The 71894-nt window shown below is 41.0% G+C and overlaps 1 protein-coding gene across 2 annotated transcripts; it reads right to left on the reverse strand.

Moving 5' to 3' along the window:
* Positions 1–19383: 19383 nt before the first annotated feature.
* Positions 19384–52921, reverse strand: mxi1 (max interactor 1, dimerization protein). Of its 2 annotated transcripts, none has more exons than XM_085355026.1 (6): positions 52610–52921; positions 50280–50382; positions 46430–46459; positions 22849–22963; positions 20621–20819; positions 19384–19723 (listed from the first exon to the last, which is right to left on the reverse strand). In XM_085355026.1, the coding sequence occupies exons 1-6, from the start codon at positions 52836–52838 to the stop codon at positions 19560–19562; spliced, it is 840 nt and encodes a 279-aa protein (XP_085211152.1). In that variant the 5' UTR covers positions 52839–52921; the 3' UTR covers positions 19384–19559. The 2 variants fall into 2 exon arrangements, with proteins under 2 accessions (XP_085211152.1, XP_085211153.1); XM_085355027.1 differs by lacking the exon at positions 52610–52921 and adding an exon at positions 50527–50977.
* Positions 52922–71894: the final 18973 nt, after the last annotated feature.

Consider the following 71894-nt stretch of genomic DNA (forward strand, 5'->3'; position numbering starts at 1 on the left):
CCAGTTCCATTCAGTGCAAAAAACAACAATAAATATAAGAAGAGTAAGAAATAAATAGGTTGTCTCTTTGTTGCGACATCAAGTTAATGGAAGCACAGCCATAAATTAACATTTAAAACGTACAACTTTCTCTTTATTTTCCAATCATTTATTTATCCCCGATCTTGTTTTGGACACCTTTATTTCCTAATTCTTGCCATAAATTGAACAAGTTGTTGGAAACATTCCTCAGAGAGTTTGGTCACTATTAACATGTTGGCACTGGCAGTTTATAATTTGTCATTTCCACACCCATGAATAAAAAACATCTGCTGTTGCTGAAAGGGTAAACTGTGGTAACATGGGGTAGGCAGTGGCTGTGAAAGGATTGACATGATCAACATTAATACTGTCTGTGGTGACTATGGTGTTTAAATGATGCTCAGTTGGTACTAAGAAGCTCAAAGTGTGTCAAGAAAATGACCCCCACACCAATACACCACCATCAGGAACCTGAGCCTCTCATATGAGGGAGAATGGCTTCATGCTTTCAACTCTCCATTCTGTCTGCGAAGGTTTTCAGTCATACAGGTCATTGTAATCTAAGGAGCTCGGAAAGAAAAGCATCTGGAAGTTTCTTGAAGACGTCTTACCTCTAATCCGAGAAGCTTCTTCAGCTCTAAGAGCAACTGGTGGAGTGCCAGATTTTAAACCCTGGGATCTGGGACTCTCCACACCAGTTGCTCTTAGAACTGAAGAAGCTTCTTGGATTAGAGAGGTAAGACGTCTTCAAGAAACTTAGTGAAGTCCACATGCTTTTCTTTCCAAACTCCTTAGAACAAAATCTGTCACAGGGCAAGATATCTCAGATATCCATTAGACAGGTAACAGAATTTTGGGAAGCCCATACGAATCGTAGTCTAAGCTTGTAGTTGTTGGTTGACCGCTAAGAACAGCTTCAGCTCAAAGCAGACTGTCCATTTTGCACCGACCCCTGGCATCAACAAGGCATTTCACTTAGAGAACTGTAAACCCTACAGATGATTTTGTTTCTACATACGCAGGCTAGCCGGTCCAGCACCAACAACCACACCACTTTCAAAGTCATTTAAATCAGTGGACTGGTTTATGTCCGTCAATATTTTCACGGACCGGCCTTTAAGGTGTTGCGGATAAATACAACAAAATAGAACCAGTACCAAAAAAAGAAGATTTATTCATAACACACGGGAAAAGACCCAGGGAAATCAAGTTAATGATAAAGACGATTAAAAAAAAATGCTAAAAAACGATAAAAACCCTGAAAACCATGAATTTCACACCCGAGCCTCAACTCTCACAGCCTGGTACCAAAAGACTTATTTTAATCTAATTTATCACTGATTTAATCATCTTTCCTCCTATTCTGACACTCGATTTTAACTTCAGCAGGCCCTCCTGTCCAGGCCTGCATGCCACTGAGCCGCTGGCATGTGACTGACCAGTTAGATATTTGAATTAATGAGCAGCTGAACAGGCGTATCTAGTGTAGTGTCCAGTGAGTATATGTAAGGACCTAATGCACAACATGATGAAAACAAACACTGCTCATGAATCTTCCATCATAAAAACCTGCTCACTAGAATTTTTCACTTTCTTGGACTACATCACCAGAAGTTTTGTAACTCGCAAATAATTAATCCAAATTAAATGAATATTCAAAGGATACTTAATACAGAAAAGCTGATGTAAAACACAGTGCACTTTATTTTACCCAGACTTGTTATTCGGAGAAAATCGCGCTCTCATGTTACATGACCTTTTTAATATGTCGCTGAACTGAACAATACTCTGAATCCACTTCTGCTTTGTTTGTACCCTCACTGCATTCATTCATTGCATTGAGATCATTACCCATTTATGCAGCTTTTCATTTCTACCAGTATACTTGTGCTGTTAACATTAAGCGACTGTATAAGTGCCTTCAACATTGCACTCTTAAAGTTACAGTAGCATTAGGCTGTTGTTTTATTTTTTGTGACATTTTTTAAGGTTATCAGTCACTCATGCTGCCTTTTTGTGATGTCCTATGTGGTAAATTAGGTTGGGAAGGGCCAGTTAGTCAGCTGAATTCAACTTATTATCATTACGCAATATTAAAGTAAAGTTGGACCACATTGAAATACAACCAGATCATTAGCGCTACCAAATCTAGTTTGGGCTGCATTTGATAGTAGAAACATGGGCCGCACTTCATAATAATGTCACACTATTAAGCATTATTAGTAAGGTATCAGCAAGTGCTTAATTTATCACTTATACAACAATATACCTCCTTAGTATAACAAGAGATATATTATTATGATTATGATTATATTATGATTATAATTATTACAGTGATGTAGTGGCAGTGATAGATACATAGTGTAACAGTAACAGATGGATAAACATATCTACATTTATAAATGGCATACTAAGGAGGAATAGTGCTATATAAATGATGAATTAAGTACTTACTAATACCTTATTAATGCTTAATAGTGTGAAATTACTTAGTCCCACCAAAACATGCTTTGTAGCCATCATAGATTTTGCCATAATACTTACAGACTTATAATAAAAATCTCAGAGGTTATATTTGATAGCAAGCCACATCAGTACTTTGGTGACAACAGCTCACCACTCTGAAAATGCCTGTTTTATACTTGTATAGCATTACTCTTGCATTGAATCAGCCTGGAGTGTAGTGGTTCTGGGAGCCAGCTGCAAGAGAGATAGAGATATACAGAGAGAAAGGGAGATAGGCAGATGGAGACATGACTGGGTGCCTGGTGTGTTTTGTCATACATACCAACAATATTGGTGACTCATCAGCATCCTCTCTCCACGTCCTGTCGTCAGACATTGTCACATGCGTTTTGTTGCCCCTGGATATCTTTCGGATACACAAACAGAAACATTTCCAATCCTAACCTAACCTTTACCTTCACCTTAACCTAAACCTAACATTGTCCAGACCTTAAACCAGAGTCTTTATGTTGAAATGTCATCACTTATTTATTTATTTTCTATTGTGAAAAGAGTTCCCACAATGTGACTGCGTCTACAGATTCATGTCCGCATCCTATGAGTAATCTCACACACACACACACACACACACACACACACACACACACACACACACACACACACACGCGCACGCGCACACACACACACACACACACAAATCCAGAAGCCTTCGGATGATGTGTTTCTGACGCTTTCCATGATGTGTTCCTGTCTCAGTGCTGACATATTTGCCGGTGTAATCAGACCTCCCCGCATTCACTCACTGCACCGCAAACAAAGCTGCATTCATAGAAATGATTTCATTAAAATCAAACCAGGTGCACTACCAGTGAATCAACCTCAGCAGAACCAGGTGTGAGGTAGCAGCAGAGTGATCACCACTGTGGAAATTTTTTTGTTTTTTTTAAGCAAGTTTAAGCTTTTTTAGGGTTTTAAAAGAAATCAACTTCTGTGGGGGATTTCAGGGATTTCAATCCCATGCATAGTCTGAAGTTTGTTATATTAATAATTTATTAACAGAAAATCCAAAAACAGTTTTACCATCTGAAATGTGAATCCTGTTCATTTATTTTTGTGAGGTTGTTCACTTGCAATTTTACAAATGCAACTTTAGCAAAAATGAAACAAAACACACAGCATGTGTATAATCTCAGCTCTTTCAGCAGAAAGTAGAAATTGGGTGATATGATGCACTGTTAGTTCTCCAAACTGGCTTTGTGGTTGCACAATTTTCCTGCCAAGCCCCAAAAGTCTGAGTCAACAACACTAGAGTGGATGATTATCATCTGAGACATCTCCAGGGCAGCTGCTCTCTGCCTGCCTTGCCCTTTAAGACTAAAAGACTTTTGCCCATTTGAGCTATCCCACTCCTACACAGTGAAACCACCACACACTCAGACACACCACACACACACTGATTGTTTTAATCCGTTCATCATCAGTCGCACAAAAAGAAGATGAAAGCACACAGACCAGGAGACTGGCTGTACCTTTTTATATTTTGTTTCTCGTGTTAAATTTTTAAAAAAGTTGCAAACATTTGTGAAAGAATGAATCGTTCCAAGAGCTCATTAAATTCAGACGTCAAGTTTGTGAAATGTTATCCCTCCTAGATTCTCAGCGATCAGCTGTCACAGTTTTGCAAAGTGGAAGTGTTTGTCAGGAAGTGGCAGACCATATGAAGTTACCATAAAAGTCACCAATGCTCTGCTGACTGAGTAACTGCAGAGCTATAAACCTCTTCTGGCATTAAGATCAGCACAAAAACTGTGCATTGGGAGCTTCATGGCAAGTGCCGAGCAGGTAGGTAGGTGTCCCAGTACTTTTGTCCATACTGTGCATTTACACCGAAACAGGGAGTGACTTTAGCATTCACATAAATTTTTTTTATGCAAGGCAAATATTTCCCACTTTTCTTTCACTTCTGTTTTTAATCTTCATTAAGCAGAAATCTCAAGGGGCTAAAAAACAGTCAGTTTGAAAGTGCCAGAAACTGCAGATCTTCAAATGTCCACTCAAAGTTGGCTCCGTCTCTATAGTCACTCATGTAAACATGCCCAATTCCATAGCAGAAAAAAACACATTTACATCCCAGTAGCAACAAAATAAAATAAAATAAAACAATAAATATATAAATACATATACTCAGAGATGAGGTGTTCTAGGGATGTCCAACTGGGAAGGATCCCCGGTGATGATATCTCAGACCATGGTGTCCCCATGGAGGTGGAGGAGGTGGCTGGGGAGAGGGAAGTCTGGGCTCCAGACCCAGACAAACAGCAGAAAACTGATCAAATAAAATAATACAAAATAAAACAATACCATCAATATAAAAAATTCCTTGTTTAGAAATGTAGTAGTGTATAAATAAGTCATTACTAAGGGTTTGCCTGCTTTTATTTACAGGTGAGTGATGACTGCTTACCTGGATCTCTTGACCATGTTTGTGATATCGATGCTTTCCAAAGCAAATAAAACCATAACTATGCTCCAGGTTTTTAATTAATTAATTAATTCCACAATTATTTGCTGATGCCAATTAACATATGAACATAGTATGTGTATGTGTGTTAGCAAGTTAAGTTAGCATCCTGGGCTCTCATTCAAATGTGGCCACATCAGGCTCCATTAAAAAAATGGTGAAGGCCATAATGCTAAAGGTGTTCACAAGCAGTGTTGGTCAAGTTACTTGAAAAAAGTAATCAGTAACTAATTACTGATTACTTCCCCCAAAAAGTAATCCCGTTACTTTACTGATTACTTATTTTCAAAAGTAATTAATTACTTAGTTACTTAGTTACTTTTTAAAACACGATTTACAACTTGAACAGGTGATAAAGTGATAGATCTTTCAGCCCAATTCTACTTTTTCTACATAACCCATCATACAAAATGTAATCAAATGGAAAAGTCTCTTTTAACTTTATGCATCAAGCAAAAATTTAATTATATGCAATATTCTCTGACTGGAAGAAATTTGTTTAATATTTAAACCTATTTTCTGCACATTCCAGCACATAAAATATTTTTTGTGTGTGTTTGCACTCAGTCTTTCAAATAGACGCAAGTAAAACACAGCAGAAAATAAATAACATCAAAGACTAGCGGTCCTGTTGCTCTATTTTCACCTGTAAAGCAGGAGTGGAGTAGGCGGAGGTTTACCCTGGTGCAGGTGTGCCGCAGCGGTCAGTGGAAGAATCCGCGAGTTTCTCTGTGAATTTCCCATTACGTCGTAGCGCACTCGTGCTTGCTTGGAAGTTTAGGGGTTCTTTTCGCTGTAAAAAGAAGTTTTTTTCCCACGCACGACGGACACTAATGTTTTTGTCACTTTTTATGGAATCAAACTCAAACTAAGGTCAGTACTTCCACGCTTTAAACGCTGCACGCTCATACTCTCTCCCGCACTCGATATATTCTCCATTGTTGATCTGCACACAGCTGTTGCCACGAACTTCGCACTTGCTTACGTCACTGTCATGAGACATTCTCGCAAAAAAACCACGGTTTTAGTAACGCAGTAACGCAGCGTTCCTACGGGAAAGTAACGGTAATCTAATTACCGTTTTTGCAATAGTAATCCCTTACTTTACTCGTTACTTGAATAAAGTAATCGGATTACAGTAACGCGTTACTGCCCATCTCTGTTCACAAGCCTACAAGTGACATGCCAGTAGCTAAGTCCATCTTTCATATACAGTGCATTATGAAGTACTCTGCTTTGTTTACCGGCTTGATGCCAGCATCATGTGACTGTTGTGTGGGCTAAACAGGTCCCTTGACAGTTAAGGGGAACTATAACTAGTCACGGTTATCTGTATTTTTTTAAACAGTTTTTGTAAAGTTCCCCAATGAAAAATTTCCCTTTTGGCAGATGTCTAAACTGTATTATATTATTTTAACTTGCCAAGGTGAGTAAATCCTGTTTTTTTTGTATCAGTGTTGCAGACAGCCACGGCAGCTTGATTGTGGGCAGACAAAAGGGCAAAACCTTGAAACTAAAGCACCCAAACTGAGCTCATGTATGATTAACACCGTAAGTTGCCAGCTATGCTGTCTTCTCCTCTTCTTCTTCTACTACTACTATTTCACCCCATTAGGGATTGCCAAATCTCACTGTATTCCCACATCCACAAGTCTTCTCTGTGGTCTTCCTTTTTTCCTGCTTCCTGGCAGCTCTATATTCAACATCGTTTGTCCAGTATATCCACTATCCCTCCTCTGCACATATCCAAAACATCTCCGCCTTTCCTCTTTAATTGTGCCTTCAAACCATTAAACTTGAACTGTCTCCCTGATGTACTAATTTTTAATCTTGTCCATTCTGGTCACTCCCAATGAAAATATTAGCATGTTCAGCTCTGGAAGCTCCATCGACTTCCTGTCTTTTTGTCAGTGTCACCGTCTCTCAACCATGCATCACAGCAGGTCTCACTACTATCTTGTAAACCTTCCTTTTCACTCTTGCTGCTATCCTTCTCTCACAAATCACCCCTGATATTCATCTCCACACATTCCTGCCTGTAATCTCCTCTCTTGTGCATTGTCCGTTAGTTTGGATGTTTGATCCCAGGTATTTAAACTCATGTATGTTCACCTTTCCAACTATCTGCCTTTTTATTCCTTTCAAATGACTTTCATTCCTCTTCTCTCCAGACGATACCTCCACCTCTCCAGGCTCCCTTTCACTTACTCTCTACAGATCACAATGTTGCAAAAATCACAGTCCACAGAGACTTCATCAGTCAACCTGTCCATCACCATCACAAACAGGAAGTGACTCAGAGCAGATCCCTGATGTAATCCACTCCCACTTTGACCCCATCTATCACTCCAACCACACACCTCACTGCTCTTTCTTGGCATGAAGAAATACTGTTACTGTTACTCATCAGCCTTATCCCTCTGTAGCTTCTATAGCTCTGCACATCACCCTTATTCATGTAGCCATGCAACCTCATCAATATATTTATTAATCTTCAGGCACTGGCTAAGCTAACTTTAAACCTAACCCTAACCGAATGTATTCGTTGACATATACATATATACATACATACACATAAACGGAAGACTGACCTTCCCATTTAAGTGTTATGCAGCCGCCCCAACTTACTGCTGGGCTTCACTGTCACCAAATCATTTAGGGTGGATTAGGAGCAATGTAGCAATGAGAGGCGAGGAGACACAGTCAAGGATAAGTCAGGCAGGGAGTTTGGATCCCTGCAGTCTGCCTCCAAAAGCCGTCACCTCACCAGAGGCTCCAAACTGCGACATGTCACACCACATGACACAGAGACAAAGACGTGAAAGAGCAAGAGGAACAAATCATGAGGAACATATCGTGATGGAGGGAAAAGAACGAGGTGATTACAAAAGAAATATATAGTGAGGTGCAAAAAGAAGTTACACAATTGTAACGACAGCTTGACAAAAATACTCCCACCTAACCTTGAGTGTTCAACAAGGGCAGCCTGTCTGTGTGACATTGTGAAGGAGTCAGCGCAGTGTGTGTGTGCGTGTCACCCACATGTGTCAGTGGTAGTTAGCGATGTGGCATTGTGTGCCTGTGTGTGGGGCACAGCAGTGGAAATGACACATCACTCCATCAGCAAAGTGCTACTTTGCAACAATCACCATTAAAGAGATGATGCTCAGCAAAACAGAGACGGTAGAGGAGAGTTAAGAGGAGGACGGGGACCAGCAGACAAAGACTTTCCTACTGACCCACAACAGGAGGAGCTTTGTCATTGCTGTCCATCTACCACGCTGTGAGACACAAATAAAGGTACTGAGTGGCAGCTGTTGTACATATAATGCACAAGCCTCTGCTGCTCATTTACATTTCTCTGCATTAGTAGTCCAGACTAGACACAAGTCTTACAGAAAGAAACACTGACAAAGATGGCGGATAGCTGACGTGAATAGAAGCAACACTGCACTGAGGACAAATGCTCATAAGGCAAATACTGAACCAGGATCTTCTTTTAAAGCTGCACCTCGTGTCCACTCCACCAAATAATGTGTCCATTATGTTCCCTGTGATAATTGACATATTATCTATCTTTAATGCTTTTTTTTTTTTCATTTTCGTTGGCAGGTGTTGGTAGAAGAAAATAGCTTGTGTATGAAACTGCTCATAACATGATTTCTGGAAAGAGACGTTTCATTTTGTTTCTGTTTTTCAATTTTTATTTTTTGGGAGTTTTGAGCACCATAAGGCAGGTGTCATTTGGTTTCATTACATTTAAGATGTGAAGGTTCTCAGTCATCCAGGTCATCGTAGTCTACTAAGGAGTTTGGAAAGAAAAGCATCTGGACTTCTTTACATTTATTGAACTTAAAGAAGATGATGCAGACATTTCTTTGCCCAGCATCTTCAAAATTATGCAACTCCTGGGGTGTATGATTAGGATCTAACAAAAAAAGGGTTATGCAATTGCCACTTGCTTCACCTTATTACGCACAAGTTATCCTTTGGCACTGGCTGACTTACTGGCTACTGTAATCTGGTTGCAATGAGGGAAAAATTGAATTTTAGAGATCTACAAAGTCCCAGTTAGGAGGTCAGATTGATGGTAGCTTATATTGCTATTTAGACACTGTAGGTTTGCATCTTGTGATAACCTTTCTGTTTTGTGAAGTTTTTTTTCTTCCACTTTTCATTTCTTTAGTTTTCCTTGAATCCATTCATACCTTTGCTTCTTCCCTGCTTTAGATTAGGCAAAAGCAGGACATGGTTAGGCTCAGGAGAAGACACCACGAAACTAACCACACACACTGAAAAAAATCACAAGTCAGGAGTGAGTCCCATCTCACTAATGTTACAGTCAGGTGCATTAAAAGCTGCCTTTTGTTTAAATGAAGCAGTTCTGTCACTCACACAAAGCAGCAATAATTGCATTGAGAGCGAGAACAGGCTGGCAATGCACACCAAAAACAATAATAATAGACAAACAGCGCAACAGAGAGACAGAGAGATAATATGAATATTTAATTCTGGAACAAAGTGTGCACATCATATCATAAAACAGATTTATATTTCAACAGTTCTTAACATGAACACACTTTTGCTTTGTTCCACAGGAAACTGAACAAATCAGTTTTGGACTTCTACTTTGTGATGCAGCGAGTGATTGGTGCATATTTACATTTCTGCATTGCCTTCTGTTTTTTACAGCACAGCAGGTTTGAAAGTGCTGACAGGAAAATTCCCCGAAACGTCCTTTCCATCCACTTTTTTTCCTCTAAACTGCTCTATGAAAACGAAGACAGCAACCAGAAATAAAACACCGTCTCGCACATCTGAAAGCATGCGAGGCATCTTCTGCTTCCTGTGCTGAAATTCAAGCGAAGGCCATTCTCAATTAAAATTTCAGCAGACACAAAGAGCCATAGAAGCATTCACATACAAGTCTGGCTGGTAATAAAAGAGACTTTATGGCAGAAAGTGATGCATGATCATTTCTTCTGTGTTATTAAATCGATGACTGATCTGATTATGTCCACCAGCCACGATCCCACTTTAACGAGGTTTTCACTGGTGAGACGGAAGCAGCTGTCACTTCTCGTTTTGATTTCTGTTGGCAAGGCCCGATGGTTTCTGAAGTACCTGCTGAATTGCTAAAAAAAAGAAGAAGAAGAAGCTTCAGTGTAGTGTTTCTCATGTTTGGCTGTTAGTGAGACAGAATCAGGTTAGAGGTAACAAAGCCCTTCTGGGGTTTGCAATAAAAGAGAATTCCCATTTGCAGTTTCTTCACTGAAGGTGCAAATAAACCTTAAATGGAAGTAAATTTCCTTCAAGAAGAAACTGCCTTACAGACAGTTCACATCTTCTCAGACATTTCCATCTGTTAAGCATAAAGTTTATTTATCTTTAAGTCTCTGAGTTATTTAGTTGCTCCACCCCTGCTCTGAAACTTTTTTTTTCACATTTATTACCTCTACTCCATGAGGCTATGTGATCCGTTTGGTTTGTCTGGTTGTTAGCAAACAAAAAAGTTCATAAGTTACGGGTTTTCATCGTTTTCTTTACCAGAGCTAGCAATTAGCCTAGCTTCCAAGCAGACGAGTGATTCTTTTTTAAGAGCTGATCCAGATCTGTGTTGACATGTGGCATTTTAAAAAATTGCAGGAGATAAACGGTGCTGAAAATTTAGCTTGGTTCACAGGATTCACAGCCTTTCTTGACTCCTGTTCAGCCACGGTTCAGAAATCTATCCACTCTCCCTCTCAGTGTGTCAAAGCTTCTTTTCATCCCACAGATTCATCTACCTGATCAACAAACTCTTAGCGAGATTCTCCGTGACACCTTTTGAAGATTTCATTTGTCTGGCTGACTCACAGGTCACAACGCACAAATTTTCCATTCAGGCTTTTCACAGTACTTTGGCTGAGGACCGAAAAGACTGGACTACGTGAGCTGAGGGAAGGACCTACGTGCCTGCTGGGTCTCCTAATCCTGATGGCATGAATAAACCCACAGCAGAGACACAGAGAGAGCGAGAGAGAAAGGGGCTTGTCGTGATTGGGTGCCCTGAAGCCTGGTCGGGGCATGACGTCGACCTGCCTCGAAACCAGTCCTTCTCCCTGCAACTACAATTTCCCTCGCTGTCTGTCAAACGGATGTCACAGACACTCTGCTGCACACACACACACATCTGTCTCCTTATTATAGCGCACCTCAGGTCTTGACTGCATGCCTCAGAGATATGATGCATAATTTGTTTTGCTATCAGCCCCCTGCTGCCTCATCCATCAGCTGTGAAAAACATTTGTGGGGAATTGCGTTCCTCCTCTGATAAGGCTGCTGTGATGTCAGAAGCCCAAGCGCTGTGGGGATGATGACTCATGCTCATCACCGGAGGAACCCCTCTGCAACCCCACCCCCAACATATCTCCACACACTCAGCCCCGATGGCCTTCTTGCTTTTACCTCCTCATAATCCCCCATGGACTCCCACTGGTGCTCTCTCAGTGCAGTAATTGGTGGCCTGGGTTTGCTTCTCAGCAATGGAAGAGGGGGTGGGGGGGTGAAGAACAACTACAATATGGAGATGAGGTCCAGAGTATGAGTCATGAGGGGAGTGAAAGTAGAGCAGAGCCCCTCCTTTGATATTCCTCACTACAACCCTTCTCTCTTATGTCTTGCCACAAAATTTAAGGACCTCTGGTGTTATGGGAGTAAGATGTGACCTTGACTGAAGTGCAAGCCACTTGGAAATAAAATCACGGCTTCCAAAAGTCACACTTTTATTTATTTTTTTAATTCACAAGCGTATGGTTCACACGTTAGACAAACTGGCGTTAATGGCTGAAAATAAGATTCCAGCATCTGTCTCTGGGATATTTGCTTCATTTCGACAGACTCTTTAAACTCAGTTTCAGCTCCAGAACGACAGAAAACTGTCGGCACCAGCGGCTCTTTTACGTGGTGACTCAGGTATAATCAGTCTCTGGCCAATCATCAAGCGCTACTACGTCAGATGATGAAATCCGTTAAATCTGATGCACCATCTAGATTCAAGTGCAGCACATAATGACTAAGTCGTGATATCCTTCATCACTGCTGAACCCTCATCTTAGTGGAAAGTCAGCTTTTTGATATTCGTTCAATGGCGGGCTGAGAACTACTGAGTTCTAATTCTTGATTCACAAGTTTTTTTGTCTTTTTAAGTAAAGTTTAGGTTTTTGATTGTCAGCTTAGAGGACTGAACTGTTTTTAAAGTGTTTTTTACAAGCAGCCACTAAACATAAAAAATATGACTGTTAATAGGACCGTGTTATCGTTCGCAAAGGTATCACTTTGCTTTTGATAAACAAAAATTATTGTGAAAATTGTGTAGGATGAAATTGTTTCAGTTTTATTATGAAGTAGACTGATTTTCTGGTTTTCTGAGGAAGAAGTTCAATTCAGAAATGCTCTAATCTGTGATTTTTACTGCAGATCAGACCGGAAAACACAACACACTGCCCTATCATACACAGTAAAAGAACATCTTTGTAGCCCTCGGCTCACGTAGTGGCTCAAAGTGTTTATTTGTGAAATATCTAATACTTGAGTGCAGCCCAGTGGTTCAAAAGAGGAAAATCGACGTGTTGATTCAGTACTATAGGCTCACTGCAGGCTCTCTCTGGGTCCTGTTTTTAGTTTAGATTCAAAAGAAAGTTAAACTCTAAAGCCTGAAATGCTGAATTTGTAAGAAGTATGAACGTTGCCTTTAGATACACAAGGACTAAATGACATTACAAACATCACTGTTATAGGTAGGTCAAGGTCAAAGTCAAATGTATTTATATAGCACATTTCCAGACAGACCATGCTGCACAAAGTGCTTAACAATAAGAAAATAAATGCCATTGAAACAGAAACAATGTATATAAAAAAAAGTACAACAATAAAAGTAAAAGGACAATAAGAGCACAAGAGACAATAGTTAAGTAAAGATGACCTTTAACCTTAGTGGATGGTGTTTAAGAAGCTGGGAAAGTTAAGAACATTTATACCAGAAGACTTGCAAAAGCCTCACTAATATTCTAATAACGACAGCTAATGACTTAGTAGCTAAAGGTTATTAAAAATTTGCTATTTTATTAACCTAAAAGCAAGGGTAAATGCACGGCGGTGCAAAAAAAGAACCAAGGTTTCTTTCATTGAAGTCACAGGCAGGAAATCAAACAGAGAGCAGCAGAGGCAGATTCAGGCCATACCAGGGTCCAGAGAAATAACAAAAGCCAGAAAGTAGCGTAACAGGATATAAAATAGTTCTTTCTTTGATACACTTATTTGTTAAAAGAAGGGACAATGCACATTTATTAACACACATATTAAATCCACTCTGCAACCACAGGTTACAGTGCTGCAATTTCACCCCTTCCATGTTTTTGCTTATTTTCAAGCCTCTTGTGCCACCAGGTGGTTGGTGCTATGCTAGACTTCACTGAATTCAAAATTGCTGTTTTTTCCATGCTTCTATTTGACCATAATATAATAAACAACATCTGGGTCTTCTTTCTTCTGATTGGCTGCCCCTCACAAACACAGAGTTTAAACAGCATCATAAATATCCAAGATTAGAAAATAGTGCCTAAAGAGTCTGTATAGCCCAAGATTATGTCTCACTGTGATCTCTAGGCTGACTTCATTTATCACTGTAACCTCTGTAATGCGTACATGAGATAAATGCTTAGATTTAGAGAATTGTGGGGGGGTTTTTTGTTTGTTTTTTTACCTGATTTGCCCATAGTGTCTGTCGGGCATTATCATCCTATTTTTCTTTAATATGTTGTAAACATTTAAAGCAAAACACCCTGAATGAAAGCTGAAAGTCTTCACTTCAGTCACATCTTGACTGTGTGGTTTCAAATCCACTGTGTACGCACGTCTAATTATTTAAAAAAGAAAAGAAGTTTAAATGTAAAAAAATCTTAGTTAGTAGATAATACTGTTCATTGGATGTTGGATGTTTTTAGTGTACGTGCTGATATGTAATGTCATATAAATATGTAGCACTGGCGTTGTCTCACAAAATTATATATTCAATCGGTGCGTGTAATGAAAGGATCAGAAAGCTGAACTTGAAATTTTATTTATTTTTGAGCTTTTATCCTCTAGGTGGCAGCATTTTGCACAGTATGAAACTGATAAGAGCTCCCTATTAGATACCACACTGACAACAAAATGGCTTTATCATAATGTTCCAGATTAGTTCAAAAGGAGGACAGAAAGGACGTTCTGTCTTTCAAAAGATGGGCAGAAACACGAGTCTTCTCTTTTTTTGCAATTTCATTCTTGTGACACACGCTGTGCCCGATAACTGTGAGATTTACTGCGATGCAAGACCAGCTGAAAGGCATTATATTCATTATATTTTCAACATGCATTCACAAAAGCCATTTAAAAAAATGAGAGTAAACCTGCAAGCGAAGAGTTTGTATTTTACTACTTTGTCAAATACATATAAAGACAAGCTTGTCCTTTCATCATCAACAGTTTCCAGGTTGTTGTTTGACTTTAAAATATCTTTTATAGTTTATAACAGTCATCGCTGCCGATGGGAGTAAACGCTGATGTGGAGTTCTAATCAAAACCCAGATTATCTGTAGCTACAGAGACTTTCTCATGAGAACATCTTCTTATCACACTTACACAGTGCTTTTGTACATCTTGGGAAGTCGTGCTTCGGAATAGTTTCTTACAGGCTCTGATCTCCTAAGAATAATAATACATGCAGCAGATGTTAGTGCAGTGTGTTACAGATGGGGGGCATAATCTATTTCTCCCTGCCAGAGTCCTGTGAAACCATGGACATCGTGTCACAGATTTATAACACATGTACGCTGCTGGCTCTACAGTTTAGAAAAACACGGCCCCTAAAAGAGATGCTGAGCAGCATCACTGAACTGGATCACTTTCTGACAGTTATTGTTAAAAATCACTTTGCATGATGAGAGTTCATATTAATATTGTCGCACATTTCAAGACATCCAGTTTGACGTGGTTTATAAAAGGCTTTATGAAGGATGTATATAAACAGAAGCAGTCAAGTTACAAATTAGACTATCAAGGAAAATAATCAACCTGAAGGTCGGAAATTTCAGGTGGGGGGGGGGGGGGGGGAGGCCTTTGATTTTGATTTGGATGATTATGAGACAACATAATCTAGTTCGGCTTAACAGAAGTACTCAGGGTTCAGCTGGTCTCAAAGCAGATGAATGAGCTCTGTCAGTTTCGGCTTGTGACTCATTAAACTGTAGACTAATCTTCTTGCAACCTTTTCCCAAAGGATTCCTGTTTGCCTGTCAGCTATAAACAGTTCGAGCAGAGTTATCATTGCTTCTTATGATGTTTGATTAATATTTAAATTAATGGAAGAGAGATAAAAATTAGAGAAATCTAAAAGAAATGCTTTTTAGTAGAAGACCTTTTCGTTTTTATGAGCTGCTACAATTATCTTCTGACTCCTGTGATTCATCGAGCCACCCAATAAAGGGCTTCAGACATTTATGTTCTTAGTCACATCTAAGAGACACTCTTTCATTATGAAAATGACACATCACTTGTGGAAAAAAAATTGCTGCTTTGTCGAGATTTGTGCACATGTGGTAAATGGGAATCATGTGATTAACAGGTGACTTGTATTTAACTTGGCGTAAGCCATTTGCTTTACAATACATTCAGCAGTGACACACTTCACAGTATTAAAAGCTCGGTTCAGTCCTTCAGGTTTGAAAATCTTGGCGTTTTTATTTTAAGTATTGCATCATCAACTTACACAGCTAGAATCGTCATCAGAGTGCATGTTTTACAAAGGATGGCCACAGGTTCAGAACAACAGGAGGGCTCCCTACTGCACTTGGGACTGCTTGTTTGGTTGGGCTAACTTGACTTCGTGGACCCGTTTGCTCAAATCAACCCCCTGAGAGAGACTGTAAAACCCCACTCCACTCTGGTGTCAAAGGACACTGCAACTTCCACTTCACGGGGCTGGTGCACTTCTGGCCAAGCTGTCCCCTAACCACCACTGAAACCTTAAACACAGGTAAAAATACAACTTTGTGATGAGGATATGCTAATGAATTTTGCAGCATGGCCAGAAATGTTTTGTCAGACCTCTCAATCAGCTGATCCAGGACTATTCTGCACTGGACTGAACATCTTGTTTTTGCATCGTACGCTGGAGAGCTTGTCTTTTTTAAAAAATGACAAACAGCCTTCAGAAGTGTGATATTTACTGAGTATCAAAGTGGCAAACAGCCCACTGACATCTGTGCAGACTAGTCATGGACTAGGTGCCTTTCTAAAGCTCAGCTTTAGTAAGAACACAGAGATCACACACATACATACACCCATGCACACACACATAGTAGACTCACATGAGTGAGGACAGACCTGGCCTCAGTAAAACCAGTTCTTTTAGTGTTGTTTTTGTTTTTAACCCGTCCTGGAATCATCTCGCATCTCAGCATTTTACAACGTGGGACAAAATGACACACATTTTGTGATAAACACTCAGTTTGTCCCATCATAGTAAAACACAACATTGTGTACTGTGTGAGCAGGTTAAAACACTGCAAAGAACTGATCGAGGTCTGAACAAGAAGAGAAATTCATTTGTCGCAGAACACTGAGACCTTTGTCGTGTCAGCAGTGCAGTTTCATAAAACCAACATAAGAAGAAAGCAGAAACAAAGATCAGATAAAGGTAATAACTTAAAACGGGGCAGAATAAATGTAAACTGTCCTCCACAGAGAGAGAGAAAGAGATAAAGAGAGAGGACACTGAGGTGTTCTGAGGTGGTTTTGGCTTTTTTTTTTTTTTTAAATATCTGAGCACCAAAAGTGGTGACTTTCTGATTTAGTGCCAAGTCCAACAACCTCAACAGAGCTCCGCAAAGAGCGTACATGTCGAACTCTACACCGTAACGATGTCCATCAGAGAAACCGAAGGTTTTGTTCTTTTGTGTTTTTATTTCTTTAAATCCTCAGTCGGAGGAGTTGTAAATGTAAGACACATTTTGTCAACTAAAACAAGTCTAATAGAGACTACAATCCTCCTAATAGAGGAAAGCGGAGTTTTAGACCCCTTTTATTTCATAGCAGCCGGCTCAATATTTGCCAGTAAAGTCTTGGCTATGGGTGAGTCTTGTGCAGAATTAGCTCCCCTCAGCACAGACCCAGAAACAAAGTCGAGAGCATTTCACCTTGCGACAGCAGAATGGGTATAAAGGTTCAGCCTGTGCTCCTGTTTCAGGTCTGTGATGCTCCTCACAGGCCTGGTGTGTGGCTGGGGAGTCAGCCCCGAACAAGGCTGGTGACTCTAAACAGGCGAGGCTCAGCACTAGGAGCAGCTTACGGGCCAATTACATTTCAAGTGTCCATTGAATAAAACAGCAAAAAAATGAAAACGAAAAAAATGGCTACATTTTCTTAACCACTCTCCCACCCACCCGGCAAAAAATAGAAAGAAAAAAAAACAAACCTTAACAATAATCCATAAAATATACATTTTTTTAAAATAAGGAGTGAGGAATAAACATCAAAGAGAAGAGTAAAATAAGACAGAAACAAAATAAGTTAACCTTCTCCCCATTGTGTGTTCTTTGAGGGATTGCAGAATAAATATTCATCATATTCTTAGTTTTTTTTCTCTCACACACAAAATAATGGTTGGCAGCGCAACACGACAGTGGTAAAGAAAAACAAAGCGAACTGCAGCCGAAGTGCAATTCTTAATGCCGGTGGAGTAGGGATGGAGTACATTGACATCATACAACCCGTTTTCTTTTTCCAACACTTCAAACTTTCCCTCCACAGATCACCTGACCACCATTGGAATGCCATATAATATATTTTTTTTCTTTTTACTTAAACCGCCATTCACAAACAAGAGAATAAAAACTGTCTAATTGATTAAAAAAACAAACAAAAAACAAAAACAAAAAGAAAACAGTGAGAAACAAAGTCTGCATTTTCCAACAAATGCCATTTTAGATCACTGTTTACAACTGGATGGAAAGTCGTTCTACTGTTTCTATCGAGGATATCGTTCCTTTTACCTCCTCGGGGCGGGGAGCGGGGACAGAGAGGGTAGCGTTTGAACGTTTCCATCAGCAAATTTTATCGGAGGATAAAAATTGTTCTAAACTTTCAATTTAAAAATGCACAATAAACACAGGTCAAACAGCAACAGAGGCAATAGTTCTATCTGTAAGCACTACTTTTTTTGAACTCATTTTTAAAGTTTTATTTATTAAGCTATCTGTATGTACAAAAAAAAAAAAAAATGTGGACGGTCACATGAGTCTTGAGGGAGAAAAAAAACAAACAAAAAACGGGAAGGAGTTCAAACTGACGAAACAAAAAACTGCAGGAGTTATTGCTTGTTACTGCTGGAGAGAAGTTGGACATCTGTTCCAAAGCTTGTAGTTTGGATTTTTTTCCCTTGTTGCTGTTGTTTTTGTGTGTGTGTGTTTCTTCCTTCTTGGTTTGTGCCATTTCTATGGACAGCTCTAAAGTAGATAAGTGCAGGATAGCTTGTAGTAGCTGCTTGTCGAGGGGAAAGAAACCAAAACAAAACACACACACGCACACACACACACACACACACACACACACACAAAGTTACAATTTCCACTCTTTGAAAATGCACTGAGCACCCACATCCGACAGGAATGTTTTCTTATTTTTTTCCCTCCGTTTTTGTGGCTTGTTTTCCTCCGTGTGTGGTCGGAAACAATCACAACAGATGCGCTTTGTTCGCTTTAAAAGCTTAGTGGTGGATCTGATCTGCTTCCCCCATTGGTTGGTTGGTGGGTTTATTTCACAATAGCACCAATTCAAGGGTCAGAGCTTCTGTGGTGTAGAGCACAGGTAATATGAAAAGAAAAGAAAAACCTCGATAAGACGAGGAAGAAATTCAGGGCTGCGGGGACGAGCTGTGTAGATATGGCAAAGTTCAGCCTCAATCCAGTCCAGATTTAGCCAGGCCCAACGCCAGAATAATAAGATATAGGCAAACACCCACATTAGACAGAACCAAACAGACAATTATATTAATTAAAGAGCATTTTAGTCATATTTGGGGCTGTGTAATTTGAAATACATTTGGGGATTTTAAAGGTGTGTGGAAATAGCAGATAAAAATCAACAGTTAATTTTATGTTGTGGCTTCAAACTTCAAGATGATGTCTACGTCTCTGCTCCTCCTTTTAAAATAAGATTTGAACCAATTGGCAGTCTGTGTCTGGGTCCCTGGTGTCAGTGTTGGTCGGAGCGGTTCAAAGTTCAGAGGCGAGAAAGAACGCCTCCGAAAGTGGGTTGAGCAGCGTGGAGGGGAAGCGTGGGGCAAAAAGAAGAAGAAAAAAAAAAAAAAAAAAAGGCTGGGAGCAAAGGGGGGACACTATTAGCTGGGTGCGTGCCAGTCATCGGAGATGAGACTGGATGTGTGTGTTTCATAGGCATGGCTGGATGGATATAACAGATGGGAGGGCAGGCGAGTTTGGCAGGAATGTGATGGTCACGTCGGTGGGGCGGGGCTCTAGGAGGAGAAGGCAAGTTTGACGCTGCAGGAGGAGTAGCCCTCATCACTGGCCATGCTCTGGAGGCTGCTGTGGTCGTCCAGGTCGCTGGTGCTGGCTGTGCTCACACTGTCCAGCTCTCCATGGGAGAACTCCGTGCTTTCCACGTCCACCTCAATCTCCTCTGTAGGATGGAAAAATGATGAAAGGGGAGAAGAACAGATCAATTTAACATATTTCCACTTTCATTGAGGATTATTAAGAAAACTATTCTCTGCTGATACTTTATTTCTGGATATTTTAAGAAACTTCCTACGTTTTATATTGTTTGCCATGTTGTTTTCTCCTTTGGATAAAAGCGGTGCCAGAAATTTGTTTGTTTTGGAGTTTTTTAAAGATACAATATCTTAGAGAAAAGCCTTACTTATACAGCAACATGCTGTACTGTATGATGACACAGTATCTTACACAGTATCTGGCTTGTGCCACAGCACTTTATGAAAACAAAAATACAGAATATGAAAAGAAAGGAGATTGTAGTCAGTTTCATTTTCAGTGGTTAAAATTGTCACCTCACAACCAGGGTGACACACTAATGATGGCTTTAATGCTTCTCTGTTAGGTTAGAGTCATTTTAACATAAAATACAAAGGAAAACATGTCCCTCATACTTGACATCGTTACAAACAAACAGACACCATGTTGGTTTTGCTTCAGTTCAGGAAACATTTTGCATTTTAAATCTGATGTCCTTCATCAGCACCTCGACATGCAGTCTCAGAGGAGCTCTGACCAACCCAACCTCAGTGCTATAAAATTAGACCGACAGCAGCTGGAGGCTCTAGCTGTTTTCACACATGCACTGCAGTCATGACAGAGGTGCATGTGAGAGCACAAATGTCCAGTGTACTCATACTAGAAATGAGCTGTTTTTTAACCTGCTGGCCCCCTATTGTAAAGTCCTTGTGATGGCAGATAGCGGAGCGCAGCTAATACCCTTGTGAATTTATCCATGTGTGAAAACATGTTTTGATAGCCGTGTAGATGCTTAATTAAAAATCATGCATGCCACCTTACATACCTTGATCAGAGTCAGAGCGGTCGGAGCAGAGGGTGGAGCCCACACTGTCCATGCGTATCCTCTCTCCCTCCCCTGGGCTGTTCTGGGCTGCAGCACCACTGCCTCCACTCAGCAACTCCAGCTGACGCTGAAGGTGCCTCTGCTCGCGCTCCAGAGACTCCAGCTGGTACTGGCTCTTCCTGTCCGCCTCTTCAAGTTTCTGGTGAGGTGAAAGAGAAGAGGAGAGGAGTCTTCACCAAAAGATATTATAGACATTGTGTTGTGCTAAATAATCATATTCATGACTTGTAGGGATCATTAGTTATAAAAAACTTTACTGTCTATGACAGGGAGGAAGAAAGACATTCAGCTGCTTTGCAAAAGAAACTCGATCCTTGTTAATACTTTCTGAAGTCTTACTAGCTTGTAAATTAATTCATTGCTTTTCAAGGCTTGCCAATATCCTGGAGAACGCACAGGAGGGTTAAGTGTGTAAGCAAGAGGAAAGCCTCATAAAAATAATGCTGAGAAAAGAGGTTAGACAAATGAATAGCCAGCAAAGAAACAGGCCTTTTTCATACATTCATGTGAGAACACAAATGTCTGAATCAATGGGCTCAGACTAAACGGACTTTTCTCCGCCAGCTCCCCACAAACTCTGGTGTCAGATTGAGCCCATGTGAGAACAGAAAAGGTAATTGTCCAGAGAATTCACAGCCATCGAGCCTCCATAAAAGGGTGTGAACAAACACATGGACAATGCCCCAGAAGCTCTTTAGTATTCAGCAAATTAAACAAGTTTGTCCCCTCGGATTTTCCTGCTGTCAGCGACGACACCCCTAAATGATTTTCCTCACCTGTCTTGTTTACACCGTGTCGGCTTGTTTACGCCTTGCACCATTATGATACAAATGAAGGCCGTGGCAGGGCCCGATACAGCCACATTGTGATGTAACCTTGCAGCCTTATGTCATGGGTGCCAACATTAATGAGCGTGACTCCCAGCGACAGACCAAAACAATAGGCCATCAATAAGCGATGAAGAGACTCAAGTTGACAGCAGCAGCAGAAGTGCGAGCGGCAGAGCTGGCGGAGGCCCACCTCAACAACAATATCGCCTTTGTACATGTCCTGTCTGTTACGTGAGTGCATGCTATGCCTCGCTTTCCCCTTACAGACTGCTCACTCTCAGGCAGTCACATGCCTGCTTTTAAAGTGGATAACAAAGTGTGAAGTGTTACACTGCCTGCACAATTACTGTGGATTCATTTTATCATAAAGGTAAACACGAGTTTGGTCTTTCCAAGCAAAATATTTTTTCATGTGTGACGAATGACATGACACACCATGTCCTAATACTTTCACCTTTCAAATTATTCAGTGATCTATCTAACAACCCTTCATTTGAATAACTGGCACAAAGCCTTGTTTTCTTTTGGGGGGGGGAGAAGTTCTCCAGTCCACAAGTTCTGAACAGAATTTTACATCAGGTGAATATTCGGTCATTTTCTGAGGCCCTTTGCAGGTGAAAGTGTGTGATGGTGTATTTTCCTTCATGATCATGGCATTCTTCAAACAGCAGACGTCTTTCTGAGCCAATGCTTAAAGAAAATATGTCCCAGAAAATAGCAGTGGGTTTCAGGCTTAATTTTAAGTGCATCTCCAAATGGAAAAAAGTCCTTTCTGGCACCTGCTTTGAATACCTTTTTCCCACTGATCCGTAATTGAGTGCCCAGTCTAGAACCAGTTACACCACAAGAAGCCTGATGTTGAACCCAAGACAACATCAAATTACTCGGGCCAAAATACTTAACGGACTGACCGTTCTCAGGCAAGTTCAACTGAAATGCTTTGCCACACAACACTATCTAACATCTCATTCAGAAATCTGTCTAAATGGGGGCTGGTTCTCAGAGGACACCAACAGGACTGGCTCTGCATGAGCACTGATGCTCATTAACCTTTGAAAAATCTCTCTTCGCATATTTTTAACCCAATCATGAGGCACCAACTTGTGAGTCTTTGGTAATTTGCACCCTTTCTTTTCCTCATTTTTTTTTTCTGACCAAATGAATAATAAGGTTTTCATAGTCAGCTGGTAACCACTCAGTTTAAAAACCTTCAGAAAGGCATCGTCATTAATATCATTATCATTAAAGCTTGCAGTTTCTTTGTTCTGTTTATCACAAAAAAAAAGAAAAAGAAAAAACAGGACCAGCTTTAGCTAAGAGCTGGGTAATCATATGTACCTTTATGTGTGCTTTGGCTTTGTTGAGCAGGCCCAAGGTAGTGTGACGGCTGCAGTCAGGTCCTAGGGGTATGAGGGCCTTCAACCGCTCCAGACACAGCCGCAGGTGAGCTCGTCTACAAAGGAAAAAGTAACAAAGAGGAAACAAAAGCATAATTAGATAAATAAAAAAGGAACAATAGGGCAGGGCGGCTGTGTATACAGCAAAACATGAAATACAGTGTGGTAGTTGTTTGTCTTGTTCAATAGCCTCAGGCAAGTTCATGCAGATTGGGGGAGTTCTTTAAACAAAGCATTTCTGACTTCCGGTTTATGTGACTATGGCGTAGGTCGCACCGAGCGTAGCTCCTGCAGAGTCTAGTTATTATCTAGCATTTCCAGGCACATTTTGACGGGTTTTTTTCTTTTTGTATAGTTCTGAGACAAGACTGTTTTTGCCTTTTGTGTTTACAATGTCGCGTAAGGTTAATAAGAGCGCAAGCACCTCTCAGCCGAACTTGCGGCCTGCTGCTAACACTGCATCCCCGCCTCGTGGTAAAACTTCGCCACGGCCTGGGTCACCCGACACGCCGCTCGTCGATACGGAAAAATTCACGAAGGCTGAACTCCTCTCTGAACTTCGTGAAGAAATTTCATCACTGTTTAAAAAGGAACTGACGGCAGCGTTTGCGGAGAATCTCACGTCTATCAGGTCCGACATACAGCAACTAAAAACGGACCTTTCCTCAGATATAACTACCATGCGGCAGGAATTCGCTGGCCTCAGGAGCACGGTTACGGGGATGGAGCAGTCTCTCTCCACATGTACAGATGATATTGTCCACCTCCAAGCCAAAGTTGATGCGATGTCAAAGGAGTTGGCCAAATTGGAGAATAAATGCGAGGATTTGGAGTCCAGGTCTCGCCGCAATAATATACGCATTGTTGGTGTGCCAGAGGAGAACGTCCTGTCCGCTACAGATGTGTCCGTGCTGTTGATGGAGGCATTTCAGCTTGGGAAGGAGCCGCTTGTAGACAGAGCCCACCGAACTTTGGCCCCCAAACCTAACACCGGTGAACGTCCCCGTGCTGTGGTTGTGAGGCTGCACTATTACGCGGACTGTGCTAGGATTCTCCAGAAGGCCAGGGAGCTGCAGAGAGTGCAGATAAATAATATGACCATTTCTGTGTTCCCCGACCACACCGCTAAGACAGCGCGGGCCCGTGCGGCTTTCAATGAGGTCCGTCGCCAGCTTCGCGGCATCCAGGGAGTCCGATTTGGGATCCTCTATCCGGCAAGACTACGGATCACTTATCAAGGAATGCAGCGCGACTTCGTCTCGCCAGATGAGGCCAAGGAATATATTAAGACAATAACCACAAGATAAAAGATATAGCAGGACAATGTTTGTCTGTTTGAAATAGCGTATGATCCTAATCCAAACATCATTGTGGTAAGCTAAGTTTGTTACTCTGCCAAACACTTGTTTTGTTTTACCTGTCTAATAGTAAAATATAATTGGGTTATTTTTATTTTATTTGTGCCTTTTAATCTATTGAGAAAAGACTCTGTTGGAGCTTTGGTTTGACACGGTTCGTTTCGTAGTCGGGAGCGTTTTTGTTCAGATTGCTCCGGGTGGGAGCGTGCACTGCCGTCTCCGTCGTTTGGGGATGGGGGCTTTTGCTGTGCAGGGGGGAGGCGGGTGGGTGTGTTTGACGTGTTATTATTATTTTTATTCTGAAGCTGTACTTTTGTTGTTGTGGGTTTGCGTTGTGTGTTTGTGTGAGTGTGTTTTTCCCACTTGTTCTTTCTTTGGGGGTGAAGAAATAAGTATTTTCTCTTTTGTCTTTCTGCAATGATCAGCACTTCAGGTCAGTCCTTAGGCAATAGTGGTATTAGATTTTTAACTTGGAATGTCAAAGGTATGAATAGCCCAATTAAACGATCTAAAATATTTACGCATCTTAAACGTTTAAAGAGTGATGTAATGTTTTTGCAAGAGACCCATTTGCGAGATCGGGATCATCTTAGGCTCAGGTGCCCATGGGTGGGTCATACTTTCCATTCAATGTTTAATTCAAAAGCCAGGGGGGTGGCGATCTTAATAAACAGAAGGGTACAGTTTACAGCCTCTGAGATTAAAGCTGACAAAAACGGGAGGTATTTGGTTGTTGTAGGCACCATGTACAATGTACCCGTCCTCTTAGTCAATGTGTATGCGCCAAATTTTGATAATCCAGGTTTTACAGATGCACTTTTGAGTAGTCTCCCTTCCCTTGATACTCATCTTTTGATATTGGGTGGTGACCTAAACTGTGTTATTGATCCTGCCTTAGATCGTTCGAATCCTCGGACCCTGACCCAATCCTCTATGTCCAAGTCTATTTCTGAGTTTATGTTTCAGAATGGTTTTGTAGATCCCTGGAGGTTTTCTAACCCTACTGCCAGAGCGTACTCTTTCTTTTCTCAGGTACATCAGTCCTTTTCGCGGATTGATTATTTTTTTGTGGACGGTTCCCTTATTCCAAAAGTACTGTCATCTACATATCATCCTATTGTCATTTCCGATCACGCACCACTTAGCGTTGACATCAAGCTCATAGCCCAGTCCTCTTTTTCCTCACCCTGGAGATTTAACTCTTTGTTGCTTTCGGATGAGGGGTTTGTTACCTTTATCAAATCCGCAATTGATGAATTTATGGTGTTTAACGACAGCAATACTGTTACGAGGTCATTGCTTTGGGAATCTCTTAAGGCATATGTGCGTGGGCAAATAATTTCTTTCTCTGCCCATTCCACTAAAAGCCACAAAGCCAAACTTCAAACTTTGACTACACAAATTTGTGACATAGATAGACAGGTTGTTGACAGTCCCACTCCCGATTTGCATAAAAGACGACTTGACTTGCAGACTGAATTTGATTTACTTTCTACGGCAGATGCTGAACGTCTTTTACTTCGTGCGCGTGCGACTTATTATGAATATGGTGATAAGCCCAGAAGGCTTTTGGCCCATCAGTTAAAACGTCAGGCCTCGTCTCGATTAATTTCCCAAATTAAAGATGCGGCAGGCAACTCGGTCTCTGATTCAAAGGAAGTAAACGAGGTGTTTAAGACGTACTATTCCTCCCTATATGAATCTGAATCTGCTGCTGACGCCTCAGAGATGGATTCTTTTTTTAACGGTCTTACAATGCCCACTGTCGATCCTGTTATAGCTGAACAATTAGATGCCCCTCTTAGGCTGGATGAAATTGTGCATGCAATCAAGACCATGCACAATGGTAAGGCACCAGGACCTGACGGGTTTTCAGTTGAATTTTTAAAAACTTTTATAGACAAGTTAGCCCCACTACTTCTTTCAGTGTATAATGAATCTTTTGAACGTGGTCTATTGCCCCCTACATTGTCTCAAGCACTAATTACTATTCTCTTAAAGAAGGGTAAGGATCCTACGTCTTGCACCTCGTATAGGCCTATTTCACTGCTGAATGTTGATGTTAAAGTCTTGGCTAAAATTTTAGCAATTCGCCTTGAAAAGGTTCTTCCTACTATTATTTCAGATGAACAGAATGGCTTTATTAAAGGCCGCCAGCTGTTCTTTAATGTCCGCACGCTTTTGAATGTCATTCTTTCCCAACACTCAACCACTAATCCAGAAGTAGTTATCTCACTTGATGCTGAGAAAGCTTTCGATCGTGTAGAGTGGAGCTTTCTCTTTGCGGTCTTGCAAAGATTTGGTTTCAAGGACAGATTCATTTCATGGATTCGACTGTTGTACAGGGCACCCCAAGCCAGTGTCTATACAAATGGTGTTTCCTCTGGCTACTTCTCATTGTCACGCGGGACGAGACAGGGTTGCCCCCTGTCCCCCCTACTTTTTGCTATTGTAATTGAACCCCTATCTGTAGCTTTGAAGGCCCTTCCTCATTTTCGTGGTATTTCCCGGTCAGGCCTTGACGTAAAATTGTCTTTATATGCAGATGACCTGCTTCTATATGTTTCTGATCCCTTATCTAGCATACCATCGATTGTGTCTCTACTAAACAAGTTCGGCTCTCTGTCAGGTTACAAAATAAATCTTCTTAAAAGTGAATGTTTCCCCATAAATTCTTTAAGTCTTACACTTAAACAATCTGACATTCCTTTTAGACTTAGCCCTGCTGGCTTTAAATATTTGGGAGTTAACATGACTCGTACTTTGTCTTCTCTATACTCTTCCAATTTCTCCCCTTTAATGACTCAAATTCAATCAGATTTTCAGAGATGGAAATCGCTACCTTTGTCCCTAATTGGTCGGATCAATGCTGTAAAGATGAACATTTTGCCTCGATTGTTATTTCTGTTTCAGAGTATTCCTATATTTTTACCTAAATCTTTTTTCAAAAAGTTAGACCAGCTAGTTACATCGTTTTTGTGGGGAGGGAAACACCCCAGGGTGAGGAAATCATTATTACAGAGACTGACATTTGATGGTGGTCTTGCCTTGCCTAACTTTTTATTTTACTATTGGTCCTCTCATGTTCACAAATTGACCCATTGGCTTGAATCTCAAGACCTGCTGTGGTGCAAACTGGAACGCCTGTCGTGCACTTCCTCATCCTTAGAAGCTTTATTATTCTCTCCACTACCACTTAAGCCTTCTCATTTCACCCAAAATCCCGTGGTACAGTCTAGTCTAAGGGTCTGGTCACAATTCAGGAGTCATTTTAAGTACATCTCTGCGTCAGTACACATGCCCATCACGCAGAACCATCTGTTTACTCCTGGCCTCATTGATGGTACCTATGTACAGTGGAAGCGTCATGGTATTAATACATTTAAAGATCTCTATAAAGATGGCACTTTCTTAACTTTTTTAGACCTGTGTTCAGAAACAAATCTTCCGGCTACCAATCTATTCCGTTATTTTCAGGCACGGCATTGCACTTCTGCTCTCTTCCCCTCCTACCCTCTTCTCCCAAATGTCCAACCGTGGGAGGAATTCTTATCCCTTAAACCCAATAAGAAGTCAATTATATCTTTAATATATAAACAACTTATGGATTTAAATGTCCATTCCGTTGCTAAAATTAGGGGGGCTTGGGAGCAGGAGTTAGGAATAATTTTTTCGGATCAGCAATGGGAGAAAGCAGTATCCAATGTCCGTTATAGTACGTCCTGTGCCAGGTTACAACTCATCCAGTTCAAGGTGTTGTACAGGGTTTACTATTCAAAGTCTCGTCTGTCTGAGATTTACCCACAAGTGATGGATCAGTGTGAGAGATGTCATGCCACCCCATGTGACCTAGGCCATATGTTCTTTCTGTGCCCAAGACTCCATGGCTTCTGGAGTCAGTATTCAGTTATTCTTTCCAAAGCTCTTGGGACCCAAATCTGCATGGACCCTTTTCTAGCTGTTTTTGGGCTTCCAGTCAACACTGGTCTAACCGACCCTACACACTTCAAAATATTAGCCTTTACATCACTTTTGGCTAGACGTTGCATCTTACTCCTTTGGAAATCTTCAAAGCCACCTTCAGTTTCTTTTTGGTTTAGAGATGTGATGTCATCTCTTAAATTGCAAAAGATAGGCCTTGTGGCGAAGGGCAAATACAGAGAATTTTATTCTATCTGGGGCCCCTTCGTGGACTATTGCAAGTCATTAAACGCTCTACCAGCTGATTAATATCATGTCTCTTCCCCCCCCCCCCTCTTTTTTTTTTTTTCCCCCTTTTGGGGTTTGTGTTTGTTTTGGGTTTCTTATTAGGTTTTGTTTTGTTTGTTTACTTAAGCGTGTGTGTAGATGTGCCTGTGTGTGTGTTATTGTGTCTGTTCATGTAAGAAAAACTAAAAAATATGTGAGGGGAACAGATTGTGTTGTCATTGTAAACTACTGTACACTTGTCTCTCAATAAAAATATTTAAAAAAAAACAAAAAACAAAGCATTGAATGTGTAGCCCATTGTAACTATGTATCAAAGGTCTAAAGGCTCTTAGAGGAGCAGTGCACCCTAACAAATAAAATATGGCATCTCTCTTTACTTGTGATGTCAAGCTATTTAAATTATTCGATTTAAATTATTATTTCGTCTGTAACACCCTTGCTTCAGTAGCTAGATGTAGGCAGTATTCTGTTGTCTTTGGGGTGCTGGCCTCCACCCGTGACAGATTTGGCTTGAGTCTTGATCATCTCAAAATTACGGGTCAACAACGAGGAGGTTTATCATCTGCATGTATTTAATAAATCTAGGTATGGATACTTGTCTCGCCTACATTACAATAAGTTTCATCTGGCGATAAAAGGCATGGTGGTGGTATAATGGCATTTCCAGGACCTCTCTCAGCTCATGTAGTCCATCATCCTGACAGTACCTTATTCTGTGACTGAAGACAAGCCCCAGGTACTATCTATCCTGCTAATGGACCAGAGTTGAGAGGTAAAAAGAGATATTTGTGGCTATAACACAATCACTGCTCCATTAGCAGGGGCTGTCTTTCAGCTAGCCTGGAGGGAAAGGTGGAGAGACATTAGGAGGCAGTAGACTTAGTGGAGCAACCAAGACTCAGAAACGTTCTCTTGGGACGCTTACAGGAGACAAACTCAAGGGACCAGAGCAGGGCTTCACTGCACCAAGTTGCAAGATGGGCTAGACAGCTCTCTGCTATGCTCTTTAAGACTGTTGGATACATGTAAGTGCTGCATAGAGTATATCTGTCTGTGTGCATATGTGTAGGGGTGGGGGTCAGTGTGGATGGTGTTGATAAGAACATAAGAGCAAGCCATTACAGCCATTATGCCAGTAATGTGTGCGTGAGTGTGTGCTTCAACAAACACTGCATGTTTGGGGAGGGAACTAGGAGGAGCCCTGATTCAGGCTGCGTGAGTAAAAGTTAGGAAGTCACAACACACAGACACACACAGCCTTTTATTCTGGGAGTTTGCATGATGACTATCAGGACATCTGTCCATTTAATCAGTTCTATTCACAGGACAAAGCAGAGCCCCCCCGCCCCCTTTTCCTCTTTATCTGCGTAATGTATATCTGCGTGTCTCATCTCAAACCCTCGTCTACACATACATCAGTTGTCACTTATTCACATGCTACTCGTTTACAGCAGCCTTGAGCGATACACGCAGCTGCACCTGGGAGACGTCGAGGACGTACAACAAAGCACAACATGGCCGAATATTTCTGAGAGTGATTAGAGTTCAGTGTATTCTGTTAAAAGCTATAATCAGGATTATTACTGGATTATGTGGAAATAAGGCATTAAGCGTAATTTGCCATGTTTGCAGTCCAACCATTTTGAAATCAACTGAGCTATGCACGTAGTGTGTTTTCAGCTCTGCTGATATGCCAATATATTATTTATCAGGGAGCTGTTGCTGAAGAGCTGGCACAAATATTAATTCGCGTTACACCAACCTCATGCATGTACACACAAGTCTCATTCACTGCTTTTTTCTAGTCTATATGCAAGCATTTTTCCACAGATGGCCATCGGCTGTCTGGTAAAGAAGCGGTGAGGGCAGAGCGGGACACAGTGCTGATGTGTGGGTCTGTCTGTCTGGCTTGTTAGGCATTTAGTTAACAAACTCCAGACATCGGAGACCACAGCTTTCTCCTCCAGTCCCAGAGAGATAAATGTAAATATCTTAGCAGACAACCCCAGATAACCCTCCACTTAAAACCACTCCTCTACTCCTTCCATCCTTCTCTCATCCTGACCCACTGACATGGACCCCCCCCTCCCCCCCAAAAAACAAAAAACAAACAAAAAGAAACAAAACAGAAAAAACAAAAAAAACCAAACCATGAACTGTTCTGTTGACCACTATCACCACATTTCTATCACTGGATATTACTGAACTTGTGCTTCTCGGCATGTAAACCAGTTTGTCACTGGTCTGGCTGCTAAATCAATTTTTTTCTTAAACAGCATAAAACCTCAAACACCAAAGGAAGAGATTATGATGATGATAAATAGTTTGTCACCTATTTTATCACTGTCCTTTCCTGCTTCTGACCTTTTTATAACCACCTTTGGTAATGTACTCAACACGAGCTACAGTAATCGCTAGTAGCGTTCAAAACCCTCTCTGTGCCTCTTATTGATAGACAGGCATGTGAAACGCCTGTGTGGCATGCGTTCTTATCTCTGGGTGGATGACATGCTTTACCGTGTAGCACTCCGATAACTATAAATGGCAAAGAAGTCCAAAAAGCATAACAAGGAGCGTCAGAAGAGCAGTATGTAACTGTGAAAATCAAAACTGAGAAGGGTTATTGTTGTGTAATTCTTCACTATCACATTGGACAGGCTGGTAATAGGAAGCCAAACTGGAGGTGTTATCCTCGACAGGGCAGTGTGTCAAAAATGATCGTGCAGTATGTCCCTAAAGCTACAGGCAAGCAAAGATAATGTCAGACACGTTCACCATGTTAGTCACCAACATTAACTCGAACACCAGGCAGCAGATGTGCATATGGTGCAGTCCCTGCACAAGGTGTTCAATTCAGAGCTAAATGACCTTTGAATGTCAGTGTGATCAACTTATTTCCAATCCTGATTGCAATGACCAGCCCTGTTGAAGAGGCTGGTCTTGAAGAAGGGTACAATAATGTGGCTTGAGCCACACAGAAAGACCTCTACATCACTGTGTCAATCTAGATAAAGTATAACTGTCTTACTTAGAGGCTAAAGGTCATAAGTTCCTGGCTACTGTTGATGCCTAACAGAGCAGGTCTCTAATCCCTAAAAAAGGCTTGTTTATCATGTAGACCAGCAGCCAAAGAGCTTAAGCCCTTTACAGCTTACAATATGAGTGCAGGCTTGTGACCATAAATACCTGCTTGCTGCAGGCAGTATCACCTCCACCCTGTTGTAGCTATGTAACCAGCAATAGAGCCTTCTGTTCCCAGAGTTCTTAGAAAAGGCCGGTGCCAGTTACATAAACAGCTATGGATTTACTGTGTAGCCCCATAACTTCATGTCCTCTGCTGCTAATGCTAAGGACTGCTTAAACATATTTGGTTAAAGGATATGACATCACAGGATCACAGGGTGATTCAGTGGTGACTGATGTGGAGTCAATTTCAGTGGAGTTAAATAACAAGAAGTTGATTCTGTTCATCTGGACGTAGCGTTTTCTGTGAGAGAAACGTTTGGTCACTCATCCAAGTGACTTCTTCAGTCTCAGCTGACTGCAGGTTTCCCCAACCTTATAATTGGCTGTGAGGTCAGTTTCTTGATCATTAATATGCAATCACTGGTCAAAGATTATGGGGTTTAAATAGCTCTCCTGAGAGGAACGACCACTTGTTGAGTTCATTTTTTTGTATGTGTGAGTAATATTTTTAAAGAAGATTTTATAATGTTAAGGTGAGATGAACATAAAGTCAAGGCTTCCATATCTGTACAGAAGACTGAGTGAGTGCTTGTTTTTGTTACATGGACTAATCAAGCTATGATATTAATAAATCCAATTGAACAAAAAATAATCATCTCATTCATCAAACAACAGATGAACAACGACTAACAAGATCTACTGTGTGACTGGGAATCTTTCCAGATATCTGTTAAGTGACAAAATGTCTAAGTAGACTAAAACCAGCGAAGAAAATAATTCCCTACTTTGCACTTCCAGAGTTTAATGAATGGCATGGCGATGTAGGTTGAATGAAGAGTTCTCCATCTGTGGCGGATTAGATGGCTACCCGTGGCTACCAGGACCTGTGCTACCAACTGTCACGCAGAGGACAGATCACTCAGTGACAGTAAGCAAAACAGCCTAGTTCTGTTCAGTAGAGGGAAATAACTGACAGTTAGGTAGTGAGTTTTCCCCCACACTCTCTTATAAAAATCATCAACAACAACAAGAAATATATATCCTCTAATGCATATGCACATTTATATGAATGCACTCCCATGATGAATCCTAAAAGACAAAGCTTACAGGTTGAACACTTAGAAAGCCAGCCTTTCCTTTTCCTCAGGAGACAGTGATGCACTTCCATGGAATGTATGCATGCAAGTTTGTCATGCTTGGAAGTCTGGGTGTATGAACTGTGTCTTGTGTTCCTGAAGGACCCCAGATGGGTAAGCAGGCAAGCACGAGCTCTGCCTTTTGGCTTTGGCATGTGACCGAGCCGCCAGGCAGCCCTGGGTCACTGCACTGCACCTTTCTTTCATATGCACCCCTCAAAATCTAGCTTCTCTGTGAGTCATGTGCACAACATTTCCTTTTTATTCTAATAATCACATTTCTTTTTTTGGTACTTGCTTTAGTTCAGTTTAATACAGACTTACCTTTTATGTATAAGGGCTAACAACACTTCCGAGTGTAATTTAAATGCTTCTCATCGTTGCAAATGAACAATTAAATTCATGATTGATAAGATGAGAATTTATACTTTAAAATTCTGCACTGCTCTCCTTATATGCCTCTAGCTGTTTCGCATGTTGTCAAAATGCGTCAAACTACCTCCAATGTGACTGAAGCAGAGTTCTTTTTAAAGAACCACTTTGAAGCGCTCCCCGTTGGTATGGAGGAGCTGCCCACCATTACTCTGACAGAACCTACGCACATCCTATGTACAGCAGCTCAGCACTCGCCTCCCTTTTTCTTGTATCATCCATGCAGGAACACACGTGCAGAAAAGGCTTGCCTTTGGAACAGCAATGAAGGGCACAAACACTGCAGCGCATCCATGCTTTCCTACGTATTCTGACATGTTGCTGTTATTCCCACACGATTAACACGACAAGTGAAATGTGAGGAAATCAGAACTGCAGTGTCTTGGAAATGTTTCAACAATGTATGAGAGAAGTGTGAAGATATTATGACTATGATCTGCAAGTAAAAATTCTCATTTAAACACATCCTCAGTTCCAGCAGAGACTGGCATGTGAATTAAATAACAGGCTTTGTATTAACCACATGGATTCCTCAATAAACACAGGAATCCTTAATGAAACCTTAAATGTTCACATCTTTAACTAGGATCTTCAAGGACTGAACACCTGAATGCAAAGAGTTATAATATGACATCTCAAAGGCACACTTTTGGTTCTGATTATTTCTCATTTAAAGTCCTCTGGAACCAACACAGTTACTCAAAGTGTGACTTATGGAGGGGAAAATGTAGCTGCCCTAGATTCTAAACTTGTGAATACGTAAATAATGGATCACTTCTCGGGCCATCTACGTTGTCTGACATAATTATTGTACATGCTTTTAAAGGAAGTCTCAGATTTCCAGCCCAGATACCAGTCAATGCACTTCTCTTTTGCAAATTCCCCACTCTCTGAAACCCACTTAACACACACATACAGAGACAGACACACACACAAAATCTGACCTACTTCTAGTGCATGTGGAGGGAGAGGATGTGACCCTTCGCTCAGTTATTACACTAATTACACGTCGCCACTGACTGTCTCAGTGGCAAATCTTTTAACGTGACATAAGAAAGGAAATTAAGACATCATTAAACACCCTATTAGGGAGGGGGAAGAATATGACTTAGAGGCAGTTCTTTTGTTCCTTCCTCCATCTGCGGTGTCAAGACTCATTTAAAGAAAATCGTGATTCACATGATGTCAACGATTACTGAAGTGATTACAGTATTTTATAATGCAAAGCCTCATTTAAAGTAGACTAAGCCATGTTCATTGAGGAGCTACATCAACTTCAACAGTAAATGATCTATTTTGAGGGGCAGTGCAATTAAATCGAAACAAACAAAAAAAAAAAAAAAAAATGTGGCCACAGATGTTTTTTTTTTTCCTTCCTGTGCTTTGGACATTATTTTCCAGAACATTCCAAATCCATTACTTCGTGGTTAGAAATGGCAAATGTGAGATGCTTACTGCTTAAGCTACCCAAGCCCAGCCACTACGGCAAATCACACGCAAGGCTCCTTCTCACAGAGGATACAGAGTGAAACCACATGTGGCACCGTGGTCCACACCACAGATGGTGACATGTAATATAAATGAACAGGGCGCTAATCAAATGGAAGTACCTACATTTGTCCCATGATACTTTTGGTGTAACTATAAGAACTGAACAGTTTTAAACAACTAATGCAAAGATTGTAACACTTTAGCCAAAGCCTGATGCAGGTACAGATCATTTTCATTTAGGTTTTTTGTAATTTATTCCTTTCTTTGTGTAAAAGAAACAAATAACTTTTCATTATCAACAATTAACTGTCTTTTAGCCCTTCATTTTACTAGTTTTGAACATTTGCCCAGTGCTTAACTGATGTTACACAGCAGAGGAACAAGGTGTCCAAACAGTGGTAAATGTCATCACCACCACTGGAACAGTCAGGTCGATTATTGACACTACGGTCACCTGTATATGTTACTGATATATTGGTTCCATTTGGAGTTTACCTTAAAAATGAATAGATATAAACAATATATCACATTAACATGTACATTAATAACTGTGTCCTGCGTAGCTCAACAGCACGAGCATTTCTAATGTTATACAAACAGATACACACAAAACAGTAAGGGAACAACAGTTCTCTGCTGTTCTCCGTGTTTGTTCACCACCTTTCTTTGTTGGGTTTTACTACAAAGGCCACGGTTGTGTTTTCTGCTAAAGTTACCTCTTCTAGTACTCTCTGTCTATTATGCCATCTATGGCTTTCTCTCTTTTTTTGTTTGTTCAGGTGGGATCATCTGTCCCTCTCACATGACTGCTGTCAAGCTGAAGCCAAGGTCAGATGTCTGACCCTACAGAGCAGGGCACCTTACGAAATACCAGTATTTACTAGTTTAACTACTGGAACAGTAATCAAAGAGGCACCAGCCTGGCTGCAAAACTGGAGCCTGTTGTATGTGCTTTAGCCAATTACAGGTTTATTATCTGAGCTATAAATGGCAAGTTAAGGAAATGAGAAGTGCAGATGGAGATGAGCTTACATTTAAGGTTTTACTTAAATGTAAAACAACTAAAATAAAAAACTTGTGTTGATTCATGATTTTACAGATGGTTCAAACATTTGCCCATGGCTCGTCCATAACGTGCTACGAAGTCATTAACAGCTACTGACAATGCACGGGTGCCACAAATTTTTGAAAGCTATATGATTGTGAGATTATAACAAAGCTAAAAAGCTGCACAACTGACAAATTAAGATCCGTGAAAGTTATATTTTACCCATCGCTGATGCGTGCGCTTGTTCGCCACATTTCTACACGAACATGGCACGCACAAGATTAGATCAATCCTTGCTCTGAAGCAACTGTAGGCTTTTCTTCTCCTTTCTTTCTTTCTGAAAGCCTGATGCCTTCCTCATCTCCTCTATGAAACATGGACAGATGGGATGAATGTAGAGAGTCAGAGTGAGATAGCAAGGGTGAGGGATATAAAGAGTGAGGGGGGAAGGGGAGGGTTCTGCCTGTGTAATCTGCCCAGAAACTGGCCATGGGCACAAACGAGCGGCGGTCTACGTGGAATTCAACTGCGCTTAGTGATGGCAGAAGTTCTTTAAAAAAAAAAAAAAACACATCCTTAGCCCAAAATTCATCATGAACATACATATTGCATGCACATGTGGCATCAAGAGCTGAACCTGCATATTAGTTAACCGAATTAATATTTGGATTTGTAAGTTATTTTTCTGTTAACCAGCGAATAAGCTGTTGGGAAAGGAGCTATGCTGCTCTTGTGGTCTGTTATCCAGGAGGGTGCACACCGTCTATGTTGCTTCCAACTTTCTCTCTGGGTGATCATTATTGTTATGTAAATTTAGACAAAAAAATAAATAAATCACAGCATGCCAATAATCTCTGATGCATTATGTCAGCCAAAATTAGTTAGAAAAATACTCTAACTGATCTTAGCCCGTTAGTATTAGAAAAGTTTGTTTGCCCAGTTGGACAGTGACAGTAGGTGAGGGCTCATAAAGTCACTTCCAGTTTTAATGGCAGGAAAATCTGGAGGAGTTTCTTTTTCACAAGACAGGGAATATATAAAAAGCACAGCTGCCACAAGGAACAGAATTTTGAGTGTACTGATATATATCTAACTAGAAAAGTTTCTTACATGGTCAGTGCCTTACGAGCAAACGTGATTTTTCACAGATTTTTACTGCATTTGATAAACAGAAAGGGATTGCGTCACATTTCCACATACAGCAGGATCCTTCTTGGCTAAGGAGTTAAATAATAATTAAAAAGTATTGGTACGCTACACAAACTATGCCAAATGAGGACAGTCTGGTTAGATGACAGGGAACACAACAAAACAAAAAAATAAAAAATAAAAAATGCAAAGGGTGTGAAAATGCATTGCCACATGTGGGTGGGTGGGAATGAAACTACTGAGCATTCAGGCAGTTTTGACCTCAATCCCAAAAAAAGAGATTCAGTGTGTGGAAAAGAGAGACAATTTTTCCAATGGCAGTAAGCTCACAATAAAAATGTATATATGGATATGAATTCGGAGCTAAAACGAGACTGGAAACCGAGGGCAATAAAATGCAAATGGAAGTTTTAAAAAAATAAAATAAAGAAAAAAATCACTGTAGACCTGCAGAATCCCTGCCACAAATCTAAAGGACACAACTGGTAAATAAAATAGAACACAGTTGACCAGGCCACAGCTGGTGTCATGCTAAACTTGCTGAAACACATTCATGACACATGGCAAAGGAGAGATGGAGGACAGGCTGAAATGAATGAAAACAGATGATACAAAACAAATCACTTTGAGAGAACTGGGATGAAAGCAAAAATGCGTCAATTTACCCTTTTCGAGCAGCAACCACAGACATAAACACGTGCTCACGCACAAATACACACACGTGCAGAGCGTGCTGGAATAGAGAGAGGGCGATGCGCTCTTTGTGTGGCTGGGCCAAGACACTCTGGGGCTGAAACCCATCACTAACGCACGGATTAGTTCACACGTGCACACTGCCTTTTAATCTGGTCCACTGACAAAGGTTGGACGAGAGAGAGAGAGAAACAGAAAGAAGGAAACTGACAAATAGATGGCCTGAACAAAAAAGAAGGCCACAGAAACAGAGCCAGAGTTGGAGGGCAAAGGAGGAATGGGGGGTGTAATTGACGGGTCGGAGGTGACGAGAGATGGAGGGCAGGGCACTTTAAAAGAGTGATACCACCTGATCTAAAATACTACCAATACATGTGTCTTTGGCAAATGGCCTAAATCCCACAGATTAGATCATGTGACTGTATACCTACACTACTCAAAACACATTCATTTCTTCTTTTAGGGAGCAACCTCTTTTTCCATTTGTCTGCTCTTCAGCTTGAGGACACAATGGCACACACAGTCACTGACCCATCGGCAACCCTCAGTTTCCCTTCAGCCTTCTGTCAGTGGAGGGGTGAGGGCAAAAGCTTTGGATTAAAACTCCAGTATGGCTTTTCTCCAAAAATGGGCCTAGTGTAAAGCCAGGGACATCCAACCAGATGTTGGCTCTGGGGGCAGGTTGGGTCCTGTCAAACAACAACCCCCTTAGTTGTTCATGTGCTTTAATACATCCAATTGAGAGTGGGGGAAGGCATGTCAGCCGAATGCTCTACATCAACCTTTAATGCGCAAAATGTACACGATTCTCTCTCTAAATTTACTTAAAGTCACTGAATCCAGCTGGTGGCATGCAATTCTACTGAAGTTATGCATTAGTTTTAAACATGTGCATTTCATATGACTTTCAGTGCAGGTTTGATGATGAGAAAGTACACGAGGCAGTAAAGGGTGGAGACTTTTTTTTCCTATGCATCTCCATCACACTGCTCTCATTGGTGAAAAATTAACCTCTGTGATTGGTCAGAAGACAGTGGTGTTTTCCCCCTTTTTCCCCAGCTGTGAGGCTAAAAATAGAAGCAATAGTCAGATTTAGCCTAACTGAGTGTGTCTTGCACTTTCAGCTAGCATCCCCTTTTACCTCTTTCTATCCTAAGTCACCAGGCAGATCATTTAACAAGCTTCTTCAGGAAAAAGGAAGGGACGCAGGAACATTTCTTCCTGGAACATTATGTAACCCCAGCGTCACCCATTTTCTCCAAAGTGGCCTAATCAAGCAGCCCCACACAGTTTTGTTAATGGCACAGGTCAAAAAACCCAATGTGTAGGAGGAACATTTTGCAGAGTATTATGGTACAGACTGTGTGTACAGCCTGTACCCTAACAAGACCGAACACCTACAAACTAATAAAAAGAAAATGTTTCTATTTTAATCAGTGAAAATTTAACCAGGTTTTGAGTCAGAGAGGGGATTGTTTGATGGCTTAAACCTGCTGACTAAGCTTCTATAGCCATTCAGCTTTATTCCTTTTGGTCACACCATCCTTCCACAGAGTGCTGTGTAGATGTACTCTTGCAGGATAAAAGCACAACAAGAAGAAGCCCAGACAAGGGGTTAAGGGTCAGAAGAGCCGAGACAAGATGTGAGTGATGAGGAAGCCTTCAAGTGCCTACATATAATCCTCTGTATGGGTCTTCTTTACACCTGTCTACAGAACATTTGTGTCGGGACGAAACAAAGATCTACGGTCTTATCTGACGGCAAACCAGTGAGGATTGCCAGAACATGCTATGTCCATGACACCTTACAGACCTGTTTTCAATCAAGCAGTATTTGATACTGAAATTACAGATAGTAATAAAGGTGTGAGATAATTATAGCACCCCATGTAATAAGATGATTCAAACTGATCATTCATTTGACCAGGAAGTCTTTTAAAGAAGCAGTTACAACAGTTATTGAGCTTACATTGGCAGCATGCCAGTGATAACAAATGTTTGCAAACTTTTTTTTTCAGATTTTAACAGTACTTTATTCCATTGTTGTTTCCTTCTCAGTAAAAAGGTTCTATTTGTCTATTTAAAAAAAAAAAAAAAAAAAAAAAAAACACAATCTGGAGGCTTATGTGGATTTTTCACATTTTTGATGTTAAAAGGTAAGTGCTCCCCGAAAAGATGTATGTGACTGGCCTGCTAAGAATGCCAAACTACAAAAAGGCGTTACTGTCAGAACCCTCAGAAACCCAGCAGCAGGTGCGATTGATATGCAAATCAGAAAAGGCTAATCCAGTTTCCCTCCACTTGACTCAGAATAGTTCACTTATGCTACCAATGTGGCACAAGTGAAATGCAAACGTCTCAGCCTGTCTTATAGTTGGCTGAAAACAATACACACATTCCAGAACACACAATTTAAGTGTGAAGATTCTTTCACCATGTTATGAGTGAACTATAATTTTAAAAAGAGAAAATAACGTCTTCATTGCAGCTGGGAACCCTCCACACTAGTCGGTAGAGCAGGTAGACTTCTAGCCAGAGCTACAAATTGACTGTTTGCCAACTGAGTACAGGCTTATGTCCTACTGACAGGGCAGAAATGCTCATTGTACACACACTGAGAGTTTATATAAGGCTTGCGTGCTTCTTAAGGCTCCCTTAATTAGGTGTGTTTGACCAATCTCTCTACTCATCCCATCAGCATCTCAATAACTTCCTTGTACTGAGATACCATCGTTGGCTAAATCAAAGCTTAGCTCGACTATTCAGAACTGGGTCTGAGTGGTTTCAGAGAGAGGGTAGGTGACATGCCTCAGCACATGTGCATGCTCTAGCTGGGCTCACCAGACCAAAGATCAAGTCTCTTAAGCTGCTTTTCTGAGCCAAGAAAAGCTTACAAGTCGTCACGTTGGTCAGAACAAATGGTCCCAGTTTTAGACCCTGCAGCAGGGCCTGAGAATGGGCAGCACTCCCTGGACTCGAGAAGCAGTATTGCTTTCTTCAAGAAACATCAACACAGTCAGAGTAACCCAGGCTTATTCATGTTCGACTGCTCATTCAACCCAAAGGCTGGAACAGCAGTGCAGTGTTTTAAGCCCACTGGTTAGAAAGAGCAGAAATGAATGAGGGCAGTCAGTGGCAACAAAGTAATGTGCCATTTAAAAAATGTGCCACCCTTCTTTAGTGATATTTAGCTTAGACTTACTGGAAAATTAAGAAAAGCTTTCAAAAGTCTGAACACATAAAGAAAAATATTGCTGTATGGGTTGTGACTAGCTGAATCACAGTTAATTTTGTGTCACGCATGCATGCGTGTTATTGCGTGTTATCCACTTTTTACATTTTGGACTGGATTTATGCCCAGACATGAGCAGATGAATATGATTTGGTATGTTTGCAGTTTGCTTTAAGACCTTCAATGTCAGTGGTGTCCTCCTGATAAAATTTACAGCAGAGATAGCAAAGGTGTTTTTTCACATGACTGTCATTGATCAAGCAGTTTTTTTTGTTGGCCAGTAACGGTCTGCATATTCTGAAAAGAAAGTGGGCTTTAAAAGCAGGGACTAAACTAGGTAACTGCATTAATAAAAACCTTCTTTGAACTCTGAAATATGTGATCCCACTCAGCTGGAGACTATATATTGGCCTGAAAATTGTCATAATAGGTGTTGTTTATATAACAGCTAAAGGTAAATCCGACCAAGTTCATGTCAAGTTCATACACTTCACACATACACAAACAAAAGGTGACTGCAAATGAGGCATTACATGTTTAGACAAAAAAAAAAAAAAAAAAAAAAAAAATCAGGACTTCACAAACACTCCTTACATGCCAGGCAGGCCAACCTCTAATGGCTAAGGGTGTTTCTGATAAACATATCCACAGAATCACTCTCAGAGGTGTTTAGCTCATTCTTTGAGGTGCTAAAATACCCTGTGCAGTGGTCGCTTTGCTCACCGCTGTGCCATCATTGCACAGATGGAGCCATTTATAACTGCAATTAAGTTGTAAGAAGCCGTTGCAGTATTCTCCAAAACGATAGGTTTCTCCACTCAGACAATATCACGTCATACACACTGATAAGGAGGAGAAGATGTCAAAACCGGAAGCCAAGAGTTGGCAAGTGTTTTTTGCAACGTTCTTTCCAAAAACTCAAGTTTTTCAAATTACTCCAACATTTGTATTTGTATGTGTCCGAGCTTCTGTGCAGGATTACCATTATAATGGCCGTAAAAACCGACATGATTAGTGAAAGACTGTTCCACAAAGATTGTGTCTTGCAATACAGGATGTGATGTGAAACTTGTCACCAGAGACCCGCGACACGAGCCACATGGCGAGCATAAAAACGGCCTTAGGCAGCTCCTCCGTGTCAAATCAAAAAGAAAAGCTAACATTGGTTTTACTACCTGGGAAAATTTTCTGACTGCATTACAGACCTGGCCTCAACGAACTATATTAAAAATGGATGAGTGGCAGTTCAGGAGGAACTCAGATGATAAGCAATGGTTCTTGTTTTGTTACCTTTTGATTGATGGCTTTATTATTAATCAATAAAACAAGCTTTTACTAGCTATAATAAATCCACAACTGCTCGAGCCCCTACAGATTCAACTCCGAGCCATAAAAAAACCTCTTAATTGTTTAATGTTATGCACATGCTTTACACAACGCGCAACAATAAATCACCAACTAACCTGAGCACTCTGAATTTATAATCAACACGTTTTAAAGAAAATGACTAATAACCATAAGGCCGTGAGATCAAAGCAGTCGAACCACAACATGCAGTCATACAAGCCTTTTACTGTTAAATCCTACTAAGGGAGTGTAATTTAGCAGTGACATGTGGAGGTGAAATAAGGCTGTTAGAAGGTACATGATCAAAGCGGCAGATGACTACGTTATCTGGTCCCACGGTAAGCATCTGGAATGTGTGTGGGGATTTTTTCCCCCCCTTTCGGTGCCTTTTATCCGTGTCCTAACGTCTCTGCTGTCACACTGAGTCTACAAGCCTCAGAGGTTATCAAGAGCTGCGGTAGCCATGCAATGCAAATCATCTTGCCTGCAGTAGATACACAAGTTTGATAAGTGTTGGAAAAAGCTCCACCCAGGCTGGACCATAAAGGAGCTGCTTCCAATTTACAGGACTTGGAATTCTGCTGACATGGAACGAAAGCTGCTTCTGTTGCACGATCATGGTATAAGCCTGACACACTTGGATGAACAACTATGCTCGAAACATATGACTTACATTGGGGCATGTGCTTAAAGGGAATTGGATTAGCTTCTGGCAAAAAGAGGGATTATAAATGATTCTGACTTTGAGTGTGCTCTAAAAGGATTGATTACCATTTCAATTTTTACTCTTTCTTTGCAAATGGAAATGTGAATTACCGTATTTCCCGGACTACAAAGCGCACCTGAATATTAGCCGCACAAGCTAAAATCAGGGGAAAATCCTGTTTTGTACATACATTAGCCGCACCTGACCAAAAGCCGCAGGTGTTTCAATATTGACTTATCATATGTAAGAGAATATGCACAAAGCGAATTGTCAGGAAAGAGATGGCTGTTTGGAGACACACCCCTTTTATTAATATTTTGAAAATCAAGTTATGGGTACATATTTGCACATGTGCTGTGCTTCATAAATGAGTAACAAATGTAGTACATAACAATAACCTACAGCACACCAGAAAAATAGATTCAGACTACCTTTTAGGCTCAGGTGCAGTGACACGGCTTTAACAAGAAGAAAAGTCAGTCATTCACCACCATCTTCCTGCGCACTAAAACCACCAAAGTCCTCTTCTCCAGTGTCGGAAACGAACAGGCTCAGGATGGCTTCGTCATCCACTCTCAGCTTCTTTCCTTCGTTGTCACTTTCAAAACCAAAGATAATCCTCATTGTCATTGTCAGTGTCAGAGTCGAACACCCTCTGAAGGGCCGTGGCGGTGTCCTCCTCTTCATCATGCAGCAGTCCAGCCCTTCGAAATCCGTTGGTGATCGTGGATGTTTGCACACTTTTCCACGCTGTCAGAATCCACCGGTAGAGTTGAGCACAACTTGCTTTTCGCAAGTTTATCGCCGCTCGTCATCCACGACTCCCGCTGAACGCATAGCGCTACTTTGAAGTTTGTTTTTCGCGCTACTTGTACGGCACTATGTTGCCTGGCGGATGGACATGTGACCAACATACCACTCTTGAACCCCGATCCTTCCGCCAGGCAACCTAGTGCCGTACAACAGCGGAACAAACAAAACAAATCGTCTTACGATATCACAAAAATCATGGACAATCTATAGAAAAGCCGCACCTGACTAAAAGCCGCAGGGTTCAAAGCTTGTGCAAAAAGTAGCGGCTTATAGCCCGACAATTACGGTAGTCTCTTATTCGCCTGCTACTAAGCTGCAACACCAAGCTAACTGTGTCAAGCTGAAAACAAAGACAAGAGTGAAGAGAAGAGTGGTGTCAGTATCCAGACTTGGTACAGGACAGCTTATTCCTGGCCTGCTCTGCTGCTGCATGTCTCTCTAAGACTGCAAAGTGCAGCCAGGAAAAAGAGGAGGGACGGGATAGAAAGTTTCACTGGACATTATGCACGTATTGCGAATGAAAACACACTAACACTAAACTAACGCACAAATGAATGGTCAGTCGTTTTTAACATTTAAACAAGTTAGCTTATTTCTGAACTTCTTCAAACCATCTCTAGTGATTTAGTGCTTTGCAGAAAGTAGGCTGTTTTTCAGGGGATTCTACAGACTGTGCCATTTAATTAAAGGAAGCAAAAACAGCACAGTCAGAAGATTCCTGTTCATACAAACTAAGCATTATTGTGACACAATTAGGATGCTTACTTTATGAAGTAATCATTTTTTGGAGGAGTAATATATGATGCAAACAGAAGATAGCATGGAGTATAAAACATCAGAGCAAATGTACAAACAAAACTCACACAGATATAGATCACCAAATCTAATTCAAACTTTTAAAAAAAAGCATTAGAGCAAAAAGGGTAGGAAAGTACACCTATTCTGCATCTCCTGTTATAGTTAGCAGTGATTCCCACATATAGGCTTTATACAAATCTACTCTGAATGACCATGGCCATAAAAACAAGCCTTACTACAAGATCAGCCCAAAGAATGAACAAATCCATCCTTCACACTGTGTTTTAGGAACAAACAACTGAGTTGGCACATTTTTTTTCCCCTTTGAAATGTATTTGCTGGGGTGGAACGCTGAAAGAAAAAAAAATGCAACTCCGCATGGGTGCTGCAATCTGCTGAGGCCATTCAGTCGACCAGCCGGCCTTGTGTGGCTTTGTATATGAGCACCAAGATGAGACATCAACTCTTGTCTATATTTAGATCACTGGACAGCTCTCCTTCCAATGTTCCCATCCTTTCAGGCTGCCAGGGAGAATGGCGAGAAAAAACAGGCTGAGGTGATATGTAATTACACTGAATGGTTCCAGCCTCTCGCATCCTTTCATTGTACCCACACGCTCAGAGATAATGAAATGGAAGGCATGCGTTTTTTCATATATTTACCATAAATCCTGCAAGTCGGGCCATTCTTATTTATGGTGTCAAAGAAAAGGCTCTAGTGCTTGACTGTGCATGGAATAAAGAGCATAAACACCAGCAAGTACCCTAGTAGTGAACTCAGTCTGATAAGGGCTTCCAAGGTGCTGTTGCTCTTAGCAATAAAACCATCCCAAACCAAAGTCTGGTTAAATGCACCACTTCCTACACTGCAGATACCAACTTGAATGCAGACATAATTCAGTACAGAAACATAAGAAACTTTAGATGCAGATACAGTGCTGAAATTTATGCTGCTTCTACATACTACATTGATTTAATGTCATTTCACTTTAAGTTTTTAAATCATACCCTAGGACAAACGTATGTCTGCTACACACTAAAATTGCAGGCGTGTACACAAACTGGACACAACCATTGGACTGCAAACAGAAAAGCACCCGTATTTTATTTGACTGAACAAAATAGGCTTAAAATAATTAACATGATAGTCCAAAGATCTAAGCCTAGCCAGAGATGCAGCTTCAAAATCACGCCTCTCTGTTAGTAACAAACAAGTTGGAAAGTAAAATCATAACCCTGCTAACCAGTGCAGTTCTGCTATACTTTGATCTGGAAAATGAATGGATCTATGCTGTGCCAGAGTAAAATGGCATATAATCACTTGAACGGAGCAGTACGTATCCACAATCGGGACGAGGGTGTAGACATAAACGTGCAAGGAAAAAAAAGCCTGCCAGTACTAACAAATGCTTATGTTACAACCTCAGTAAGATGTAACTTACCACAAAAGAATGTGGCTCAAACATGCCCAATATCGTTATACGGCAACTTCATTCATTCGATTTTAACCCTTTTCTGACTGCTAGACTGGTCAACCATTACTGAATATCAACTAAGAGCTCAGACAGAAGTTTATGTCACACATACCCACAGAGTTATATGCAAAAACGTGGAGAAGGAAACTGCATATGATTCACTGTTACACAAAAAGGTGGAAGGATTATGCATATTAGAGGTGGAAATGGGTAAGGTGAAACGAAAAGGAGGAATTCATGAACCCAACTGGGCCACCCAAGTACTTTTATCTTTAAAGACCTGTTGAAAAATAAGCGTTTACTTAAAAGGCCATAACCTTGTAGGGGAAATGAAGAAGTAGGTCATAACAGACTTGATATATGTGGGTAGGGCATGTATGAGCCTGCAGTCTGTGGTCTGTGGTCTGATTAAATCCGAAATGTGTTTTAAAGATGCACTGCCAACTCACCTATTCTTTTCCAGCTCGTTATGTGTCGACCTGCAAACAAAAAACAAAAAGCAGAAGCTGTTAAAAAATAAATAAAAGAGAACAAATGTACAATTTTGCCTTAATGAGCAAGCAAAATAAAAGGTACAGGGCGTCTTTATCAGAAAAAAAACAATTTACTTTACATGGGTAGTATTAGAATACTAAGTATGTATGAGCTAGAAAACCACGGGCTGAGACGTGAATGGTGAATTGGAGTGTCAAATTTGATTAACAGATTTATTAATTAATCTCAAACTAGACCAATTCTAGGCTCAGTGCACTGAAGCCTTTACACAAACAAATGTCAACGTGACATCCAGGAATGCACTGTGGCACAGTGCCTCTTCCTCAATAATGCAAGGGAGGATGTGACACTGCAGACACTTCCATTCACACTGTGCATGTGTGTGCGACTGGTAAAGTAGGAACGTGCGCACACAAATACACAAAAGCAGCCAGGATTCAGTGCTCTGTTAATAATCTAAAGTGAATCAGCTCGTCCCTAAGAGTGTCTGTGTGTGGAAACATACTGAAAGGAGACAAGGCCTCCCCCAGATTTTTTAAATGGCCAAGTTCCCTTTCACACAAACTGCACTCTACCTCCTCCCAGGGGGCAAAATGGGGGTAGGGGAGTGCTGCTGGATGCAACCTGGTCAAGCACTTTTCTATAGCGTGGGTTATCAATACTGCAGTATGCTTTTTTTCTTGCCATCTTGGTAATAAGCATGCAGGAAATATGGACAAAGCAAGAGGTAAGAACAGAACAGAGGGAATGCTGCGGTTCCATCTGTAAAAATTGGCCCAGACTCAGAGGAATTCATTTTTTAATGAATAGATTACTGTTTATTTAGTTGGATATGCTAGACAGTATGGTAAGTCAACTGTGGCAGTATATTTGATTTGACATGACAAGGTCTATGACCAGGCTGAGTAGCTACTATTACAACAAAACCCAGGCACATTTCAGACACTGCAGGCTATTTGCTTAAAACCTGAAGGAGCCTACATGCTCACGTGGATGCCTTCATCTTTTATATACATTATATAAGCACTGAAATCATGTATGGCTGTGCTCTTCACCAGGCCAGCCACACAAACTAAAATCATATGAATGGTGCATTTAAAACAGCATAATCTCTTTTTGTTTAATGGTGATCTCCATAAATGTCATAAAAAATGAGCTAACAGCCACACATTTAGTTCTTTATTGGGAAAATGAATAGCCACAGTCTTGTGTTGAACGCTGACTTCTTTGCACACATGTAATTATTTTCATTGTCTCCAACTCCGCTTATTTCTGTAACTGTCTGATCAATAGATCAATAGTTGTGCTAACAGAAGATTAATACGTTGGAGTGCATAATTTGCGTCATCTGCTGTCACAGTGGTTTCACTGAGTCTGTGTTGCTTGGTAACCAACATCCTGCTTTGTAACCTTTCCAAACTCTGAATGTTTTACCAAAATGTGAACCTTCATTTGGTTCCCTTTAAAAGCGCATTTAGGGAACAATGTTAAAATTCAGGATTCCAAGGAACTTGTGTGAAACCAAACTTCTTTTTTTACATTTGGGAAATCTCTTCAGCTGCTCTATTTCACTATACTGAAAAATGGCCTTTCATTTGGCCTAAGTCAACTTACGTGGGTTTTATCATCACAATCCTTTTTCCCTGCCTCCTGAAACCCATATCTGCATGTCTGGACAGTGACAGCAAGGCCACACAGAACAGCAGCATGCTTCCTTCTGCAGGCAGGCATGCATGTATGTGTACGCGTATGTGTGCGCATGTATATGCATGCAGGGAGTGGGTCAGCGAGATAAAGCTGCCCTGCTATAAACGGTAGGCAAGAGAGGACAGATTCAGATAAGCCCATCACTTTAAGCCTCAACACGCTACTGAGAAGGCAGATATAACTGGAGCAAGCAACTAAGAGTGTGTTAAAATAAAATGTAATATTAATGTAAATATGATAATGAATAAATTAGCATATTCTCTAAGATGTCGGCTTAACATTAATTTTAAAAGGGTCCTTGGAGTGTTTATAAGTAAGGAATAAACAAGAACATGTTTGAGACTGAAGCTTAGGTATATATGATGTTCTTTTTGTCATTAAAAATGCAGACACAGAAGATGGCTGCATTGTAGATCTCTTTGGCTAATGCACCATGCCTTTAATTTGCTCACTTGGCTTCTGTCATACACAGGATCTCTGAATGAAAAAGGCCCATCGAATGATCTTATTTTTTTAGTTTGCCAGATGCCCATCTCCCCATGGGAGTAAACGAAACCACATCACAATATGAAGCTGTGAATGGGTGTTTAATACAAAATGTGTTAACGCAATAGGCGAGTTGTAAACATAGCTCTATGAATAGAAACAACAAGCATTATCCCTGCACAGTTTTATTGGTAGTGCTTCTTCACATCTCGAAGCATTTAAAAACCAAATCTTTTCTCTTTGCCACTTGCTTCCATTTTCTCTCCTGCATACATAAACAGTTTGATTACAGACTCTCAAAGTTGTCCCACTTTAGAAGCAGATTTCAGAAAAAGCATGCATTGTGAAAGCTTACAGCTTTTCTAGCATTTAACTTTACATTAAGCATCATTAATGTGTCCTTATGGATATTCTCACAAGACTAAATGCTATGAAGAGTTATGAATATGGTGTCAGACTAACAATATATCTGATCGTGACTGTTGCCATGCAGAACTAGGCAGCATTGTGCGCTCATGATGAGTAATGCGCAGTTCCTGTTTGGTGGCCTTCTCTTACATTAATATTAAAAAGCTCTTCAAGAGTACGAGTGGGCTTTGTGTTTGATGTATGACTGTCGATGGAAAGATTAATGTAAGCAGCCTAACTTAAAAAAAACAAACAAACAAAAAACCCACACAAATCCAGTGGATCCTCCCAACTCCTGTTACTAAATACAAGTGTCTGCCATCAGTGAAAGTAATGTGTTTGACAAGGGCCTTAATCTATGTGACAGTCATTATCAGCGAGTGTTACTAAGCATATGTTCCATAACAATCACCAGTAGCTTTGAAATTATGCAAACTGTGAACCCATGTTTTTTTTTATAGAATATGAAGGTAAAGATGAAATAGCAAGTCAGTGATTATACAAAACATAAGTCCTATAAATGGCTCCACATATTCGTCTTTTGGTGTCTGCAAACAAAACATGCCATAAATAGCAGCGTTTCCTCTTTAGGGGATAAGACTAAATATCCCTTTCTCCCACAGTGAAGTGGAGAATGCATACTAGGGGGAAATACAGAAAGTCAACCACAAAAAAAGAAATTACTAAATTTAAAAATCACGGGAAAATGTTTCTGCATTGTTTAGGCAATAAATAGAAGAAGTAGAAGATGTTGCTGCAACATTTTTTTTCTTAAGCGACATTTTTCGTTTTAAAGTCTTTACTTTCACCATGATCCCTAACCTTGACCACTGCAGTCCGTTTGACAATCAGCTGATGAAAAGCCAGCAGAGCACCTGTTGCTGCCACCCCCCGTCAAATCCACCGAACCAGCGGTGTTGACGGTCAAACGTGCACGTAGCTACTATAGATGTCTCTACAAGTTCGAGGATCGATCTTTTGTTATTCAAATGTCAGTGTCTCTTTACCTAGAAAGCCCCTTTATCTGAAAAGCGTAAACGCTGCAATAACCAGCTGGCAGCAGTTTAGGATCACATGCTATCTGCAGCAGTGTCATCCATCCCAGAACTTCACTTTCATTACTGGCATATAAATAGCAAGACGAAGAAGAAAACAGACACTTTTCCCCAGCAATCACAAAAATGACTGAGAATAGTGTCTTACCTATTGTGGTTACTGCTGAACTTCTTATTTCGGAATTTCCTTTGCCTCTGGTAGTTTGTGTTCTGATTTGATGGAAACGTCGAGGCATATCCATGTTCACACTCTGTTGGAAAAAAAAACTGGTGGTTAACTGACTAGCCACTTTTTTCTTTTGGGGGACACTTTCTACTTCGAAAATCACCCTTTTTGAGCCGACAACCAGTACAGGGTTGTCACTGCCAACTGAGACATTTGGAAATGTTATTACCTCTTTCTCTCCTTTCTATGTATTCTGCTGCTTCCAGTAACCGCTGGATATTTATTAGCTGAACAGCCGTCATTCTTTCCTGAGGCTGGCTGTGTTGGACGTTGCAATCTAGCTTTGCAAGCAGCAGCAACGACCGCTTTTTAATTACAGGGAAGACAGTGCATTGGTTATTATTAAAACTGACGTGTTATATCCTTGTTCCGTGCCTTTGCTGGCTCATGAACAGCCTTCGCCAAAAGGGAAGGGAAGGAAAGAAAAAAAAATCCAGTGTTCGCAAGCTAGCAAGCTACAGCCAATCCTCGCCAGAATTCACTGTTAGAAAAAGAAAGCGTATCAAAATATTTAAAAGTTTCTACGAAACACGATATCAAATTTTTACAAAATTGGATAAAAACAATATAAAACGTCCCCGAGGGAACCATGAACCAGCAATGCGCGTGCTGCAGCTCGTTTCCTCTCCTTTCCTGTTTGTTTACTTAGCTGCTCAGCTGAGAGGCGGGGATCCAGCGGCGGGAGAGGCCGGCCTAAGTGCAATGCATTCTGGGAAATCGAGTATTTTGGTGAATATGGTCCATTTTACCTCAAACGCAAACATTCCATTAAGTTCACAATTTAGCCCACCTTTACTGAGATATATATCGATTGGAAAATCATTCACGATTGTAATAATGTTTCAACTGCAACTACAACAGGTCAGTGTAAATTAATACATACATCTGGCAGAGTTCCAGTGCACAGATCAGCAGAAATTATTTTTAAAAAATGGTGTGTTTACTATTGTTCTTGCAAAGTTTAGGAACGTTGTTGCTTCTTTTCATGACAACGTCATAAATGCATGACAAAAAATAATAAAGCATTAATTAGGGCTGCTTTTCATATTTAAATTACTAAATATCCATGTAATTCCATATTCTTGCCAGACTACGAGTCCTATAGAAAAGCCCTACAAATCCCATCCTTCACTGGGACAGTAGGCGTGTCTTGGTCGGCTGTAGCCAGGCCCAGCAACACGTGACGTTGCTACCGAGCGTAACTTCGATTGGCGAAAGGCTTTGACAGGCGGCGAGGGTTGAGCTCGCCTCTAGCCAACCGCAGGAACCTTGCGCCATGTGGAAGCCAGTGCGACACGCCCCCCAAAATAGCAGGAAGCAAACAATCGAGAGGACTGCTTTCTGTAGAAAATTTCCCACGTTGCATTATTATAGTCGATATCACTTCAAAGGCTTTCGCAGCGCGTTTCACCCAACGTGACTGACCTTTCTGCACGAAAAATGCCGTGCACAGAAAAATGCATATATAAATTCGTCTTTTCGGTCTTTTAAAATCACGAGTTAGATGAAAGCGAAGCCATGAAAATGATCATAAAGAGTCGTTTTTAGTAGTGCATTGCCCAGATAACATGTCATTACATTGGATACGTGCCAATCCAATACCCATCTGAATGATCGTGCTTTCTGCAATCAGCCAACTTATCTATAATTACATCATTTCTTATAACGTGATAAACAAGAAAATCATGCAAGGTCGGATATTTTCTAAAAGGTCGAGTCAACGCCGCGAGCTATAGCCGTGGCGTTTATCTATAAAGTTTCAGTTTGTTTCACCGATCGAGTCTGCGGGGGCACAATGACATCATCCTAAACTGAGTTGGAGGGCGCTGCAATGTGGTCAGATTTATTATAACGGAATCGTAGCCAACATTCACACCCACACACCTAATCATTATGTCATATTGCTTTGTCTATGCAGCAGGGAGGTACAAAAATTATAGATCCCTGTGTTGGGAGTTGTGGAGAGTGACATAGCTCTACACGAAGATAATGCGGATAATGCAGGTAAAAATAGTCCGTAAAATTACGAAAGCTTATATTTTTCTCCCCTCCCGTAACTGCAATAAGTAAGGTCACCTAAATCAGTCTGGTGCTCTTTCATATTCTGTGTTTACTGCAGGCAGCGGTGCTTAGTTGAATGAACTCAACCCTTTGTTGTCTGAATCTGTTGACAGTGAAGTCTTTTTTTTCCTTCCTGAAATTCAGATGCAAAGGGGGAAAAAGATCAAACGCAGCACACAAATAAAACTCACTTCCGTCCTTCCTCTCGGCGCTCTCAAGAAACCTAGCAGCCTCCAGCAAAACTTGTACATTTTTCAGAAAAGTGTTGATCTGCTCCATGTGGGAGTCTTTGGAGTTGAAGACGTCATTGAAAGGACAACTAGACATCTCGAAATCTTGCTGATCCAAGAGAGACGCATCGGAATCAAAAAAGAACTCCTCACTCTTCAAACTTCTTCTTTGCCTCTCACTTTTGGCCATTTCCCCCCCTCTTAGTTTCCGAGCTTTCTGGCGACGGGCTGAGCGCAATTCGCAGTGAGGCAGCTTCTGGGGGACGCTGCTCTTGTCAGATGGTGTCTCTTTTCTTTCTTTCTTTTCTTTTTTTTTATGAATGCAGGGTGTTTAATGTGGAGCAGTGGCCAATGTCAGTAGATGATGGTGCATGGGAAAACAGGGAGCCCGGCCCCTTAGAGTCTAAGGATTCCGCATGGTCCCTGTGCCCGCCCTTGAAGAGAATACAGAATCGTGCATGCATGGACACTATACCAATGAATCATATTTACATGTTAACATTACATAAGAGTTTCATAATTCTGTTTTACGTGGCATCACATTAAACAAAAATAAGCATAACTTGAGTTTAAACAGCAATGGCAGGTTTGGGACTAACAGCTTTTATTGTATTCTACTGCTGTTTACAGAAGTCAAGCTATGAGAAAGGCATTTAAAACTTGATTTGAAGGTAAAAAATAGTTTTTGTTGTTTTAATTTGTTACAAAGAAGTAGGAAGTTATTATTTTCTTCACTGACCACGCTATTTGAGCAAATAAAAAGGTTAAAAAAAATAAAATAAACGAGGCTCTGTGCATGTTTATCATGCCTATACTGTTTTCTCACCAGCATTTTTTCCAGATCTTTATGCCATAGTATACTCCAAACTGAACCTCCCACTGAAAGTTACCATCTGTAAATCCAAACAAAGATCAGTACTGGAGATTACTGGGCTACAAACATGTCTAGTCATGTTCCTGGGTCAATGGCCTAGGATTTCAGAACTCAGACTTTTTATTAAATATGTTATTATTTATTCCTTTGTATGCTTGTTTCTTTTATAATCAATTGTGTTGTTTAGCTGCAGTTGCTTTTTGTAGTTGAGTTTAGTTAATTTAGTTGTATCTCCAGGTTTAATTTCCTCTTATTCATTAGTCTCTATGGTATCTTAGCTCTAGGTGTCAATTGTTTCAGTATTTTCTTGTATTTTGCCTCTTCTGTTCCCATTGGGTTTTGAGTCTTGATTACAGTTTGTTTTCTATAAGCTCTTGTTTTCCCTTTTATATAAAGTTTTCTATATTCTTTTCAGTAACTCACTTCCTGTTTTACTTTGACAGTAAACTAGCTTTTGTATTTAGTTTTACTTTCTGGTCTTGTTTTAATTAGCTTCAGCTGTGTCCCCACACCCTCACATGTCCACATTTCTTGATTACCTCATGTGTATTTAAGGCTTCAGTTTGACTCAGTTCTTTGTTGCATCATACTGTTTACTTGCTCAGTTTCCTTAGCATATTCGCTGTGTGGCTATTGTAGTCATTCCTGAAATCTGTAGTGTTCTGTGCCCTTTGTTCTTACAAGTTTGCTTCTAAAGTTTGCATTTGAGTCCCTCACTGCATATGTTTGCAGCATTGTAGGCCTGCAAGAAGACAAGCCTAAGATGAATTTACTATAAAAACACACACAAATTCCCAAATCTGAGCTTTAAAGAGAGGTGAGAAAGAGGAGCTTGAAGAACTGTGTTAGTATAAGACTGATCCCACTGAAATGACAGAAAGGGTAACTGAGAGATAAGTTCTTAGCCTTGATCTTGTGCCATTTTCAGTAGACCTTTAGTTAAGATGTTTTTATACTGCCGCAGAGTCCATTTTGAACCAGAACATGTCGAGGCAGAAGCCTGTATGAAGCCCTGATACACCCCCTCACTTTGCCACTTCAAAGAGCCAGCAGCAGCCCGTGATCGTTTGATGTAAAGTTCACAGAAGCAGAAACTTTAGTCCGACACAAGGGGGAATCTCTGAAGGTCCCTCCTTCCCCTGCCCCACCACCTCTTTACCCTCTGTGAGGGGTAGCTATGGACGAAGGAAAGCCATTTCAGAGGGATCCCGATTGGACTTTGAAAGGTGCCAGCGCCAGCACATGACAAAATGCGTGGATTTTCAAAAGGGCTTGGCAAAACCTCTTTGGGATTTCAGGACAGAGTTGAACATTATAGGTTACTGGGCCTACTTTTGTAGGCTCTGCTTTTCATGCTGTCTTTGCTTCCTGAAGTGCATAGCTCCAGGGCAACTTTTTTTTGTCAGTGAGCAAAGTGTTTATATAGCAATAGACATGAAAAGTATAGCATGAAAAGCTCTAGACGCAATAATAATATTTTCCTCCTCCTGAAGGTTTGGGCCATTCAGGTCACGTGCATTAGGAGGGATAAGAGCTGCTAAGCAGAAGGGAGTCATGTGTCCCAGCAGGAAACACTGGTAACAGTGAGACGGTACAGACTGAAAGAGACTATTGCTTAGGGGTACGTATGTCCTGTGACATACTGTTTGAAGCTCCCCACACACAGACACTCAAACCACTCATCTTCTGGCTATTATTCTGATTAAAGGATACCCCGTGATCTTTACTTTAAAGGTAAAACCTATGACCAAACAAGACGTAGTGAACTATAAACATCAAGAGAGGAGACAGGAACAGAGGTCAGGCATTTTCAAGGAGACACGCTCATTTTTACGAGCCTAAGGAACAAACCACAGCTCATAAATTAGGGGCATTAGGAGAGGCAAGGGACTGTGATAGGAAGTTACTAGTTTCATATAATGGAGATAAAGTTGCTAAGAAAAAATATGTAATTAAATTACAGTTACTTACTTACATAGAAACCCCCCCCCGAGAGAGCATTTAAAGATAGGGCATTATCTCATCATTGGTATTGTCTTTCTCCTATTTTAGGGTCGTTATCTTACAAGATAAAGATATATATATATATATATATATATATACATATATATATATATACATATATAATAAACAAAGTTAAATGGAAAAAGCAGAATTGTCAAAATGTTAGTGATTACAAAATGATAAGATGCCATTATATTCTGCATGGTAAAAGGCTTATTGAATAAAATACTCATTTTGTTGCTTTCCACTTGAATGTGAACTGCCTCTGCCAGTCAAGAGTGCATTTCTCCAAGCAACATGAGTCTGCCGTGGCCTGCGACCGGCCAGAGCAGGTGGGTGGGCATGTCGGTGTACAAGAACGTCTTTCAGTACGAGACATTCAATAGTATCTTCCTCCTCAGAACAGGAAAATGCTCTGAAATGACTCTACGGTGCACAGCTTGTTTACCAGGTGCGAAAATGCTGTTAAATCTGTAACCTTTAGAAGATAGCTCTGCTCCATCGCCTAGTTTAAAACTTCTGCTAGTGTAGGAATGCAAATTGACTGAAATATACTAAGTTAGACAACTCAATACTGGAACAATTATTCATTATTTTTTTTCATCTTTCACAGAATGACAAAATAACACATTTTAAAAGGCTGAGACAGGAAGAGAGCATTCTGGCAATGTGCCCAAGGATCAAAACAACTTCTTCAGTGTCTCCTTTGGTTTTTTCTTTCCCTATCCCACCATCGCCATACACTGATGAGACAGCAGCATGAGATAGTGCGGTATCCCGACCTTTGCTTCAATGACAGAAAGCTATCACTTTAACAGATTGATGAAGCCAGCAATATTACACATTCGAGGTCTTAAAAGGCCTTAAGATGGCAAATTCAGGGAGCATGTTAGCATGCTGACGTTAGCATTAAAAGCTTAAAGTGCCACTGTGAGCCTCAAAGAGCTGCTAGCTAAGTTTTACCTGAGAAATTACTTATGAAGTGTGAACTGCTGACTTTAGTTAGTTGAATGATTCAGGACTAGCATTCTGAATTTAAATGTAGAGGAGCTACAGTGATATGATGATGATGATAAAGTAAAGGCAATGATGACAATCCATGATTAAAATTTATGACAAGTAACTACGTTTTCAGAGGATGTGAAAACACTTTGAGGCATATTGAACACTGACGTAATCCTGTTTCGCCTTGGGGCAAATTTCAGAGTTTGATTTTGCAGCAGTCATTATGCATCATCTCCGAATCAACGTCATCCGCCGAGTCTCGGTGGACTGAAGTGATATTAGAACACGACCGAATGAAACTCTCAAATCTTTCAAACGCACAACACAAGGAAGCTAAATGGATTGCCACAATAAAGATGCACCATAATGGTCACTCTCACCCCTTATTGCTCCCATGAAAACTCACTGACATTTTCATAAATGTCACCAATTTACATCATTCTCGGAGGACCACTTCTGCTAGTGGTGTTCATGGGTAATTATACAACATCCACTATGTGCACCTCCGCACTCAGGAGGGAAGAGTTGGTGGAGAAGAGGGAAAAAAACCCAACATAGAGTAATATAAGGAGGAAGAAAATTGTTAAAATGACAATGTGAGAGTGGAGAGAATATAAACGAAGCTCCTCACAATGAACATGCACAGCCCTCCTGAGTGACACTTTTGTTCTAGCGTTGGGGCTGAGAGATTTAAAGAGTGGCTATTCATACTGCTGACCTTTTTACAGCTTTGTGTTCTTGTCTGGTTAGTTTTCCAAAACACCAGAAGCACCCCTTTGCTTCCCATTCACCAAAGGGAAGCCATTTGACCTCAACCTATGCTGTTTCCACACGAGTAAAAGTGTAAAGCAAAAGAGAACTGCTTTAGAAGACGTGTCTGTGAAGGTTCTCAGAAGACACACAGTACTCGTGCATGGCTAAAATGCAGAGTGCTGTAGGAATGTCTAATGTAAAGATACATATGAAATACTAACAATAAAAAAACATGGTATTTTCTGAGAGTGGTAGGCGACAACGTGAGTGTGAGCGGAAGTGTAACACTAATCTAAATCAGTCTTTTTTCTGTCGTTTTGGCCTGTTGCTGTGGTTAACAAGACCTCTGACAGAGCCCCTCATTCTTAACCTTTGTGTCTCCTCCTCATCACCCATGTTTGTTCTCCATGGGAGGTCAAGCCTGATCACACAAACACTAAATACATGTCGTGCCTTGCTGTCTTTTCCCCCTTCAGAGATCAATTACTGTAATTTATGGGCTCCATGTGAAACAGCTATGGTGGATCTTTACAATAACGTGCGCGCACACACAAGTCAGCAAATCCCGGGCTGAATTGTCGTAGTTACATAACAAATAGCTATCTCTGTGCTTCAGTTACATCTATTTACAAAACTCACTGTGCAAACAGAAAGCCAGCTAGCACAGGTGTCCGTTTATAATTGCTGCCTGCACAAAACATCGTCCATCAGATAGAGCAAGTGCTTGTTCAAGGAAAATGATTGGGTGTGGGTGACAAAGCTTTTTTTTTTTTCAGGAGCTTCTTCTACTGACCTCATGTTGACACTGCAGGCTATGCTACTGTCAGCGAGCTTATTTACCAAAGGGCCACAAGCTGTGGGGTTCTCTGCTTTGTCAGGGATTTCTAGCCAAGATACTATAGTCTTCCATCAAGATTGCAGTCAGGCCTTTCCTTTGTTTTGCTCAAACCATACAGCCACTGGGGGAAAGCTTCCTGGGTATAATCTCCATTTCAGGATATTTTCAGCCTTTCCTTGTGATACAGTATCAAAACAACACATTATACAGCCCCACCCTAACCTCTTCCTCAAATCAGCAATGCTGATGCAGCTACTACTACACCTCTCAGTCTCAATTCTCACTTCCTGTCTCAACACTCTTCCCTGGGCACATTTTCACCACATCTTAAAATGCCACTCCTAGAACACACCTGCAGCATTAACAGCACCTGTTCCCTCACAAATATGCTGATGAACTGACAACTAGAACGTAAACCTAACAGGCGACAGACTAGTGTCTCCCCTCCAGGGGCAGTTGCCCTTTACCTCCCGATGACCATTGTTCGCCTCCGTTCCCAGGCACTGACAACCGGTGACAATAGCCACAGCAGGAAAGTCAGGAAAGTGGAAAGCAAGTGCCCACGTGAGAAAATGCATACAAGAAAACATGTTTACGCATACATCCAAAGATGCATTGTTGCACATTTTACAGGCAGCATAACAACAGAGTGAAACAAACAAACTCGGCTGCACAAAGAACTGAAACAAAGGGCAAAATCGGAGTTGTGTGCAAAAACACGCAAAGATGAGGAAGCAACGAAAAACACGGCACAGACATGAATTCAAGCGATGGGAGGGGTGAGGTACACAGAATGGCATAGACACTGTTACAAACCGTCCCGTGCAACGCCCTATAAAGTATAGCAGAGGGAATCACATAAAACCTGCACAGAGAGTACATACACATGCTCACAGATCTTTTTACCCAGTTAAGTAGAAAGATAGACAAAGAGGCAGATAGGGGGGAAAGACACACTTCCAACATGTTCATTCTCTGCTGTCAGTGAGAACAGGAATGAAGACCAGTGAGAAAATACTTCACATGCTAAGCTGTCATTTATCCACAGGGGCCTCAGACTGCTGTCTCTGCGACTCCACTGGAGGTGCAGCATCGTACGCCCCTGAAGATATTAAAACAACCTTCCCTATAGCCACCCGCCTTTACAGTGCTTCTCTGATGTGGGATGTTGCCAAATTATCCAGGGGGACCTTGGGGCAGTGTGTCTCCTCTGCAAATTAGAGAGTAGAGACAGCTAAGGAAGATCAGAAAAAGAGGGTGTGCGCGGGACAGAGAGAGAATGAGAAAGAGACTGCGGAATCAAAGAGGTAATGACTTGCATAGGAGGGGGGACATAATGGGACTCGAGCAAAACAAGTCGATGGAAAAACAGGACGAGAAACAGGAAGAGACATGACCTCATCCTATGTTCCTTGTTTAGCCTGATTATACTAGTAAATGGCAAAATAGCATTCATTTGTGCTCTCCAGCAGGTGCTACTGGAATCGTAGTAGTGATGACTCCCTCTTGGTCACTTCCTAGAAAACATCCGTGGGTTTCTAGGGACTGCCAAGTACATTCTGTTTCTTATGGGTTATATAAAGTTAACACAGAAAAAAGGATTTTTTTCTTCCACTTTTGTTCAAATTTAAACAATCATAAAAATTCAGTTTATTCCAGAAATGAACCTAACAGTGTTTAAATTGATAATTATACTTTTACTGACGATGCAAAGCCCACTCTTTGTGTATTAGTTTATTAGTTTCTTTATGTGTTACTCAAACAGTAGGTTGATTACAGATTCTTTCTCACAGTGGTAACCAGTGACTTCTCACCCACATTATCCTTTAAATACAGAATTTTCCTTTCCAGTGATCCTCCAACTTTGGCGATTTATTTAAGCTCCAAAATGTTCTTATGTCTCCTTCTGAGATCCACCTGTTGGCTCAGGGGGGATGTTTTACTCAACGCTCCCTGATCTGTAATTGGGTCATGTATTATGACGTGTTTTTTGTTACCGTTTCTTTATCAATGTGTAATTGAAAAAGCGTTTTTGTTGCATATGGCAAGTAAATTATCATCCACGAAAAACGTTCTAGCGTCGTTGATTATCTAAAATGTTGCCTGCAGATTATGTCAAGCAGAAACCTTTATTCCGGTTGTTGTTTTAAGTCATTCGTTTATATATTAAAACACTACGAACGCCACACGCATTGTCTAATCCCTCCAAAACGGGAGGAGCAGTTAACACCATTGCTCTCATCTTTCCTGCAGCTGTAGATGAGTGACCTCACATCCCTGGAGAAACCAGACGATGGCGCGCACTCAAAGATGCTAAAGGAGAGGTGAGAAAAGGAGCCAGAGGAGAGAAGAAAACAGTGAAGGAGGCAGGGGAAGGCATGCTGTGGGAATCCTCTTTCTGTCATTTTCACACTGATTTCCTGTTGTCACTGCTCTTGTGTCCTGTCCCAGAGGAAATCCTCGATTCCTCTTCTTGCACACCCACAATTCTCATCTTCGGTTGTGTTTATTTCCCTTCCTGGTCTGCTAAATGCATCTTTCTTTTGGGTTTAATACCTGTGGTAGTTTCGTCTAAATTCATATCTGGCATTCTCAGGTTCTGTGTCAGACGAGCCAGCTTCATTTATTGAGCGCATTTCCAACAGGGAAGCTGAAGAGATATAAGCATATCCAATGTAGGGGTGAAAAGAAAAAGGGAAAAGGGTTGACATTGATTATTACATGTGTATGCTAAATCTGACCTTTCTGTTTATAAAATCCATCTCACGTTTACTGATCAGATGAGCTGTCCATGCTTGAACAAGTGACTGGTCTGATAGCATCAGCACAGCATCTCTTCTCTTCACATACTTACCCTTATTTTTCATTTTTTGTGTTTTCCTTTCTTTTCTTCGTACTTCTCCACCTTCCTCCCCCCGGTCTGTCTGTGAATCTCCTCCACTCCCTCCCCTCTCGTCTGTTTTTTGAGGCTGTTGGAGGGTGGGGAGGGGGTGCCGTCTGGCTGGGTGTGCTGCCTGCGAGAGGAGCAGCAACCTTACTTTGGGTCTTTGCTGATTTCATTATTTTCATTATTGGGAGACTTCCACCATGGCAATCCCATTAGGATAAGACGGAGCCCAGCAGGAGAGGGCACGCTGCCTGGGGGTGTCAGTCTGTGTGTGTGTGTGTGTGTGTGTGTGTGTGTGTGTGTTGTGCGTGTCCCACAGGATAAAACACAGCACTTAAGCATGGCTGTATTTAGCCAAATTGCCAGGGGTTTAAAATGGTAAATGTTTTAGTTTTGAAATTTGTCAGTTCAGTTCCTTCGTATAAAAGATAAACTGCTTTTGTTATTCTTTCAAATTAGCTACACAAATATGTAATAACTTAGGATTTGAATTACTGAGTTCAGTCAGACATGGTGAAGCCCAAAGTTAGCAGGCAATTTTCAGTGAGTTGACATAAATGAGCATCACTATATTTACTGTCATTTTGTTATACTGTCAGCTCACAAACAGTTAAATGATGTTTTCAAACTGAACTGGCCAAGTAAGGCTGGAACTATAAAAGTGATGCAGACAGTTTGCATGAATTTGCTATGCAGTTCTATATGAATTAATTAAAAGCAACAGTTGCCTCAAGGTGCTTTATATTGTAAGGTAAAAATCCTATAATATCAGAGAGCAACCAGATGATTTGCTATGACCAAGCACTTGGTGACAGTGGGAAGGAGAAACTCCCCATTAACAGGAAGAAAATTCCACCAGAATCATCTGCTGCGCGGAGAAAGAAAAGAGAAAAAAGGAGAGCAAAGGGAGATAGGACAAAGTACAGGCTATAGTTAAGAAAAGATGCAATTCACTGAATTGCAGTAATGCCGTATAAACGCCTGAGCTGGGGAATGAAGAGGTGAGTGGAAAAGAAGTGCTTATTAGTCTATTGCAGTGTAAACTGAGGCCTGATTTAGAATTCTTTGTAGATCTTCGTAGAGCCTATAATGTAACCTGTGATGACATTTATGCTTTTCTGGTTTATTACGTATTAATTACCATGTCATCCTGTGCCAGTGTTTTATATGCAGTACCAGCTGACAGAAAAAAAAATTGCTGGGACCTTTTTCCTTATTGGTCTATATCCAGACAGGAGAGGGACCTGATAGACAAAGGCTCTGCCTCCTACTCCGCTTTTACACACTCTAAAAGAACCACAAGTCAGCCTGTTAGCAGAGCCCTCTGTTGGGATGATGCTATCATTGAATTCTGTTCACATGAAATAATCATAAAAATACACCTATATTTATATATATCTGCATATACTATATCAAGCTCTTAATCATCATTCTATGTTCTGTCATTTCATGGTAATAGCTAATTATATATATAGTTTTTAAATTTCATTTATTTATTATATTTTTTTCAGTCTGTTCACTATGCCTTTTTTAAGATAAGAGATAAGATAAGATAGAACTTTATTAATCCCTCGGGTGGGTTCCTCTGGGAAATTCGACTTCCAAAAAAAAGCACAGCAACGACCGAAGTTACAGTTACAGAATTGTTATATATATATATATATATATATATATATATATATATATATATATATATATATATATATATATATATATATATATATATATATATATACACACACACACACACACACACACACACACACACACACATATATAAATACAGAGACAAATATAAATAAAATATACAAAGGGGATAAATAGAATAAATAGGAATAAAAAATAAAAATACAAGTGAATGAATTGCACATTTCAAGTATTGAGTCTATTGCACTGTTGACTATTTACAAAAAGTATTGCACAAGGTATTGTACAGTGAGGTGAAGAGGCACTACAGCTTAGTTGTTCCCCCCTCCTTTGTCCTCCTGTTTCCCCTCCCTCTCCCCTCCAGAGAGGAGTTAAACAGTTTGATGGCGTGTGGGACAAAGGAGTTTTTAAGTCTGTTAGTTCTTGTCTTGGGGAGAAGCAACCTGTCACTGAACAGACTCTTCTGGTTGTTAACGGCCGTGTGCAGAGGATGCCTGGCATTGTCCATAATGTCCAGCAGTTTCTTTAATGTCCTTTTCTCTGCCACTGTCACCAGAGTGTCCAGCTTCATGCCGACCACAGAGCCAGCCTTCCTGATCAGTTTCTCCAGCCTGGATGAGTCCTTCTTTGCTGTGCTGCTCCCCCAGCACACCACAGCATAGAAAAGTACTCCAGCAACCACTGACTGGTAAAACATCCTCAGGAGCTTCCTGCAGATGTTAAAAGACCTCAGCCTCCTGAGGAAGTACAGTCGGCTTTGGGCTTTTTTATACAGGTGCTCTGTGTTGCATGACCAGTCCAGTTTATTGTCCACCCACAGCCCGAGGTACTTGTACTTGTTGACCACCTCCACCTCCTCCCCCTCTATCTGAACCGGCAGTGGACCTGCTCTAGACCTCCCGAAGTCCACAACCAGTTCCTTAGTCTTTGAGGTGTTGAGTTGCAGGTGGTTTGTGTGACTCCATGCGACAAAGTTCCTCACCAGACTTCTGTACTCCTCTTCCTGATCATCCCAGATACACCCCATGATGGCCGTGTCATCTGCAAACTTCTGAATATGGCATAATTCAGAGTTGTAGCAGAAGTCAGAGGTGTACAGGGTGAAGAGAAGAGGGGACAGCACAGTTCCCTGTGGTGCTCCTGTGCTGCTGACCACAGTGTCAGACGTGATGTCCTTCAGCCTGACGTACTATGGTCTGTCGGTGAGGTAGTCGGAGATCCAAGCCACCAGGCAGGGGTCCACCTCCATCCTGTTCAGTTTTTCCTGAAGCATACAGGGCCGGATGGTATTAAAGGCACTGGAAAAGTCAAGAAACAGTATCCTGACCGTGCCTTTTCCCCCATCCAGGTGTGAGTGGGCTCTGTGTAGGAGGTACAGGATGGCATCCTCCACTCCGACACCCGCCTTGTATGCAAACTGTAGTGGGTCCTGGGCATGTTGTACCTGTGGTCGGAGGAAGTTGAGGAAGAGCCGCTCTAGAGTCTTCATAAGATGTGACGTCAGTGCCACCGGTCGGAAGTCATTCAGCTCATTGGGCCGGTTCTTTTTGGGGACCGGGGCGATGCAGGATGTCTTCCATAGGGCGGGCACTCTCCCCAGTCGCAGACTGAGGTTGAAGACTCGTTGTAGCGGCTCCCCAAGTTCAGCAGCACACGCCTTAAGCATCCTAGGACACACCTTGTCTGGGCCTGCTGCCTTTCTGGGGCGAAGCTTCCTCAGTTGCCTCCTGACCTGATCCACTGTGACACTGGGAGATGTTTGGGAGGGGGGGAGGGGGGGAGATGTCTTGCTGCTGAGAGAGGGATTGGAGGAGGGGGGTGTCATGGTGTCAGGAAGGGGGGGAAGCGAGGGAGGCAGGAGAGTGGGGAGAGGACTCTGTAGTGAAGGTGAGGGTGAGGGTGAGGGTGGGGGGGTTGGACAAAAATTACTTTTTGTGCCCTAATATACGTACGACATACATAAATTCATCAGATTTAATTTTGTGTTTTCTCTGCACGTGACTTATTTGTATGTAAACAAATCTGTAAAACAATTCTATGCAGAAGTCCGATACAGGGATACAGAGCCAAAACATTTTAGTTGCTGGAACATCTCTCAATAAAATCCAGTATTTGATTTTGAAAGATGACACATGAAGGTACCAAGTGAGAGTGAGAGCTTGTACAACTCCAGTGATTTTGTCACGCTGCATTCTTATGTAAATCACAGAGATACACAGACTTGCACATTCAAAAAATGTGTTACTGGAATCCTATAGATTGCACTTCCTACTATTATTGTGCATTTAAATGGAATGGAAGAACAAGGAAGCAAAATACTGCTGAAATGTTCAGCCATCTCTTTTGTTCCCTTGCCTTTTTACTAAGCCGTTCATATTTCAGACTTGTTTTACAAATCCATCAATCATCTGGGCATGAACTGGAGGGGGACAACAGGGGTTTTCGTCCAATGATTAGATAAAACTCTCAGTCTGTTCAATATGATGCCTAAAGAAACACTAATCAGAGTTTTCTCTTCAGTGCAAAGCAATACTTTTTGTTTTGCTTTTTCTTTAGCGGATGACTGAATTACTCCTGGCTGGCGCAGTAGCTGAGGGGTAGCTCAGTGTTTTTAATACTTCTGTGAAAACTGCAGACACTTGGCTACAATCTCTGTAAGAAGCAGTGCTTCCATCTCTATCTCTAAGTCTAAATGAGGCCCTTAAGAACCATAAGATGACAGAAAACAACACACATACTTATATGGCTTAAAGAATGGTCTGAATACATGTGACCAAGTGTAAGGCTAACGCAATGAACACAGTGAACTTTCACCTGGAGTAACACCAAAAGGTGAGGGCTATGATTTTCCTGCCATGTCTCAGATGCCTACAGTCAGGAGGAGTCCCCCCAAAACTCTCCAGTACTACTCCACTTCTACAACGATTATTTTTTAGGGGTCAATGGCTGCAGTTAACTTGCTACATCAGTAAAAGGCCTCTGATAATGATCAATCCATATTATATACAGTAGCACTGTATCTGGACTGAAACTGCTTTATTCTATTGCTTTGATCATTAATTTTTAGTTTATAAATATAATTAATGGTAGAAATCCAGTTGATCATGTGCCTTATTGTCCAATTAGTTTCAGAAACAGTGTGCATGTTTGAATAACATACAGCTAGGTCTGCAAACATTTGGACAATGACACAAGATTTGCAGTTTTTTTCACAGAACATTACAACAGTAGACAGCCATTTTTACATGCCCATGCTCTGCCTGGCCTTTACTGGAGTCACGTCCCATTGTTGCAAGTTTACGGCTCTTTCTGCATTATTTTTGTCTTTTCTAAGTGAAGACATGCTCTACTGGGTTGAAATAGGATGACTGACTTGACCATGGACCCATTTCTTTGCCGTAAGAAACTTTGGGGTTTCACAGCAGTTACAAAATCTTGGTGTCCAAATACTTATGAACCTAACTGTAAAGTCTACTTAATGTAGAAATGAATAACTGTACTCCATAGTACTGCACAGGTTTCAAAGGGGTGTGGTGAGTTGGATCTGCTGATACATAAGATTTCTTACTACATTGTAAATTAAAATGCTGACTTCACAAATCCTATTGGGATTATTTAACAGTTGTTACCAAGCGTCTAGAAACAACTGATTACAGTCTGTGGCTCTTACAGTTTTTTAGCTTGATGTGCAAAAAAACCGAATTATTCTTCAAGTAGTTTGTATAATCTTACAAAATCTGGTCACACAATGCACTAATCTCAAAACAGGATCACTGGGACTTTACAGCTAGATAAAATGTTGCAAGTCTTGGTTAGATCAGTTGTAATGGCCTTTGGCACAAACAGACCCTTGAACGCATGACTGCAGCTTCCAAATTCTAAAATAAGTCTAACATTTCAGTGTCACTCTAAGTAAAATACATGACCTTCTTGCCATAAATTTGGTGTTAAACGAAACCTGGATCACGCAGGTTATCAGAGATGTATTTACCATTATTGCTGTGCTACTCCAGCCTTAGAAAACTTACGATTGCATGGACTTGAAAACAAGCTGATGAAAGAGGAGTAATGCATGAGGTTTTTTTTTCATTCCCGTAGGGTTAGGTAATATGTTTAACTGATACTTAATTTTGCCCAGCAAGACCTGACATCAAAAAGCTTTTATAGATGTTCCAAATCATTTGATTAATATACTGACACATTTTAATTTTATACTTAGAATTTAAACTCAGAAATGAAAGTGTCCTATGTATCATTGCTTGCTCCTCAGTCTGAGTATCACTAGAAAAACGGCTAAATTTGATTAAAACAAAAAAAACAAACAAAAAAACCTTGCCTTCAAAAAGTTGGAACCACTCATGTTTAGAGTGTATTTTAGAGTCTTTTTGGTCCCTGTTTTGGTTTAATGTCTCAGAAAAAATGTTTGAAAACTTTTAGCTGGGTGACAACATCTATAGTCTTTGCTTTTTCACTTGGTAGCAACAGATGTTTTGTTATCTCATAGGTACCTGTATACTGATAGGCCTTCAAATTAGCAGGGAAAGCTACATTAAGGACAAATGCCAACTTACATGCTGTTGTCTGTTTACATTTTTTGCAGTACTCGGCACTGCTTTACATGTTTGATTGTACTGATTGGTTGAACTGAGAAGTTAAAGGCTAATTCACATTTTCACATTTGTCCTGCAGTGCCAGACTGTATTATATTCACACCTGACTGAGATTCAGCCAAAATGCAAAGCACCTCTAAACATTATCATTCTGAGGTGATCGCTTTTTCATATTCCCAGTGTAATTTCCACATGACACGAACAAGGTTTTTCCTTAAGCAGATAACATATGCAGATACAGATTGCATTTTAATGCCAGGTGTAAATTAAGCAGTGTATTTTGGCAAGTGCGCCATGAGGAGATACGTCATTCTTAGGTTGCAGGTTTGTTCCAACTACACCCACTAAGCAAAACTTCACTTTGCTGTGCTGCTGCTAATGACTCAGTATTGAGCATTGTGGTTTTCAAATGCATATGTTTGCGAAATATAGTGTCAACAAGGCCATCGGGGTGCAATAGATGTGGTTGCAGAAAGACTTTCTGTCCTACAGAAGTCTATGGGAAAGCTTCCTCTTTCCTGTGTCCTGTGTAAACACTTTGCTACTGAGTTTGTGGTATCAATACCGTGCAAAACATTAAGTCCATTTATACAATTTTGGTCTACATGTGAAAAAGGAGGATTATATTATATAAAAAGGAGGAAATTATTATGAGCCAATATGCTCATTGGCTACTTGTGATTTCCAAGTCATCAGCCAACGGTTTACAAATCAGATCTACAGAGAAGAGGCTGTGAAAATGCTCATCTTGAGACCTCACTTCCCAAGACAAATCAGTACCTCCAGCCATCCTTCGTGCTGCCTATGACATATGTTCTTCCACATTCTAGTTTGGCAAATCACACATTGTTTTTTAAGTCTGCTAATGTTAAAGCTTCTGTACTAGCATTGAACTTCTATGATCTCGCCAAGTTCTTCACAAAACTTGGGTAAACCCCCAGAACTATCTCAATAACTCATTGGAAAACTGAAATCTGACACTAAAATAGTCCCCTTTCTCCCTTTGACCAGCAATGGAAATAGGGTGACCTTAGCAGTTGGTTGTTTCTGGGTAAGTAGGTCCAGGATGGGCCTCAAGCAAGGCAGAGGCCCAGCCAAACAATAGGAGCCAAAGGGAAAGAGCAGTGGAGGGGGTCCTCCAACCTCTACAGCCAAAACTAGGTCTTCCATTCACTGAGTTGTTGTCCACAGACAATGGGGCCGTATGGGGGTGAGGGAGAAGTGAGTCAGAACTTTAGGGCCATGTTTAGCTTGTTGGTGCCAGGCAAGCATATTTAGGTGTGTGTGTTTATGTGCTGTGCTTATTTTTAAATGACAAACCCATCTACATAAGCAAAACAGAGAGCACAGACAGAAAGAGGCCTTATAGATTAGCAGTCCCATTGTGGCTCCTCAGCAGTCTAAATATGTCTCCCCATTGGACATCTGCGCCTTACCAAAAGCAAACGGCTCGCCTCTATTCTTCTCCCACTCTTATAGCTTCTGAATGGTGATTTGATGTGTATTGTTCAGCTCTCTGGTCATGAACCATGCTCTGTGATATTTTACTCCCAAAGAGGTTTTAAAAAAAGTTGAATGGGCCCTTTAGTATCCCATTTCCATTGCTGATTACATGTCAGATGTCACGTTTTTTCCTCTGTTTTGCCCATTCTGCCTCTCGCTGGATATTAAAATGAATTATGGGTTAAGGTGCAGCTGTCACTATATGGAAGTTTTAGTTTACTTTCTTCGTTTTGCCTTTACGTTTGATGTTTAAATTTGTGAGTCTTGATTCACTTTTCGGTGAAAATTGACTTTAATGGAAAGTTATTGCTCCACTGATTAATTCAAACATTATCTTTGAGGAGGGGTGTCTGGTCTTTTTCTCTCAAAAGTCTGGGCAGAGACACTGAGCTATGTGAACAATTTCGGCAAGTCAATCGGCAACTCCCAGGCAAACACAGCCTGCCATTGTGTGCCAGTGTGATGGGAGAAACTGCGGAGAAGAAAGAAGAGGGAAAAGTTGATATGCCATACTGTGTAACTGAGAGGAGGGACAGAGCTGAACAGAGCCAGCTGCAGAGGAAAAGAAATGACTGTTTCTAATTCTTTCTTTCTTTCTTTCTTTCTTTCTTTCTTTCTTTCTTTCTTTCTTTCTTTCTTTCTTTCTTTCTTTCTTTCTGTAAGATGGCAAAGGATGAGTAGAATTTACTGATAAACAGAAAAGGGTCGAATTGCCTCCACCTTGAAGAAAATCTTTAATTCGGCCCCTCTTTTGCGGGCTGTTCTAATTGTGGTTGTATACGTGTGTGTGAAGGGGTGTGCAGAGAAGAAATGGGTAGCTATCCCCCCTTCTTAGACAAAGGCGCAGATGGCTGGCCCTTCTCAGCTTTGGGGTGGGGTGGTGCAAGCAGACGCCCGCAATGGAGCTCCATGCCCTCCCATGGAGTTCATTTCAGTTCCCCACTGAAAGAGACAGCAGACGGGGGCGGGGGGGTTGCCTATAACAAGAAGGTTTTAGAGATCCTGACCTCACCTCCTCTTCAGCACCCCAATGCCCACTCACCACTGGCCCACTAGCCTTACCACTCAATATGTCACATAGGAAGGTGGGAGGAATGCCAAAGCACAGAGGGGGGATAGGACCAGACTGAGCCAACCTGGCCATACCCAAAAAAGGGTGGTTTAAGTTAAAGAGATCAGACTGTGCTCAGTTTGGTTTAACAGAGATTAGCTATCTTAATTTTGCACTGTAATGTAAAGGGAAAAAATGGACAAAATGAGTATAGCATATCCACTGTCCTTATCTTCAGGAAGATGGGGAGACATCTGGGCGTGCAATTTTACAAAGCAGCAACCTCCATGGCTTTAAAAAGGAAGCTGACTTGGAAGTGAAGATAACTGCTGTTCCTAGAGTGGCCACTTGAAGCTGGCTTCTAAAAGCCATATTTCGATATTAAAAGGGCTCTTGTGTTTGGCCACGAGAAGCTTCTCCAAAGATGTCAGTCATGACATTGACCCTCTCACCCTCATCAGTATCAAATCATCTGCTAAGAACCCCTGGAATTATTATTTTCTGACATCTACTATTTGGAACTTTTAGTACACATTTTAATTTTAATTCCACCTTAATTTATAACTCATTTTGCATGTACTCAAAAAAGGGCTCCAGGGCTTGTCTCAGTCATCCGTAACCCATCTTCAGTGGGTCTGCAACATAGCAGCTAGGCTGCTAACAAAAACTAGCTTGTGCTAGCAGTTCACCTGTTCACTAGCTTCCAGATCTTTTTTAAAAATGTTGTTAATAACAAATAAATGCCTAATGACCAGGCTTCTGCTGACACCTGATGTGATCAGGGTCTCTTAACTGTTCCACACTCTCAATTTTAAAATCAGTCTCAAATCCTGTTTTTGAATCCTGTTTTTGAGATTCCAATGCCTAGTCTATCATCTCAGCTGAATCTGTGGCTTGTTTTAAATGACCACAAGCTGAAAACTCATTTTTTAAAGGTTAGCATTTTCTTAACTGACCACATGTTTGACTGTTTGTCTAAATGCTTGAACATGTATTCTTATCCTTAACATGCAATTTATTCAACTGTGAAGCACTCTGTAATGTAATGCATGTTTTAAAAGATCTCTATAGTTCATTTTCCCCTTTAATAAAAAATTTATGCATGCAAGTAACTGTAACTGTTGGGCAGCTGGGTTTTTTAAACTCTTCCATGTGCAGGTCTCTCCCAGGACTGGCTCCAAGATGGAGTGCTGGTCACACCAAACCAGGTGAGGTAACACAATCCATTGGTGTTTCCTTCATAGAGGTGTTGTGAATTGCACTTTATCAAGCTACTCACCCAGGACCAGTTTGCCTTGGGAGACCACACCAGGGGAAATTGCTCCTGGGATCACATAAACCCCTCCGACATGAAAAGGTGTCGGTGTTCCAAATAGAGCTACCACTGCTAGTGTGCTGTGAGCTATTTTGCATATCCAGCTGGGAGAATGCCCCGGTGTTTACCCGGGACACATCAGAATACATCTTTCGGGCTCTCACCTGGTTTGGAAATGCCGCTGTTGTGTCACTGGAAGACCTGGAAGAGGTGATTGTGAATGGATGAATGGGATAGATGGGAAGACTTTTTGCTACATCTTACTTAGTCAGCTTTGGGCCAAGGCATGCTTGCTGCGTTGCCAGTTTTCCATTCATTATACACAGCTAAGCTAAGCTGGTTTTAGAGTCGACGTGATGCATGTGGTAAGCATCTTTTCATCTAACCCTCACAAGACAGCAAATCAGAATAATAATCAAAATGTTGACCTATTTCTTTAAAAACTGACGCCAACCTCCAGAAGAGATAACGTATCACAAAAATCAAGAGCTACACGGTTAGCTAAACACAGATAGTGACAAAGACAGAGATGAAGCGATAGAGAAAGAAAAAGGGGGACTATTTAAGCCAAAGTTATCATTCCCTCACTCTTATCTCACATACTTGTTTTATCTTTTGAAGGAGGTTGTTTTCATGTTTATTCATGTCACAGTCACCCACATTAACTTGACCCAAAGTAGGCTGCCTTGTTTTGTTCATTTAATCCACCTCAGAAATCTTGTTCGGTTCACAGAGCTCTCAATCTTCCCACTCATGTTT

The sequence above is a fragment of the Diplotaxodon limnothrissa genome, linkage group LG6 (genome assembly GCF_057381915.1).
Source record: "Diplotaxodon limnothrissa isolate DT_005_m linkage group LG6, D_limnothrissa_male_GT1.1, whole genome shotgun sequence".
NCBI lineage: Eukaryota > Metazoa > Chordata > Actinopteri > Cichliformes > Cichlidae > Diplotaxodon > Diplotaxodon limnothrissa.

Coding starts and splice junctions, on each gene's coding strand:
- mxi1 (XM_085355026.1), bottom strand. CDS start 52,838: ATGGCCAAAAGTGAGAGGCAAAGAAGAAGTTTGAAGAGTGAGGAGTTC. Junction 50,383..52,609: donor CGCCGAGAGGAAGGACGGAA/GTGAGTTTTATT, acceptor TTTTTCCAACAG/AGTGTGAACATGGATATGCC. Junction 20,820..22,848: donor AAGCCAAAGCACACATAAAG/GTACATATGATT, acceptor TCACCTCACCAG/AAACTTGAAGAGGCGGACAG.